Below are 72,089 nucleotides of genomic sequence, written 5' to 3'. Positions count from 1 at the left end.
TGTGACATATTTATTGGGCTTTTAGCCTCTTTTAATTTATTTGATGAGGAACTGATAAAGACTGAGCAACAGAAAAGTCATAGTCGATCGTTTATTATTATAATTAGGCTATTAAAGGCATTTCAAATATAAAAAATATTTTTATTTTTTTATTTTACCGTCATCAATTTTGGTCAGTGATTCCCGGGTTACTGAAACACCAGGGAACATGAAACTTGGTGGCCACTCCCCTAAATAACTAGCCCTACCTGAACCGTTGCACCCAAGATGACAAAATATTTATGGTATGTTAGTCTCAAGAGCCCACATCAACCTAACCCATACCCACTCATTTGTGATTTGCACACATAAAGTACATGCACGCGCACGTGCACACACGCACATGCGCACACACACACACGCACGCACGCACAGTCGCACACATACAGACAGGCAAGCACACACACACACATACACACACATGCACAAACACCCACCCACATGAATGCAGACACATAAAAACACACACACAGGCACGCATACGCATGTGGGCATGCAAACACACACGCACGCACACACACACACACACACACACATAAACACACAAACACAGGCACTCATACGCACATGCCCACACACAGACACACAGACACAAACACCCACACACACTCTTATAAACAAAAGCAAACTCACATATGCACACACTCATTTACATGCACATGAGTTGCAGGAGTAGGAGATGGAGACAAATTGACAAACGTGATTTATTTTTGCGAAGAGTATATGCAGGACTGAGAGGTGGTCATATTTTGTACCGCTATGCGGTACATCTAGTTTATTGCTGCCCTTACTCATGTTACTATGTGGGTATTAGCTACAGAGGACCTGACACTTCAAATGCTGTCATATCGCGTCACATTTAAAATTAAGCTGTGTTAAGCAGACGTGAGCGGCAGGCTGAACAGATCTGCAACAGAAGGAGGTTGCTATGTTAACTCCAGCTGCAAAGTCAGCCATCTTCACCAGCTAACACGATAATCCAGTTACTGTACAACATTAGTATGACAGTTACAGGAAGATAATCGCTCAGATTTTCGTTATTAGGCCACTTGAAAATAGGCTATGGCTAATCACTGGGGTATTTTAATATTATGTTTGTTTTGCTAATGGGTAGGCAAGGCCTCCCTGTGGTTTTGATCAACCTAATAATCTTTGAAATGTCAGTTGTAAACACTAAGTTGAAATGCGTTGAAACTGACATGCCACCAGAACAGACGTTTTATCGGCTTTGAGGTATAATAAAGTCCCCAGTCTTGTAAATTCACATTATGTAACATCCATAACGTCACATCCATAACGCACCATTAAAGGTTTTAAAAGTAAGAAAGGGGCACAATTTGGTCATCACACTTTACATTGATATAAATCAGCTTTGCACAGACACTATGGACATTGTCGCATCAACACTGTATGTGTAGCATAAACTTTTCCTATAAAACGTTATGGATGTGACATGGCCATGGAACTTGCTGACTTAAAAACAAAAGCCTTACAAATGTAAGGAGTTGTGCTCTTAAAGGCAAGCTGAGCATAGACATTACTCTACCATTCCCTTGTCAATCTGGAATTTGTCAAATGACACAATTTGTTTGAACATTGGGTCCATTTATCCACTTTTGAAATATGTATAATATTACCATGTGAAAAATGTTGTTTCTGTATGGTTGCACACCATATTTATGATGTAAAAAGAGTGTCATTCTCCATCAAATTCAATCAGATCAGTTACAAACAATAAAATATAGACCTAAATGAAGATTTTAACAACAGTTCTATTTGCGTATGCACAACTTTTTTTTTCCATGGTAAGGATGACCTTTGCATGGAATTGCCCTTATCCATCATGAAATGTTTCTTGTGTGACACCTTGGTAATGAAAAACCTTTTTATAGCCCATCAATATGTAGGCTATACTAACCAAGCTTATATTAATTTGCGCAGATAGAAAGGATAACTACTCTCTAACTACTTACAGATTCCAGCTCGTTCCTTCCCTTTCCTTGCCTTAGTGCTTTTTCTTAGCGTGTTCAATACTTGTTCCCTGTGTTACTCCACTTCATTACACATGACTATGGAGTTGTTTGGATTTTTTATGTGTGGATTACCTGAGTTATTACTAATGCCTGATGAAAATGTTGTGCCCCCTGTATTCCACTTTTCAAGGGCCCTCTCCTCCATTGCCCTATACTTCCCACTTTCCCCCCCAGTTCGACACCCTTTAATCTGCTGAACCTTCTGCTCGTTTCCAAATATAAAAAAAACTCTGCAACTCAACATTGGCCTGCCTGCCTCAGCTGCCTGTGAGGGGCTTTTCAGTTGTGCTGGATTACTGTTCACTGCAAAGCGACCCAAGGATGAGTGCAACTAACTTAAAGGAGAACTCCGGTGATTTTTCACATTTCTCAACATCCTTATCAGGCATGTACCTCCACTCGGCGGCCATATTGCAACAGTTTTTGAGCACTTATCGTGCATCTATTCCGGCAGAAATGTGTGTGCGTAAGGCTTCACGACACCAATCTTGCTCCAGCAGCGAGATCACAACAGATGATTGGCACGATGTCTTCACAGCACACCACATTATTGGCTCAATGTATTGACATGTCAACGTTTTGCCGCGGAAGGGTTGTGATATGTGTAGACAACTGCCATATTGGCGTTACAAACTAACCCCATGCATTACTATGGAGGATTTTTTGAGTGCTGTATCTCCTCATTAGAAAGTCTCTGGTAAAACTGGTTGTTCTGGTACCCCCCCCCCCCCAAAAAAAAAAAAGTAACTAAGTAACTTTTACTTACTAAAGTACATTTTAAATGAACTACTTTTTACTTTTACTTGAGTACATTTTCAGATCGGTATTTTAACTTGTACTTGAGTAATATTTCATCAAGGTATTGGTACCAGGGTCGGACTGGGAACAAAATTCAGCCCTGGCAATTTTCTCCTGGACCGGCCCACCACTGGACCGACGACCCCCCCCTCCCAAAAAACCCCCCCCCCCCCCTGATTCCCCTCATAAATAACAAACACCCCGTATTATGCTGTAGCAACACTTCATAAACTGAACCCAAACATTAAACATTTATATTTGAGATCTAATCACAATAAAACGGGGGTCCGGGGGTGTCTCTCCGGGATTTTTTTTTTTTAATTCTGGTTGCTAATCACACCATTTTAAAGTGATTTGAGAGGGACAGGATTCAGGGATAGGCAAGACAGATTCTGTCTGTCTCACGTCATGTTACCCCATGCATTAAACCCAGTGTTGGGCAAGTTACTTCAAAATCGTAATGTACTATGCATTACTTATTACTGTCATTTCAAAGTAATTTGTTACATTATAATATTACTGTCTCTGAATTGTAAGGCATTACACTACTATTGCATTACTTTTAAGTTACTTTCACCAAAATATCTAGAAATATGGATTTGCCATTCTAAATGCAGTTTATTACGCTCAATGCAGCTTGCTCTTCCAATGGAGGGAGATGTGGTATAGCATAATGACTGAGCTAGGCTTAAGGCAACAGTAGAATGCAATAGGCGCAGTGCTCATAATGCAATACAAGGAACAATCATAGTCAGAATTTTGTTAAAAACCGACAAAGGTCAAAGTCTGGTAAATTGTGATAGAAATACTGTAACTTTAAGGCCTAGGCCTACTCATTAAAATCAATAGAGAGCCTACTATATTGTAAATCAAAGCTTAAAGGAACCGTATGTAAGATTGTGGCCAAAACGGGTACTACAATGACTTTCAAATTACTGTAGAGCGGTGTATCCCCTTCCCCTCCCCTCTGACTGGCAGAGTTGGCAACCGGATGACGAAACACTACTGACTTTGTGATTAGTAGATAGGTGGAGGGTGGCGCATTAGGCCAAAACACAACATGACAACATCAACATCAGTTGAGGGCTGCAACTTCACTTTTTAAATGACAATATCCTGGCCAGACTACTGTTGTCAGTGATATAAGTATTTGAAATGAACATGATTTCTTAATGTTTAGTGACATATCAGGGCAATTTTATGATTAATTGAAATACAATTTTTACATACGGTTCCTTTAATAAAGACATGTCAAGATGGTGGCCTGCTGGCCATTTCGGTGCCCTAAGTGAGTGGCTTTGAGTGAGTGACATTTAAATGATAACTCAAACACCTAAAGTAAAATAAAAGGCCTATTATTTACAGACCATTACTGTGTATTTTTAAACATTAATTTCTGAAGAAATGCTGTTTTACTTATAAATGGTGCACTGTCACTAAGAGCATTGATCTTTACGTTGTCATAATGCCCTTTTGCCAGCTCTTGTTTACAAGCCTTATTTGTTTGAGTTACATTGATAGCACAATATTAACAATAATATGCACAATGTTAAGTTGTTTTAAGCAACCTTCATTGCTTTGGAAATGGAAGTATGCAATGACATGTTGCTTCACATTTCGTTTTGCGAATACAAGTGAATTATGAGCCTGGTATCCACCTAGCTATCTGAATGGAATGCGTTTAAGTCGACTCAGCATATCATGTGCTTCGTGTAGCCTAAATGCTTGGAAAACGAATGATTGAAGACCCACCAGTTCTAGTACTACGTGGTGATTGAGAGAACCCAAAAGGTATCAAACTTGCATGTAACATCGTGTTAGTGCATTTTGACATTGTAAACGTTATTGATGAAGAGTGAAACGCAGTTTGCTACTATTCATTGGTTACATTTGGGTGCCCCCTCTGTCCTTTGGTGCCCAACGCAAAGTGCGTGATGCGCATGGTGGGAGCGGTGGCACTGCCAGGCTACACAATCTTTTTCTGCATTTCTATCCCTTTATTCTCTTCAATTTAAGTTCACAGCACAAAGCTGACATGTACAACAGCATAGTTTGTGTTTTATCAAGAATCAAAAAGATTAGCGTGGCACTACTTTAGATGTTTCATTAATTTACTTGTGCTATTTCGCGAGCTGAGAGATCTTTCGGTTTCGCACACAAAGTGCACTAACTATTATGTTCTTCATAGCCTTGTCTCTGACAAGCTGAAAATAATGAGCGTAGGCTTATGTCCATCCCGCATAGAGTCCGCCTGCGAGTCTGCTGCAGCCACAGTCATATTCAACCATCAGGAGATAACGTTCTACTATTTTGCGCGGATTTTTCTCCTCTGTTGTTCTCCCGTGGTGTTTGCGAATATGTATCAAAACAAAACAAGCGCTTAATTTTGGGTTAAACTGCATTGTAACGCATTCAATTGTACTGAAGTTTGTACCGAGTAAATATTACCCACATTTTTTTTTGTAATGCCTTACATTACCGCGTTACCGCAAACAGCAATATATTACAGTAATTACATTACTTATGTAACGCATTACTCCCAACACTGATTAAACCACATGTCACTGCTTGACTAAATGAAAAATATAGGCTACTGAACATGGACATTGTCATAGTTGACAGAAATTACGTTTTGTGCCAAAATGTTGTAGAAACACAACCACAGCCTTAATTTGTTGCAAATCTCCTTTACTTTGGTTATAGTCCGCGATTCACATTAACTGTAGGCTATCACCACAAGTGTATAGCCTACTAAACGTTTTTGCCCAAGTTTGTGTACCGCCATCACATTTTGCAATATTAGGCTACCTTCGTTACTAACCTACCAGTTGATGGCCTACTTTTTACCTGCCTTTTTACCTGCATCGACTCGCGAATCGCGATTGATTGTGCATCTAATGTGGAGAGACTTCCACTTTCCAAGTTTCACTTTCACTGTCGTTGTGAGCTAACAAAGCTATAGCAATGTCATTAAATACGATAAACAGTGATTCTGGAACAGATCTGCGTCTCCCTTATCCCGTTAATAAACATATTACAGTATGTAACCATATTCCGTCCGTTCGGAAAAAAAAAGTTGCGCTAACTGTTCTAGTTTGTTACAAGCAGCATGGGCCGTCAGGCAGGTAGTTAACATAAACATTTTTTGCTAGGCTAGCCTTCCTGCTGCGACATTACACCATTTGTACAAGACAAGTAGAGCTATTTTATCCAGTGTAATTTATCACTTACCACTATCTTGTTTTTTATTGTCATCCTCTTCCTTTCTCTTCTGGCTTCATTATGACTGAGGTTTTATATTTTCGCGGCAGCAGCAGAGACCACAAACCTGGCTGGCTGGCTGCTGTCAGCGACTACTGAGAGGGGCCCCCTTGAGGGGGATCCCGGTATTGCCGGTAACAGTGTCGTTGCACTTTACTGCATTGACTATCAAAGGGGCGCTCACAGTTTGTCGTTGCATTTTATTCTTAACCAGTCGTTGTCTTGGGGCCCCTGGCCAGCTCGGGGCCCCAAGCAATTGCTTGGTTTGCTTGCCTTCTAGCGGCCTCCTAGAAATGTGTGTGTTACATGTGCGGCTGAGACTACCCCTGCGTTGCCATATGTAGTCGTCTGGGTCTGTCTGTGTTTTACATTAATAAGTCATCTTGGACAAAAGTGATTCTTGCCTGTGGGTTAGAGCACTATAGTACTCTGTTTGTGTTCATATAGTGCTACCAACTATACTGTACAAACATTTTTAGATAGACTCCCCTTGTCCACTTCACCTCTTTAAATAACCTATTTAAATCATAGGCTACATATAGACTTTTTCAATCTGTTCTTAGAGGGGTACTTTGAAATGAAAATGAAACAAAAAGGTAATCATTGGGGCTGCCGAGATGTCTGTCCGACACAGGCCTCTTTGGGAGAAACATGCTGCCAATGCCGCTGCAATCCATCTGCATGGGTCAGTTCCCAAGGGAGATTGTGGCAACATGTGGTGTGGTCGGGAGTCAGCAAGACTATCCTCCTAGTGGGGCTCACCATCCGTTAGGAGAAAGGTCTTGGAGCTGCCCATGAGCGGATGAAAGCAAAGCGGACCTGGCCACTGAGTGCAGGGAGGCTGGCTGGAAAGCCTCCTACCTAGTGGAGGTGGGATGACAGGGCTTTGTCGGTTCCTCAATGTCCCGGCTACTCCGGGACATGGGCATCACAGGGGCAGAACATTGACACATGCTGAAAGGGCTGTCAGAAGAGGCAGAGAGGGGCAGCTTCTGGCTGTGGCTGATGAGAAAGTGTAGGAGCTGGGGGCAGGACAACACCAAGGGCATCAGCAGGGGGAGACCCCTGCCCTCACTCAGCCACCAGGACACATACTGGGGTTAAAGGAGCCAAACATCAGTGACTGGTGGTCCCCAGCTGATGACCCAGCTAAGCCCCAAAGTGGTGCGAGCTCTCTCTAGGGAGAGGCAAAAAGGAGGTGAGGTTACACCTAGGCACAGAAGGAGGTGCGGCAGCCATCAGTGCCCTGCAGGTTGAACACCAACCTGTATTTCAAACTTTCAACATGTTTCCTTGTTGTTCAGTGAAGTGCTCCTGATACAGATAAGGGGCCCCTAATAGATATCTATGAATTGACTGTGGTGGTAAGTCTGTGTGCGTGTGTGTGTGTGTGTTTGTGTGTGTGTATGTGTGTGTGTAGTCAAAGAGAGAGAGACTCCTTAAGACCCCCATAGTGCTTGCGTGGCCTCCTCAGTCAGGAAACGAAGGAGTGCGCGCACATCACAGGAGTGCAGGTGCTGGACCAAAAAAAGTAACTGAGAAGAAATAATAAAGGTCCGCACACTGATTGAAGCTCCCAAACGTGGATTTATTTGCACAACGTTTCCGACATGTTGTTCTTCGTCAAAAGTGCAATGCAGAACAGGTGTGGGGGGTGGGGTATATATACCTGGGAATAGGGGAAGGGGTGTGTCATTCATTAATCAAGAATATACACCAAATGTACACAAGGGGGCCATAATGACCCAAACAGAACACCCAATCAATATTGGCTGTAATGTTACAGAATAGGAGAAATTACATTAAGGTCTACTAGAGGCTCATAGTAATATTGATAGTCAAATAGTCAGCTCCATAAATATAATTTTGTACATATCACATTGTAAAATTGGCAAGTTAAAATATCCCACACGTTCAGTATTTCATGAGTAATGAGGAAACAAGTGAGCTTGGAGAGAACACACAACAATGAGAATACAAATATGAAACAAGTAATACAGTAAAAGTAAGTTTTCAGGAATGAATCTGCCTACAGAAATGGTTTGATATCAAACTCTTCATTTAGACCTGCTGGAGACATGGTGTTCAGAGTGTGAATATAGTAGGTCTCACGTTGTAATAATAAACATTTATGGTCACCACCTCTTGGGGGCTTGTTAACTTTTTCTATCCCTATGTACTGGTAAAGGTGACCTTTATGCACCAGTTTTAGCGAGGACAGAAGCAACATCAGATGTGGGGACGAACGCAACCCCGTGGCGGCGCACTTCAAAAAGGCCGGCCACAACCTTTGCTATCTCCAATACATAGGAATAGAAAAAGTTAACAAGCCCCCAAGAGGAAAAAAGACACAGACACTAAACATGACACTGACTTTTTATCAGCATCACCATTATCATCATCATCATCATTATTACATTATTTATTCAAAATAAAACAAATTCTTTCAAATCACAATCTCTTAGTCCTTTAGTGCTCAGATAGAACAGTAATCGGTGACGTTAAGAAAGGCAAAGACACCAACTGTCTAGCTGATCTGTCTCTGTGTAGGTTGTTTGTGCTTCCAAGGCAAGCTATTGTGTGGACAATAATGGAATATTACAGAGCTGATACACTTCAGGACTGACTCCTCACATGGGGAAGAGCAGGTGGCCAGAGAAGGTGGTGTGGTGGGCTGAATCATCATAGAACCATGCATTGGCCCACAGGATCACATAGACCACATCTCCTTCCTCCAGCAGCAGAGAAGCTCCATTAGAGGGAGTCATACTTCCACTTGTCTGTTGACTGTAAGGACTGACAACATCCTTTTTACGAAGAGAGACTGCTACATGTCTAGATTGATGACCATAGCCATGTATAAATAAAACAAAATGGTAGACCCCTCTGACTGGAGCTGTGAAGACTCCTGTATGACAGATACAAAGTGGAAGAGAGAGGGGGAAGAGAGAAAGAGAAGAAGAAAGAGAGAGAATTAGTAAGATGAACTAACAATTGTGATTGACTTCTTGACTTCTTGACTTTATTTTTCTCATGTTCTCTCTACATATTTGTGAAATATGTAGCTGTTTAATACACAGTGTCACCTCAGGTAAAAAAAACAAAACATACATGTATGTTTTCACCTGGACTGTGGAATGCACTCTATGCACGACTCCATTTTGTCTGCCTGGCTAGTCAGTAAGCGATGTGCTGATTGGCTTTTAAAAAAAGTTTTTAAAAAAGGGCCAACATTTCGAATGTGTAACTTAAAGGTGAACACCATGATTTTAAAATAGACCCTGTTGTTCCCAGTCACCAAGTACTAGATAGATAGATAGATAGATACTTTAATGATCCCCAAGGGGAAATTCAAGAACTGTCAGTACTGTCAGTAAAAATACTGCAGTCAGAAGAATGTGTACATTTATTTACAGCAAAGGTACATTGTTTTCTGACTGCCAATGCTGTTTATTTTCAGTTTGTAAAGTTTGGAAGTAGGAAGCAACATTAGGAATCCCTGATCAATTTGATTGGTTAGACTAGACCAATTATTTCAAAGTTAACGCAAAGTCTATGCCCATCACCATGCTAGTGTTAGGAACAATTCCCAATCACAAAGTGAATGAGTCTGGTTTTAACCAAGGTAGCAAAAATGTTACTCATGTAGGCTAAACATCTTTTCACAGCTCAAAATATGAAAGGCCCTATATTATCTCCATAAGTTTTGGATTGGAATGGATTGGAGTGCTGGAGAACCGGTAAACTATTCAGTTTGAGCTCCTTTCTCTGTGATTTCATTAGAACAACAACCTCTCTCCAGGATTTCAACGTTTACATATGCCTTCAAAGAAAGGTCAGTATTCCTTATTCCCAGGTGTGACAGAGTGCTGTCACTACGGTTGAGTGTGCACTCTGACTGCCATACCACCGAGTCTGGCTCCTTGGCATTGCAATCAAGCTGCAGGTTTGCAAACAAGTGAACATGGAGCCAACAGCAAGTCTACCAGCCCTCTAGTACCTGTGTTTGGGTTGTAGCCATTTCCAATGTTAGTGAAGACGTGTCTGAAGACCACATGAGTTTCAGCTGAAAAGGGTCCTTTATGTCCACCACCAGATGTCTGCATTGAGGAAGAGAAAGACACCCTGCTGTCCTCTCTCTCCCTCCACAGCTCCTTCACCTGGCTTCCTGTGAGGGTCAGATTCACTGCCTGATCTGAGGGTTGCGCGAGTGCGTGCGTGCGCGCACACACACACACACACACAGAGAGAGAGAGAGAGAGAGAGAGAGAGAAAAAAGATAAGCAAAGTAAATACCAAGAGCAAAAGTGTGTAAGTAACATCCTAGATCTGAAAGTGCACTAAATAAATACCAGTGATATAAAAACAATCAGATTCATCTCACCTTCATTGTCACTCTTAAGCTGCTTTAGCTGTTCTCTCTGCTCCTCTACTGTCTTCTCACTGGCTCTCAGTCTGGTCTCCATAGCCTCTGCTTTATTCTCACTGGCTCTCAGTCTTGTCTCCATAGCCTCTGCTTTTGTCTCCATGGCCTCCATTTGTGTCTTAGTGTGTCTGAGCTCCACTCTCTGCTCCGCCACCAGAGCGGTCATCTCTCTCAGGACAGTGTGGATGTCAGGCTGGCAGGTTTGTTGGGTGCAGGCTGTGGCTGCAGCTTCAGTTCTCTCTCCCTCATTTTCTCTGGTCTCTGCTTCACCATAGTGGCCCTGGTGAGTGATGTCATTATCACTGATGGTCTCTCCTCTCAGCTGTGTCTCAGTCAAACAGCAGCACAGCAGCACCAGCAGAGCTCCACAAGTCTTCATGATGAAACTGGACAATTCTTCTGTCTTCTTCTGGTGTACTGATTGTTATTGCTGTAGCTCTCAGACATATATACTGTGACCTGGCTACATATTACCAAGTGGTGTCCTTGGGACAAGCCAATATCCTCAATCCAGAATCATAAATGATCCACACATGAGATGTAGGCCATGTGCCGTGTTGCTAAAAGCAGCTGAGGTATGTGTTGTTGGACAAATTAGTGCTAATGTCAACATAAATTCAACCCTACTGCCAAATAACCATCTTCATCCCTGTAAGGAAGAGGATGATCTGTACTTTAGTCCTAATTGCAAAGCTACCTTGGTTAAAGGCAAATTCCACATAGATCTCTGTTTCTACCAGAAAGACTCAGTAGACAGAATAGAATCAGTTAACAATTTAATTAGTAAAGGAGGTAAAGGTGATAGAGTCCTGAATAGGTAGCAGTCTTTGGCGTAGGCCCCGTCTCGAATCCGTCCAGCAATGAGCGGATCTGGTCTCCTGCCAATGGATGAAGGCAGGGGCGGGGAGCCTACCCCCACGACGAGACGGGGACCAACTGGTGGCGGTGGCTGAAAGCAGATGATGTGGTAGGCAGACCATGCCCGATGGACGTGGACTGCTGGCAGAGGTGGCTGGAGGGGAGGTGGAGGGGACGTCAAAGTCGGCGTACTGAGAAGCAGAAGCAGTGGTAGGTGGAACATATTTAAAGAGCCCACTGAATTCCTATAGGGTTGAATGAGTGATTGAATGAGTGAATTATCAGATTGCAGGGCTTAGGCAAAGCTAAGATTGGCTCCATGTAAGCATGGGAGAAGTAAAGGCTACACTACGAGTCTTAGTAGAACTTTCGCTGAAGCTATCATTTCTTGATGTCACCGAGTACTGTCAGTATACGAAAGAAAACGCTAAAAAAATATCGGTTCTAGCAAGTTGCTGCAGCCAAAAGCTAAAGCTGCAAAGCAGCTACAGTGCTATAGGCCTACTCTGGGGGCATGTTCGTCAGCCCCTATGTCGGCCAGGATTCTCCTCTAATGTCCCACTGATCATCCTATGCAATAGTGCACATTTATTAAACCCTGACGTTGAATTTCCCCTTGGGGATCAATGAAGTATATTAACAATAAAGTATCTATTTATCTATATCTATCTATGACCTGGGTGAGTGAGGTCGCACTTTCTTGAGCTCCTCTTCATAACTGTACATTTTGTATAATAATGACACGGTACACTAGCCCAGCAAAGTTGAACGTTGTGAGCATGGCCTGATTCACTTGTAATTAAGTTTCCTCTTGTGCTGTTTGTGTTTGTGTGTGTGTGTGTGTGAGTGTACATACAGAACACATGGAATTAAAACACGTGTTAAATCACAGCAACTGCATGTGTTCATGTAGAGTTCAGAGAGAAAAAAATGTATATGAATGAATAGCCTATTCAGGACATTTGAATGTAATGAAAATAAGAACAACAAAAAACACGTGTGACAAATCATAACTTTCAGATTATATTTGTTCCCCTTCTATTACTTATGCAGCCACCAGGGTTGGAGAACGAAACACCAATTTGTTAGCATTCAGAAACGACAGTGAACAGTGATGTGAATTCAGCTAAAAACCCCTTGATCTGCAGAGCCATCTTTTTGTTTTCTATGTATGCATATATTGTAAGTACACAAGTATGTGAATTGCAACACAGCCATATTGAATTGAATTGAAATCAGTTCAGAAAAGTTCAGTCTCGTCCTGATAATGCATCATCCAGTTGTGGAGAGGTGAAGCAGTGTGAAGCCATTGCTCCATAATCGACCACACAGACCTAGACACACACATGACTTCATTCATTGTGGATACTCCTCATAACATAAATAAGAACAGTCTTCCACCTGCTACTGTCATAGACTCACACACCAAACATGATAAACATTGGAAGAAAACAAAACAATTTAAAAACAAAATAAAACTATCTTAATAAAATGAGTTGATTACGTAGCATTGACATTTCTGCATCTATATGTGCATTCCACATTCCACGTTCCTCTCTTAGTAAGTATATTACAATCTCACAAGGATCACACACACTGTGTGTCTTGTTAGAATAAAACAAACAATAGTATTACAAAAGTTGTAACTCGAAAACAACATTCAAATGTAATTGCCCAAATGCCCTAAATATATGCCTGACCTTTCTGTCAGTGGAGGTGATGTGGATCTTATTGAATATTACTGTACATTCCTGATGTAATTCCACTCTCGACTGACTCCTCACATGGGGAAGAGCAGGTGGCCAGAGAAGGTGTTGTGATGGTTCTTAGTAAGTATATTACAATCTCGCAAGGATCACACACACCTTATGTCTTGTACAACAATAGTATTACAAAAGTCATAATTCAAAAACAACATTCAAATGTAATTGCCCAAATGCCCTAAATATATTCCCAACCTTTCTGTCACATGACTCCTCACATGGGGAAGAGCAGGTGGCCAGAGAATGTGGTGTGATGGTTCTGACTATCATGCACCCAACCGTTGGGCCACAACTTCACATAGACCACATCTCCCACCTCCAGCAGCAGAGAGGCTCCATTAGATGCTTGTACTCCACCGCTTGTATGATGACTGTAGGCAAGGACAACCTGCTCTCCATTTTTATGAAGAGAAACTGCTGTAGGTCTAGATGCATGACCATGACCATATGCAAACAAAACAAAGTTGTAGACCCCTCTGACTGGAGCTGTGAAAACACCTGTAACAGAACAAAAAACGAGTTACATTAATATACCACTTTTCTCAACACTCAAAGTGCTTCACAGTCAAGAGGGAACCTGATTATCCACCACCAATGTGTGGCTCCCACTATGCGCCAGAACACTCACCACACATCAGCTTGAGGTGGAGAGTGGGGGACTGAATGAGCCAATTACACTGAGGGATGATTAGGGGGCCAGATTGAATGAGCCAGGTTGGGAATTTAGCCAGGACACCGGGGAACCCTCTACTCTTTTACGATAAGTGCCATGGAATCTTTAATGACCACAGTGAGTCAGGACCTTGGTTTAACGTCTCATCCAAAGGACGGCATCTCTAGCAGTAGGCTACGGTGTCCCCGTCACTGCACTGGGACATTGGGATTGTTTGTTTTTTTTGGCCAGAGGGAGGAGTGCCACCTACTGGCCACCCACCAACACCTCTTCCAGGAGCAACTTCCAAGGAGGTCTCCTATCAAAGTACTAACCACCTGCCTGCTGGCAAGAAAATGCAATGAGAGAGGGATGAGAAAGAGTTTTGGAAACAGTTTAAATTACAGCCTGTGACTAAGCACCTGTCAATATGGTGTAAAAAAAGGAAAATGTATGAACTCCAGCTTAGCCCATTGGGCTACAGTGAGACATTTGCTCTCAAACTGTGACCTCACACCAGTGTGCTTGGGTCAGGTGTACATTGGGGTTAGAATTATTTATGATTATTTACATAGCTATCATATTTTTAAAGGTCTGCCTAGGAAATACTTCCTATAATAAATGGTGTGCCTTCTCACAAAAGCATAGAATCACTGAGCTCAACTTGCTGACTAGATTGAATGCTCTCCTTCACCAACATGTAGCCTAGATCAAGTCACTCTCATGTCTTCCTTATCTTCTGATACGAGCTTTCTCCACCGTAAACCCCATCCCCTCACTGCCTTCACCTTTTCTTTTTCAACATTATATAACAATAAAGGTTTTCTTTAGTGAATTAGCAAGCTACCACCAGAAGCCAACAATCATAAAATATCTATCAATTCACAAAGAAAGTGTTTCCAAAGCATGCAGTAAGTTTAGAAAACATCGGAACATAAAATCATAGCAATGTAGAATTAGTGTAGAAATGTTAATGCTACTAAACTGACTTGGATAAGTCATGTTGTGACACACTTTTATAAATAATTACTTAAACAACGTTCACCACCATCTTCTCTAATTATGACCGTCGCGCAGCGAAGCGGCGGTCATATAGGTTTAGTCAGATTTTTTTTTTTTTTTTCTTTTTCGCATGCCCAAATTTCCGTCATAGTGGGGGCCTTAAGCACATAAATAGGTCGTTTCGCGCAATTTCTTCTAAAAGCGCCAAATTTGGCACAGATGTAGCTCAAGTTATACTGAAATGATTTAGCTAGGGCGCCGGAGCCACAGACCCTCGGAGCCAAGATGGCAGCCAATCCAATATGGCCGCTGCCCGAAAAGGGTTTCGACTAGCTTTTAACCACGAACTACAAATACAAACTTGATGTCTTTTTCAACTTAATAGATCATGGGAAACACATAGGAATGTTTATATTTATGACCCAGTATATCTGGACAGCTTAATCCTCCAATTCCAATATGGCCCCTGTCCAAAAAAGCAGTTTTGACTGTAGTTATAATAACCCATTGTTTGCGCCAATTTATCTACAAGCACCAAATTTGGCACAGATGTAGCTCAGGTCATACTGAAATGATTTAGCTAGGGTTCCACAGCCAGCGACCTTTGGGGCCAAGATGGCAGCCAAATCCAATATGGCCGCTGCCCGAAAAGGGTTCCGACTATAACTTTTGAACCACATGAGCTGCAAATACAAACTTGATGTCTTTTTCAGCTTAATTGCTCATGGGAAACACATATAAATGTTTATATTTATGACCCAGTATATCTGGACCCCTTAATCCTCCAATTCCAATATGGCCTTACACCCCATTGTTTTCGGCAATTTATCTACAAGCACAAAATTTGGCATGGATGCAGCTGAGGGCATACTGAAATGATTTAGCGAGGATGCCGGAGCCAGTGGCCCCTGGGACCAAGATGGCTGCCAAATCCAATATGGCCGCCACCTGAAAAGGGATTACTGTAGGCTGCATATTTTGAACCAGATGAGATACAAATGTAAAATTAATAAATATTTCACCTTTTCTGGCTATGGGAAACACAAAATATATATTTATGATCGGGTATATCTGGACTCTCAAAGTTCCCAAAATGCAATCTGGTGACTGTCCGAAAAAGGGTTTTGACTACAACTTTTGAACCGAATAAGCTACATATGAAAACTAATTTTTTTTACCATGACCACACATTAAATTACCTAAGCTTTCTCAAAAAATAGAGTCTGCTCTGACCCTTCTTTGGGGCAGCCGTGGCCTACTGGTTAGTGCTTCAGACTTGTAACCGGAGGGTTGCCGGTTCAAACACCGACCAGTAGGAACAACTGAAGTGCCATTGAGCAAGGCACCTAACCCCTCACTGCTCCCCGAGTGCTGCTGTAGCAGGCAGCTCACTGCGTTGGGACACCTGCGCTTCTGTGCTTCACCTCACTGTGTGTTCACTTTGTGCTGAGTGTGTTTCACTAATTCACGGATTGGGTTAAATGCAGAGTCAAATTTCCCTCACAGGATCAAAAGAGTATATATATACCTCCAATCCAGTTTATTGTCTATAAGAACCCGCACATATTTGTAGTTCTCAACAACTTCCTCACCCAGTATTGAAATGGTATATAGCTCAGGCCTGGCCCTACGAAAGTCCACCACCATTTCCCTTGTCTTAGCCACATTCAAGACAAGGTGGTTGTTTCTGCACCATGTCACAAAGTGGTCCACCAGTTGCCTGTATTCCGTCTCCTCACCATCACTGACACACCCCACAACTGCAGTCTGTGAACTGTCTGAGAACTTCTGCAGGTGACATGACTCAGAGTTGTACTGGAAGTCTGAGGTGTACAGTGTGAAAAGAAAAGGAGACAACACAGTCCCTTGTGGTGCTCCTATGCGACTGACTACCTGTTCAGACACACACCCTTTCATTCTCACAACCTGTGGTCTGTCAATCAGGTAATCAGTAATCCATGAAGTTGTGGAGGTGTCTACTTGCATCCTTCAAAGCTTGTCACATAGCAGCATAGGCTGTATGGTGTTAAAAGCACTTGAGAAATCAAAGAACATGATCCTCACAATACTGCCAGCCCCTGTCAAGGTGAGAGTGTGTTCTATGAAGCAGGTAGATTAAGGCATCCTCCACAACCACCTCTGGACGGTATGCAAATTGTAATGGGTCCATGTAGTGGTCACCTGTGGTCTCAGAAGATGACCAACAACAGTGTTGAGCCAACTACTTCCTTTCCTACCAACTTCCTTCCTAACCAGGTGTACTTTTTTCTATAAGTGTTTTGTTCTTATGACTACAATTGTGAGAGAGACCATGAGAATGAGAATTCATGAGAGAGCAAACAGTTATTGTGTGCACATCCCACCTTCTGGCAGGAGCAGGACAAATTAAAACGTCCTCAATTGAAAAAATATAATGTCTACAACACTGCTTTTGACTCCCATATATTTAATGCACATCAGGCAACGTTTCGACCCTGCTGGGTCTTCTTCAGGCAAAAATTCATGAGAGCGACCATGAGAATTCACTGTTGTTATTTTTATGTTATTGCTGTTTTTTTGATATGCTAAGCAAACCTTTGAAGAGTTTTGGACAAATTGACTATATTATTCTTTTAACAATTTGACATACTATAAATATTGCCTTGCAATAATAATTATGTCTTATTCTTTCATAAAAGATTACATTTCGAAATGTATTCACCTGTGGTACACTGAAAGCATTCCACTTTTATAAGGAAATTAATCCACCTTGAGAATAACCTTCAAAGTTGTGGTAAAAAAAGATTTTCAAACAAAGTCTTGAAAAGAATACAGGTTCCAGACTTACACAAGCATATATATAAATATGCCAATGGACTTCCTGTGGTCAATAAACTAAAAGTAGACACAACATCCTCATTTGTAGCGCATTTGGTTCAAAATTTGAAGCCAAAACCCTTTTTCGGACAGCAGCCATATTGAATTTAGGGAATTTGGGGGGTCCTGATATACCCAATCATAAATGTAAGTATTCCTATGGGTTTCCCATCATCAAAAAAGGTCAAATAGACATCAAGTTTGTATTTGTATCTCATCAGGCTCCAAAGCTATAGCCGAATCCCTTTCAGGCGACAACCATTTTGGATTTGGCTGCCATGTTGGTCTCAGGGATCATTGGCTCGGGCGGCCTGGCTAAATCATTTCATTATGCCCTCAGCTGCATCTGTGCCAAATTTAGTGCTTGTAGATTAATTTGCACAAACAATGGGGTGTAAGGCCCCATACTACAGCCAAAACTGCTTTTTTGGACAGCGGCCATATTAGAATTGGAGGAATAAGGGGTCCAGATGCACCGGGTCATAAATATTAACATTCCTATGTATTCCCCATGATCAATTAAGCTGAAAAAGATATCAAGTTTGTATTTGTAACTCATGTAGTTCAAAAGTTATAGCCGGAACCCTTTTCGCGCAGCGGCCATATTGGATTTGGCCGCCATCTTGGCCCCAAGGGCCGCTGACTCCGGCGCCCTAGCTAAATCATTTCAGTATGACCTAAGCTACATCTGTGCCAAATTTGGCGCTTTTAGATGAATTTGCGCGAAAATGTGCTTAAGGCCCCCCACTATCAATGAGTCCCGGGACACTGAAAGACCGGGGTACACGAAACTTGGTGGGCATGTAACCCTACATGGATAGCATGGAATCATCGTTTTTCGTTTTGATCTGTAGCCCCCCCGCTGGACTGGACCCCCCGAAAGGAGGGTAGGGCAGACACAGTTTTCTGTGAATATCTCGAAAACCGTAGGGTTTAGGAGGACCATTTTTTTTTTGTATGGTGATCTCCAGGGGCCATGTCAACCCATTCCATAACCACTCATTTCATGTATAGCGCCACCTAGTTAAACACAAAAAAGTAAAAATGAGGTGTTGTAATTGAAGGTATCTGTGACCTAACCAGGGCTTTGAACCGGTTCAAGGAACGAAAACGAAAACCGGGAACTTTTTGTATTTTACAGGGAACAGAAACGAAACCGGAAACGTTATTATTTTTTATGTTCTGGAACAGGAACACTTATTTAAAATAATGGTAACCGGTTAATACCGGTTTTATTTCGTTCCTCAAAGTTTTCGTTGCCTAATTAACTAAAAAAAAAAAAGTAATTATTTTCCTGCGCACGTTACCATGACGGCTGAGGTTCGCTTCCTGTGTGACATCACATCAGACATTCGCTGACTGAATGGAGAGAGAGCGATGGATTACAAAGTCTCCACTCCACATCTTAAATAAGAGGTGAATTACGATCCATCGTTAATTAAAACGCTCATTCCAAACACAATATCAATAGCAATATTTGTCGACTCCACGTTAATAATGGACTAGCGAACATTAGGCCCAGGCGCGCCTGCAGGTGTACTGCACTGTGCGTACCATCAAGCTAACGTTACTCAACAACAGAACATTTCCCTTGTGTGCGTGTATTCACACCAAATTGGCCTACCATACCTTCCCAAATATGCACAGTATCCCTTTAGCTGCATGCCATTGGGCTATTTACCATCTATTACGTAAAGTTAGTGAACACGTTATCAAAATTAACGTGCACGCATTTTGTTTGAGCAGGAGAGAGAATACGCACGCAGACACGCAATAGGCTACTTGTTGTTTTCTTTTACTCGGCTATCTATATATGGTTATCAGCACACAATGTTGAGCTAATTCACTAAGTCAATACTCATCATGGATATCACAAGTTTAAACAACGAAAACAGAAAGGATGGAGGCAGCAAAGCTAGGAGTTATTCCAGATGGGCAAGGTAGGCAATTGGTGCGCTTGTCAGAACGTTAGACTGCGCTAAAGCCAGACGTCACGTTACGCTAGAACAAAACTAAAGGTAACTTTAGCCTGTATAGGGCTGTATCAAGTTGTCCAAATGAATAGGTCATTGTAGACATTGTCGTTGTATTATTGCATGTGGATGTTGTTATGCTATGTAGGCTACTTTTTTGCTGACCAATGCACGGACCTAAAACGGACAAATATTGTTCACGAGTGATTTTTTTTTGCGAGGGGGGGGGGGGGGGGGTGTGATGGGTGTGTGTACCATAGCATTAATTCCTGCAGGCGCCCCTGATTAGGCCTACTGGATGGCCTTTCCCCCGACGACAGTTGCAATTTGTTGTTGCCCGAGTGACATAACCATGTGTCTTAATAATGTCGTTACGTTTGTGTGGAAATTTTCTCTTTTAACAATAAACTACACATTTGAAATAATTGTAGGCCTATTTAATTATTATTATTATTATTAATAATATAATTATTATTATGTAATAATGGTTGTAATATTATTACATTTGGTTTAAGCTGGTTAAAAATTAAAAAGCAAACAATTAGGTGTTTTCATCACAATATCTCTGGCTGACAAGGTCAAAACTGCACAAAATTAAAAGTGTAGGATCATTATGACACCCTCCGAATGCATGCCAAGTTTTGTGTACTTTCGTTCATGGGGGGCCTTACAATAAAATAATTTATGTGTACATTTAGTGACGTACACCAACAAGGATTCCCGGGACACTGAAAGACCGGGGTACACAAAACTTGGTGGGCATGTACCCCCACATGGATAGCATGGAACCGTCATTTTTCGTTTTGATCTGTACCCCCCCCGCTGGACTGGACCCCCCGAAAGGAGGGTAGGGCAGACACAGTTCTCTGTGAATATCTTGAGAACTGTAGGGCCTAGGATGACCATTTTTTTCCGTATGTTTGCCTCCAGGGGTCATGTTAACCCATTTCATGTGCACACATGTGCACAAACAGATACACACACACACACACATACATTCACAGTAATCATACGTATGACACATACTCACACAGTAGACATATGTACGCTTGCATGCACAGGCACATACGCAAGCACATACACAAGCACGCACACACACCCACACACACTCACACACACACACACCCACACACATAACATAAACATAACACAAACAATCAAGAATTTCTCAGAATTATGAACAGGCAAGATGGAGGTGGGGTTGTATAAAATTAATTTTACATGTGAAATCTATGAACTAATCATGTTTTGGTACTTGTTGTCTAGCAGATGCCAGTGAGAATTGAGTGTGGATAATGCAATTTAGTGAGACAGTTAGAATCATATAGGCCTTTCAGCGTGATTTCTTTTTGTGGAAAAAATGTGCTGGACTGGGCGGCGGTCATATTTTGTACCGCTCTGCGGTACATCTAGTTATGAGTTCATCAGTGCAAAATTACGAGATCATGAAAATGTTGACCTTAATATAGTCACACAAAATTCATCCTATTTAGGAGTAGTCATGAATATGTATACCTTAACATAAAGCAACACAAAAGTATCTTTTTTTAAGGAATATGGCATGAGTAAGGGCAGGGTTGGTAAGTGGGTTTACCTGTTTGCATTCATGCCTGTGGTCGAACCACAGTTATGGGTATACAGTATACTGTATCTTTACCGACCTGACAATAAGGAGTACCAAATATAGGATGGATTCTGTGCAAATTTACCTTAAAGTACACATTTTCATGACTATGACATTTACTTTAACTCACCATTAAGTGATGATGAATTCACAATAAGAGTTCCAGGCATAGTTAGCAGAGAGGACAGTAAAGGCCCATGGAGTAACAGTTCAATTCATAGCCTGTGTGTGGCCTATATTATGTCTCACAAAGTGTAGGCAAGTTATATATATATATTTTTAATTATTGTATTATCCAATCATTAACCACTTGGTTCTAACATCATAACCATAACTAAGTTTAAGAAACCCATACTTAGATTTTTTTTTTTTTAAAAACCCTTTGTATTCTGAATGTTTTTCAAAAAATGTGTGCAATATTTGTAAGATCTATCCTAATTATATCCTTTAGTTCCTCTTCATTATTTTTTTTATGCGGAGAACCCAGTACTTGCCCAGTAATTTGTGGACATCTACAACTATATCCTACTCTTACCCAGAACTTCCATGTAAGTATCACCTTTTTGTTTTTTAAATAAACATGTCAAATTTCTGCTAATATTAGATGTATATAGGTGTATCTCATTATTGTTGTCTTTTATTGATGAAAAAAGAGACACCACAAGGGAAGTAAAATATTAACTTGGAAGTAAAACCAGATAAATGTCAGATGGTGATGCCTTATTGTATGTTCATAAACCACGGAGATTCTTATAATTGTAAAATCAATATTTATAACTTTGTCAAGGACTACAACTCCACAGGAGTTGCAGCTGAAAAAGGTCCTGTATTTCCACCACCAGATGCTAGCAGTGAGGCAGAGAAAGACACCCTCCTCTCCACTCTCTCCCTCCTCAGCTCTTCCACCTGACTCACAGTGAGGTTCAGATTCATGGACTGAGCTGAGAACACACACACACACACACACACACACAGAGAGAGAGAGAGAGAAGAAAAGGGAGTGATAAATGAATGAAGAAACCAAAACATAAAAAGTTGAATCACATGATAACACAAAAAAAGAACATTAAGGCTGGAATGAATTATCCTGTACCCATATTTTCATTCTTTAGTCGTTCCACCAGACTCTCACTGGCTCTCAGTCTGAAATCCAAGGCCTCCACTGTCTTCTCACTGGCACTCAGTCTGTCAGTCAGTCTGGTCTCCATAGTCTCTGTTTTTGTCTGCATGGCCTCCATTTGTGTCTTAGTGTGTCTGAGCTCCACTCTCTGCTCCGCCACCAGAGCGGTCATCTCTCTCAGGACAGTGTGGATGTCAGGCTGGCAGGTTTGTTGGGTGCAGGCTGTGGCTGCAGCTTCAGTTCTCTCTCCCTCATTTTCTCTGGTCTCTGCTTCACCATAGTGGCCCTGGTGAGTGATGTCATTATCACTGATGGTTTCTCCTCTCAGCTGTGTCTCAGTCAAACAGCAGCACAGCAGCACCAGCAGAGCTCCACAAGTCTTCATGATAACACTGGACAATTCTTCTGTCTTCTTCTGGTGTACTGATTCTTATTGCTGTAGCTCTCAGAGATATATACTGTGACCTGGCTACATATTACCAAGTGGTGTCCTTGGGACAAGCAGATATTCATTAAACAAACACAATCGTAAATGATGCACACGTGAGATGTAATCCATGTGCCTTGTTGTTGAAAGCAGCTCAGGTGTGTGTTGTTGGTCAAAGTAGTGATAATATCACCATAAATTGTACCCTACTGCCAGATAAGCATCTTCAACCCTCTAAGGAAGAGGATGATCTGCACTTTAATAATCATTGCAAAGCTACTTTGGTTAAGATCCCACTGATGATCTCAGGCAATAGTGTACACATTATCAAACCCTGACCTGCCTGCATCTCTGAGTGGGTCAGACCTAATGGATCTTCATGAGAGATATTAATATCAACTGCTTTATTAAGGTCAAAGGCTAACAAGATTAAATGCCGTCAGTCTTACACTCATAAATGAAGGTGTGTATATGAGTGTTATTGTCCATGTTTCCTTGTTGTTTAGTAAAGGGCTGCTGATTCCGGGACGGGATACTGGGTTGTTTGTTAAACGCGTGCATGAAAAACATGCCAAGGTTGAAGTGCCAAGGGGGCGTGTGGGACTCTTTGTGCTAGAGGTCCTGCTATTTCTCCTGAAGTGACTAAACGGTGTCTCTGTTTTGTATGTCTCATGTCACAAACACAATCCAGCAGCCTGTCCCTCAAACAAACACAAAATACTGGAGTTTCTTGCGGAGTACTGAAGGGAGGGGTGAATTACCTGGTGTTTTACCGTGTTTTTGGTCCTTGGTTGAACAAAAGTGTCTGGTAAGAAATTTAAATATAAACATAAACATAAACAAACGCAACGGCATGCTTCAGTGATGACAAGATCAAGGACGTTTTTCAAAGCATTTTGGTTCCTGGGTTAAAATCCCGTTTAGTGTCATCAGTGCAAAAGATCATGAGGAAGTTCAGAAAGTGACCATTCCGCCAGGAGGTCAGCTGCTATCTCCTCTCTGGGGCCCAGTCTGTCCTTTCAGTATCAGCTGATGTGGTACTTTCATATCATGATTGTTTGTTTATTTGGTGAAGTCAGCAAAAACAACAGTAGTGAAGTCTTACTGCACTAAAGGCACATTTAGTCATTACAACTCAAGAAGTGCCAGTGTTTGTTTGTCTGTATGTGTACATGTGCACATTGTGTTATTTTGTGTGTGTGTGTGTGTGTGTGTGTGTGTGTGTGTGTGTGTGTGTTTGTGTTTGTGTGTGTGTGTACATACAGAACACATGGAATTAAAACACGTATTAAATCACAGCAACTGCATGTGTGTTCATGTAGAGTTCAGAGAGAAACAAATTATATGAATGAATAGCCTATTCAGGACATTTTAGCATTCAGAAACCACAATGAACAGTGACGTGAATTCAGCTAAAATCCCCTTGATCTGCAGAGCCATCTTTTTGTTTTCTATGTATGCATATATTGTAAGTACACAAGTATGTGAATTGCAACACAGCCATATTGAATTGAATTGAAATCAGTTCAGAAAAGTTCAGTCTCGTCCTGATAATGCATCATCCAGTTGAGGAGAGGTGAAGCAGTGTGAAGCCATTGCTCCATGATTGACCACACAGACTTAAGGCTCTGGCATGGTCGTGCGTCACATTTGCGCGTGTCCAAGACGTGCGTCATTTTTGCCGTGGACGTGAAGCATACTCCAAATAGACCTCTCCAGAATATATCCCGCCTCCTAACTTCCGTATCCATCCAACTTCCGGGCGTGGATTGTCTATGGGAAATAACATGGCGTTTTGAAAGATCGTACCTGTCAAACTCTGTAGGTGACAAAGTAGAAAAAGCTGCTGGGCAGATTGGCCTACACACTTCTGCCATCTAGTTTCCACTGGATTTTTTGATTTTCGGTGCCGTTTAAGTAGTATAGTCTATAGTATACTACTTAAACGGCACCGACAATCAAAAAATCCAGTGGAAACTATATGGCAGAAGTGTGTAGGCCAATCTGCCCACCAGCTTTTTCAACTTCGCTACCTACAGATGTTTTACCGGAATGATATTTCGAAACGCCATGTTATTTCTCATAGACAATCCACGCCCGGAAGTTGGATGGATACGGAAGTTACGGAGGTGGGACTTATTCTGGAGAGGTCAATTCTGCTGTCCTGAATGCACATTAAATCGTTAAGGTTAGCGCCTGCGCACTACGGCTTAACTGTGATACTCTGCCCCACCAACTGGGGGCGGTACGTCGAGCCTGAAAGTAGGACACAACCACCAAAGAAGCCTGAAACGCCTGAAGAAAAGAATAACGTGGGATGTGCGAGCACTGAACGAAGGAAGAGCTGATGAAGGAAAAAGCACCACGAGTACGTTCGCCTGTCTGCTGGGAAGTTTGATAAGCTGGCCCATCGCATCGCTCCATTTATCATCCACCAGAACACACACAGCACACCTGTTGGTATAGCTGAGAGACTAGCTTAGCCTACTTGCTTATTAGGCTACTTAGGCTACAAGCCTATAGCTAAGTGACTCGGTGCTGCGAGGGCAGCAATAATTGGGACATTTTTCTAAACACAGCATGGTAAGAACGAGTTGTGCGTACATATGTCCTCAGTTAAATTTGTATTGAGTCTTCACACCTGCCTCATACCAAAAAGTATGAACCAAAAACCTGTAAATATGACGTGTCAATAAAAGTTTTGAAGTAACTATGTGTTCATAATGTATAATGTCTCACTGTGATAATGGGTGTATTTAGAGCGAGAGGTAGCCTAGGTTATTCCTTCAATTATTATTATGATAATGCATATCCGGTGTTGACAGGCGAGTTTCGAGATTTGAGTTCAGCATTGTTCAGGAGCTAGGTGATAATGATTGCACCTGGGAGAGGTAGGCTACATTCCCTTTATTATTATAATCACTATTGATAACGCATTATATACGGAACAGGCGAGAATGCATCTCGATCAGCAAGACTGTTACTGGGTTTCGCCTGAGCGTTGTAGATACCTTTATATGGCTCTGGGTTTCGCGATTTGATTTCAGCATTGTTCAGTAATAGGTGCTAGGCTACTCTCATTTTTAAAAGATGCATTTAATCCGAAGTCATGTCAGCTCTCTATGCAGGGAGTAGGGCTGTCACTTTTTATTTGAACATGACGTGAAATATCCGTAGTCAAACTATAAATAAACTAATCGGTTTTTAGTGCTGTGTAGCGCATTTCTACAGTCTATGATTAGTTTTATTTTATTGTTTGCCATCTCATTCAGTGCTACATGATCCAGGGCTCATGACCAAAGCAAGCCAATATAATAGCCAGTAGCCACAATGAGCCATATGCAGCCACCCTGTTTCGACAATCAGGTGACGCACAGAACGGCCAGCAGACAGATAATTACGTCCCCAACTCATCTAAAATGTGGTGTCTTGAAATACTTTGGGTTCTACAACATAAAGTGACCATTAAATATAATGTTAAAGAATGTATCTGTGGATAATTGTGGCTTTAATCTTTATTTTTAATTTATTTTATTGTGGCTTTAAATGGCTAGGTTACGGGGACGCTGGCGAGACACGCCGCTCCGTCTGGCATCATGTTTTTGTTTGTATTTATGTAATGTTCGTAATTTTCTGTAATGTTCTGTTAATTTTTTGTATTTATTTTACTAGTTAAATGTAATCACTCTTTATTCATGTTATTTTCGATCGTTTTTGTGTTATTCTTAGTCCTTTTTTCTGTTTAACAAACTCGGCTGACACCATCAACGTCAAGTTAACGGTAACCAGCTTCCATTGGGCTGATGAGCGCCTTGGCTAGCCTGCCTTATGTCTCTGAAGTCCCTCATCCATCCGTGACGATGCACATCCAATGTCTGGACGGAGGGATTGCTCAGCAAGGGGGCCTAACGTCAATCTGCAAGAGATCTGCAGCTGCCACGACCACCGAGCTGCGGCTGACTTGCGAGCTGCCATGCTAGCATCTACCGGTGCCTGGAGTCTGGATTGAGTGCTATAGAAACTCTGATGACAGCGTCAACCATGAAACAACAAACGGTCACTGTCTAGGACCACCGAGCTGACAATCAGCAGGGTCGCCCATCACAAATTCGGACTGTCTTGTCCTCCCAGTGCTCTCCAGACTGCCAGTGAATTCTCCGGGTTGGTCAGTTATAAAGAACTTTGTTGGTGTTGCATCGTGAAGACACAGCTGTGCGCAGTTTTCACGCGGGTCATCTTTGCCCTTGGACATTTTCAGCCAGTTGGAAATTGGACTAATTTTATTTTTAATTTTTATTTATTTTATTTATAAATTTATTTGTTGTATGTCTTGGTGTCACGGGTACGCTGGCGACTACGCCGCTCTGTCCGGCATCTATTGTCTTTGTTAGTCTGTGTCAATGACAATGTCTTATATGTGGAGCGCTTTGGGTTGCACTCTGTGCATGTTAAATGCGCTATACAAATAAATCTGACTTGACTTGACTTTAATCGGTCGAAGTTGACTCCATGTCGTGGTGTCTCACGTAACTCAAAGCCAGGCAAGCTGAGGACAGGCGCTCTCTCTGCTCCATCGTCGTTATGGTAACCAAACAAGTCTTCTTCTGTCTAGGTTTGTTTGTAGGTTTAAGTGTTGTTCTTCTATGTGGTCCACCTACTGGAGGGGAGTGTTTACAGCAGTTCCGTTTCACACATGCGCAGTCTACGCGTCACTTTCGGTCGACTCAAAGACGCGACGCATGCTGTAAAAATTACGCAATTCTCGTCACGCGCTCACCAGTGCCGCGTGCGCGGGACGCAGACGCGGGAGCGTACCATAGGCTTTAGACACACACATGACTTCATTGTGGATAGCCTACTCCTCATACCATTACTCAGCCCAGTCTTCCACTTGCTTCTGACATAGACTCACACAACAAACATGATAGACATTGGAAGATTTATTTATCAGATAAAAAACAACTTAAAAACAAAACAAAACTACCCTATCTTAATAAAATTTGTTTATTACATAGCATTAACATTTCTGCATCTATATGTACATTCTACATTCCATGTTCCTCTCTTAGTAAGTATATTGCAATCTCACAAGGATCACACACACCTTTTGTCTTGTTAGAATAAAACAATACAACAATAGTATTACAAAAGTCATAACTCAAAAACAACATTCAAATATAATTGCCCAAATGCCCTAAATCAGTGTTATTCAAAGTGTGGTCCAAGACCACTGGTGGTCTGCAAGCTATCCCAAGTGGTCCGTGAGCAGACGTGGTAAATATAGATGAGCCGTTTGCAAAATTGAACCAACTTGTATGTAAATCCAAACAGTTCTGCAACATTGCCTATGTAAGCTACGCCAGTGTAAATCATATGAATCCTCTGACACAACAAGCAAGGTGCAAAGACAATAAGCAAGGTGGTTCAGTGAGTAGGCCTATTGTGTAATATCCTGTTGAAGTAGGTCTACTGTTGTTTTTTAGCTCGGTCGTCCGTGTTTTTTTTTATTGGTTAAGTGGCCCTTGGTCTGAAAAAGTTTGAGAAACACTGCTCTAAATAGGCCCAATCTTTCTGTCAGTACAGGTGATGTGGATCTTATTGAATATTACATTCCTGATGTGATTCCACTCTGGACTGACTCCTCACATGGGGAAGAGCAGGTGGCCAGAGAAGGTGTTGTGATGGTTCTGACTATCGTACACCCAACCGTTGGGCCACATCTCCCACCTCCAGCAGCAGAGAGGCTCCATTAGATGCTTGTACTCCACCGCTTGTATGATGACTGTAGGCAAGGACAACCTGCTCTCCATTTTTATGTAGAGAAACTGCTGTAGGTCTAGATGCATGACCATGACCATATGCAAACAAAACAAAGTTGTAAACCCCTCTGACTGGAGCTGTGAAAACACCTGCAACAGAAAGAAGTTGCAACGAGAGAGGGTAAGAGAGGAAGGAGAAAGATTTTTGGGATCACTTTACATTACAGCCTGTGGATTACAGGGTAAGTACCTGACAATATGGCACAAGAACAAATAAGTAAAGTGTATAAGTAAAATGTATGATAATACTGTTGGATTTCCAGCTCAGCGTATTAGGCTACAGTGAGACATTTACTCTCAAACTATGATCTCTATCTATTTCTCTCTCTCTCTCTCTCAGTTCAATTCCGAAAAGCTTCATGACCATTCACAAAGACAGTGTTTCCACAGCATTCAGTATATACAGTGCCTTGAAAAAGTATTCACCCCCATGCTAAAGTTGACTAAAAAAAGGAATAAAAAAATCATCTTTTGGAAATGGATCCTAATGCCTTTTTTTAAAAAATGAGGACAAATCCAACCTTTAAAGGAACTGTATGTAAGAAATGTATTTCAATTAATCCTAAAATGGCCCTGATATGTCACTAGACATTAAGAAATCATGTTCATTTCAAATACTTATATCACTGATAACAGTAGTCCGGCCAGGATCAACTGATGTTGATGTTGTCATTTTGTGTTTTGGCCTGATGCGTCACCCTCCACCTATCTCACAAAGTCAGTAGTGTTTTGGCATCCGGGTTGCCAGCTCTGCCAGTCAGAGGGGAGGGGAAGGGGATACACCGCTCTACAGTAATTGAAAGTGATTGTAGTACCAGTTTTGGCCACAATCTTACATACAGTTCCTTTAAGTGATGATGAATTCACAATAAGAGTTCTACAAGTCTTCATGATGAAACTGGACAATTCTTCTTCTGTCTTCTGTCTGTCACCAGAAGTCTTCTTCTGGTGTACTGATTCTTATTGCTGTAGCTCTCAGACATACTGTGACCTGGCTACATATTACCAAGTGGTGTCCTTGCGACATGCAGATATTCATCAAATAAATACAGTCGTAAATGATGCACATGTGCGATAGGCCATGTGCCGTGTTGTTGAAAGCAGCTCAGGAGTGTGTTGTTGGTCAAAGGGGTGTTAATGTCACCATTTAATCCTACTGCCAGATAAGCATCTTCATCCCTCCGAGGAAGAGGATGGTCAGGACTTTAGTGCTCATTGCAAAGCTACAGTACTTTGGTTAAGGCAAATTTCACATAGATTGCTGTTTCTCTAGGTCACTGAGTACTGTCGGTATACGAAAAAAAAATGCTGAAAACACTCGGTTGCTGTAAAGCTGTGCAGAAGTAAGTGCAAGAGAAAGTGTGATCGTGATCGTTCTATAAACAGTCTTTGGTTGTAGTTATATTTGTGTTGCCGGTTTTGTTTTCCGTTTATTCTCAGTTTTTGTTTTCTCTTTTGTTAATCACTGCTACTGCACTGTAAATAAAACTCGCACCCGCTTCACTTTAGCTTTGAGTTGCCTAGTCGTTCTTCTTGCGGTCATCCTGATATGAGAGAGGGGTGGGCAAACCTCAATCTCACAGGTGGTGGCGACAGTGGCGCCTCGAAAGAAGACGCTGAAGAAGACTACAGGCAGACTGCTAAGCATGGCATATCGGCGTCTACCCCGAGATGCCACGGAGGGACACACAGCTGAGGAGGAAGAGGAGCATCCAGATGCTGGTGAGCAGACAGAAGGTGCCAAGGGTGGAGCGACGGCAGTTCCACAGACGCTGGACATGAGCATGCTCTTCAATCTCCTTCAGCAGTCCATTCAAGACCAGCAGCAGGAAAGGCGATGGCGCAGTGTGCAGATCCAGCTGAACAATGTCCACGATGAGCTGGAGAGGGAACGGTGGAGTCCAGCAGAGTGGCGAAGGCAACCAGGTGATGACGGCGCCAGAGATCCACCGCAGGATGGACCATCGCGCAACTTGGTAGCGCCACCCCCAGGCTTCCAAGCAGCAGCAGCAGCCGCAGCAGCAGAACCAGCGCCAGCACCAGAAGGGCCAGTTCCAGGGCCAGTACCAGCACCAGCAGCCCCAGTGTCTCCTGTGGCAGCTCCTAGATGGCCTCCAGTACGGCAAGCAGTGCCACCCCCGGCATCTGGCCCAGCCGTGATGACTCCAGTTTCCTGGACAAGGGCAGCAGTGCCGAAGCTCGAAGAGGGGGATGACGTCAAACAATACCTGATGACATTTGAGAGACTCGCCACGGCCTACAGATGGCCAAGAGCTGATTGGGCCGTTTACCTGGTGCCGTATCTTACAGGTAGAGCCCGAGCAGCGTACGTGGCAATGGACATGCAAAACGGCATGGAGTATGACCAAGTGAAGACTGCGATCCTGGCGAAATATGATAGGACAAAGGTTCCGGGATCCAGACGTGAGGGCAGGAGAGACCCCACGTGAGCTGTACGACCGCCTGAGGGACCTCTACAGGAAGTGGGTGAGACCAGCAGAGAAGACGGTGGAGCAGATAGGAGAGCTCTTCATCCTGGAGCAGTATCTGCGCACCCTAGCCCCTGACATCCGGGTCTGGGTCAAAGAGCACAACCCAGCTACAGGCCAGAGGGCGGCAGAACTGGTGGAGGCGTTCCTGGCAGCTCGACCTGGACCAAAGACGTTCCGCAACCAGAACTTCAACCGGCCAGCCGTGGGCGGTAAGTCTGGTGTTCCTGGTGGGGGAGTTGGTCCTAGGGGGTTAGGACAGGTCAGAGCACCACAGCACACCTACACTTCACCCTACACCACACCACCAAGGCCACCTACACGTCCCTACACCCCGCCACCTAGACACCCAGCACCTACAGCTACACCACCAAGACCACATGTGTTATGTCACCACTGCAGTAAACCCGGTCACATTGCCCGAGATTGTCCAGTAAGGAAAGGCCATGGGTCCGGCTTTTGTGGTGTGTTAAGACCCGAAGAGGGAGCGGACGATGCATTGTCCAGAGTACAAACAGTCCCTGTAACTGTGAATGACATATCTACACATGCACTCCTAGACACTGGTAGGACACACACTCTAGTCCAGCCACACCTCATAGACACCTCAGAGGATTTGGGGAAAGGGCAGCTAAGAGTGTGTTGTGTTAATGGAGATGAACATGTGTACCCAGTTTCTGACATTAGACTGGAAGTTCAGGGGCAAGCTTTTTTGTTGAGAGCAGGCATTGTGAGTGGGCTACGCTATCCTGTAGTGTTGGGGCAGGATGTTTTGATTTTGCCTGAGCTTGTGCAGTCAGTGCGGCCAGTCAGCATGGTGGTGACCAGAGCGCAGGCTAAGCAGTCAGCAGATGATGAAGCAACGAAGGCTGTGTGTGATATGTTGCCATACAGTCAGACTGACATTGACCTGGATATTGACCTCCCTGCAGTATATAAAACGCCTAAGACACGCAGACAGCGCAGGCTAGCTAAAATGCAGGGGACAACAGAGAAATCTGTAAGCCAACTACCAAAGCCAGATGGTGATTTGGAAGATGTGTGGAAGCCACCGAGTAATTTAAGTGACTTACAGAAAAGTGATGAGTCGTTGAAAAATGCTTTCTCTAAGGTTACTGAGATTGATGGTGATAAGACAGGAGAGTCTGCTGATCTTAATGGAGAGTTTTATTTTGTCAAAGATGACTTGCTGTACCACCAACCAGAAGATGCCGCTGTTGAGCAGATTGTTGTCCCAAAATGTCTCAGAGATAAGGTGCTGTGTTTGGGGCATGACATACCATGGGCAGGACACCTGGGCACTGTTAAGACACTGGAGAGGATAGCGCAGCGTTTTCACTGGCCAGGCATGTACACTGATGTCCTACGTTACTGTCGTTCATGTTCCATCTGTCAACTGACCAGTAAACACAAAGCTAAACCTTCCCCTTTGCATCCACTACCCATCATTGGTGTTCCCTTTCAGAGGTTAGGGATGGATATAGTGGGACCCCTTGAGAGAACACGCTCAGGTTACAGATTTATCCTTGTAATGTGTGACTATGCCACACGCTACCCCGAAGCATTCCCACTACGCAAAATCACAGCAGGTTCAGTTGCACGTGCACTTCTCCAACTGATCTCCAGGGTAGGCATACCACACAAAATCCTCACTGACCAAGGTACCGCATTTCTGTCAAAAACATTGAGGCAAGTTTATAGTTTACTGGGAATTAAGGGGATAAGGACCACTCCCTACCATCCCCAGACTGATGGGCTGGTGGAGCGGTATAACCAGACCCTGAAGGCCATGCTCAAGAAGTTTGTGGCGGACAATGGCAAAGACTGGGACCAGTGGTTGCCATACCTCCTGTTTGCCTACAGGGAGGTACCACAGGCATCCACTGGTTTCTCCCCGTTCGAGCTCCTGTATGGGCGCCAGGTCCGGGGCCCACTGGATCTTCTGCGCGACACCTGGGTGACCCCGAAACCTCAGGAGCAGGACAGTGTGCTTTCGTATGTCTTGAAGATGCGACAGAAGATGGAGGAGATGGCGACCATCGTGGAGGACAACATGACAAAGGCCCAGCAGACCCAGGCTCAGTGGTATGACCAGAGGGCGAGGAAGAGGAGCTTCGCGCCTGGGCTGCGGGTCCTGCTGTTGCTGCCGACCACCGAGAACAAGCTGCTGGCCTGGTGGCAAGGACCGTACCGGGTGACGCGTCAGCTGGGGCCTGTGATGTATGAGCTGGAGATGCCGGGGCGTCGAAAGACCAAGCAGGTGTTCCACGTAAACCTGCTCAAGGAGTGGCGGGACCGTGAAGAAGTGCCCAGCCAGCAGCTGATGGTGCAGGACGTGCAGGGTGATGTTGAGCCACCAGAGCAGTTCTTCCCGTCAGCAGTTTCACCAACTGACCCTGAGATTTCCCACTTGATGGCTCAACAGGCGCAGGAATTGAAGGCCATCATTCCTCCTGGCCTGTTTTCTGAGCAGCCGGGACGGACGCAGCTGGTGGAACACGACCTGCTGCTGAAAGACACTACTCCAGTGCGGCAACGCATGTACCGCATCCCAGAGCGTCTGCTTCCCGTTCTGCAGGAGGAGCTGGAGGTGATGAAGCAGCTGGGCATGATCGAGAGGTCCAGTAGCAGCTGGAGCAGTCCAGTTGTGCTGGTCCCGAAGAAGGACGGGAGCATGCGCTTCTGCATTGACTTCAGGCAGTTGAACGCACAGTCCACCTTTGACGCCTACCCAATGCCCAGGCTGGAGGACCTGATCGAGGGGCTTGGGAGGGCGTCCTAAATCACCACGCTGGACCTCTGCAGGGGGTATTGGCAGGTGCCCCTGGCAGAGGAGGCAAAGCAGTACACAGCCTTTCGTACTCCGCAGGGGCTGTACCAGTTCACCACCATGCCCTTTGGCCTGCAGGGGGCGCCAGCAACCTTCCAGAGGCTGATGGACCGTGTCCTGGAGGGCACGGGCGGTTACGCAGCGGCCTATCTGGATGACGTGGTGGTCTGGAGCGCCACCTGGAGTGAGCACCTTGAACACCTGGGCGAGGTGTTCCGTCGGATCGGCGAGGCTGGTCTGACCATGCAGCCGAAAAAGTGCTCTCTGGCCCAGCAGGAGGTGCAATACCTGGGCCACATCATCGGCAAGGGGGTCATTAGGCCCAAGAAAGACAAAGTTGGGGCGGTCCGAGACTGTCCTCGGCCAAAGACAAAGAAGGACGTCCGATCTTTCTTGGGTCTCACCGGTTGGTACCGGAGATTCATACCCAACTTCGCTTCCCGTGCTGCACCCCTCACAGACCTGACTCGCAAGTCGGGGTCAGCCAAGGTCGAGTGGGGAGAGGTGCAAGAGTGGGCTTTCCAGGACCTGAAAGGGGCTCTGGTTGCTGAGCCTGTTCTACAGAGCCCGGATTTTGAACAGACATTCACAGTTCAGACTGATGCCTCTGGGGTTGGGCTGGGGGCAGTCCTTCTTCAGGGGGAGGCGGAGCAGCAGAAGCCAGTGGCTTATATAAGCCGCAAGCTCTTCCCTCGCGAGACCAGGTACTCTGTGGTGGAGCTTGAGTGCCTGGCTATAAAGTGGGCACTAGAGACCTTTAAATATTACCTGCTGGGTAGAGACTTTCTTTTGGAGACTGATCACAGGGCCCTACAATGGCTGGGCCGAAGGAAAGACTCGAATGCTCGAATCACTCGGTGGTTTTTGTCATTGCAACCTTTTAGGTTTATTGTGAGGTACAGGGCGGGGTCACAGAACCCTGTTGCGGACTTCCTGTCTCGCCACCACCATGGCGAGCCAACAGAAGGGGGAGGAAATGTGAAAAAATGAAGATGTGTGGAAGTGACATTTTTCACCAAAACGCCAGCGACACATCCTTTCTACACTCACACACACCTCCCGACACGCACAGACACTCCCATTGACACGCCAGCGCACTCGCGCACACACACATAGACCCAGACACCTGTTAGCATCTCCTACACACCTTATTCAAACTTTTTTCCTTGTAGCGCGGCTATCGCGAAAATGCACACGTCACAGACGCACACATTTCTCAGTTACAACATTTACTTACCATCGTTGCGAGCAACACAGGTACCAGTTGTCTCGTCCCATATTCCACTCGCAACACAATAGTTCACCGCACTACAAACAAACATTTCTCACTCACCGCTGCCAATGGGTGTTCCATCGGAATGGTCCGTGGGGAAACCGGAGCCCTTGCGGAACCAATGTTCTTAACCACTGTCCGGTTCAGTGGCGCGAACTTTGATGACGTAATATGTGAGTAATTGTTTTGTAGCTTTGTCATGCATACAGTATACTGAGTAAATGTGGGATGTATGTTTTCTACTTTTTAAAAGTTATTTTCTGGGGATATTGTGTACTTCCAAATGTATGTTTTTAAAGGTTTTGGTAATGCTATTTGCTGATTGGTTTATTGTCTGTCCAATCACTGCCCTCGGGTAGATTGTGAGCCTTTCAAAAGGGCAGGGGTTTTCATTTGGGGAGAGAGAGCCAGGGGAAAGCACGCTTGCTGTGAAGCTGTGCAGAAGTAAGTGCAAGAGAAAGTGTGATCGTGATCGTTCTGTAAACAGTCTTTGGTTGTAGTTATATTTGTGTTGCCGGATTGAGGCCGGTTTTGTTTTCCGTTTATTCTCAGTTTTTGTTTTCTCTTTTGTTAATCACTGCTACTGCACTGTAAATAAAACTCGCACCCGCTTCACTTTAGCTTTGAGTTGCCTAGTCGTTCTTCTTGCGGTCATCCTGATATGAGAGAGGGGTGGGCAAACCTCAATCTCACACCCTTCTATTACTTATGCGGCCACCAGGGTTGGAGAACGAAACATTTGTTAGCATACAGAAATGACAGTGAACAGTGCTAACAGAGCTAAAAGCCACCTGATCTGCAGAGCCATCTTGTTGTATGAATGTATGTATGTATTGTAAGTACAGAAGTATGTGAATTGGAACACAGCCATATAAAATTTAAATAAATTGAATTGAAATAAATTCAGAAAAGTTCAGTCTCGTCCTGATAATGCATCATCCAGTTGTGGAGAGGTGAAGCAGTGTGAAGCCATTGCTCCATAATCGACCACACAGACCTAGACACACACATGACTTCATTGTGGATACTCCTCATACCATCACTCAGCCCAAGAACAGTCTTCCACCTGCTACTGTCATAGACTCACACAACAAACATGATAAACATTGATAGTTTTATTCATCAGATAAAAAAAAACTTAAATACAAAACAAAACTATCCTTTCTTAATAAAATGAGTTGATAACATTAACATTTCTGCATCTTTATGTACATTCTTCCATGTTCCTCTCTTAGTAAGTATATTAAAATCTCACAAGGATTACACACACTCCTTATGTTTTGTTAGAATAAAACAAACAACAATAGCCTTACAAAAGTCGTAACTCAAAAACAACATTGAAATATAATTGCCCAAATGCCCTAAATATATGCCCGACCTTTCTGTCAGTACAGGTGATGTGGCTCTTATTGAATATTTACATTCCTGATGTGATTCCACTCTGGACTGACTCCTCACATGGGGAAGAGCAGGTGGCCAGAGAAGGTGGTGTGATGGTTTTGATTATCGTGCACCCAACCATTGGGCCACAACTTCACGTAGACCACATCTCCCACCTCCAGCAGCAGAGAGGCTCCATTAGATGTTTTATCATATCTGCTTGGCTGATTACTCCAGGCAATGACAATGTGCTCTCCATTTTTATGAAGAGAAACTCCAGTGGGTGTAGATGCATGACCTTGACCCAATACAAACAAAACAAAGTTGTAGACCCCTCTGACTGGAGCTGTGAAAACACCTGTAACAGGACGAAAAAACGAGTTACATTAATATAGCACTTTTCTCAACACTCAAAGTGCTTCACAGTGAAGAGGGAACCTGATTACCCACACTAATGTGTGGCTCCCACTATGCGCCAGAACACTCACCACACATCAGCTTGAGGTGGAGAGTGGGGGACTGAATGAGCCAATTACACTGAGGGATGATTAGGGGGCCAGATTGAATGAGCCAGGTTGGGAATTTAACCAGGACACCGGGGAACCCTCTACTCTTTTACGATAAGTGCCATGGAATCTTTAATGACCACAGTGAGTCAGGACCTTGGTTTAACGTCTCATCCAAAGGACGGCATCTCCTACAGTACAGTATCCCCGTCACTGCACTGGGGCATTGGGATTGTTTTTTTTTGGCCAGAGGGAGGAGTGCCACCTACTGGCCACCCACCAACACCTCTTCCAACAGCAACTTCATTTTCTAAGGAGGTCTCCTATCCAAGTACTAACCACCAAGCCTACACCTGCTTAGCTACAGTAATTCAGCAGAGACAAGATATTCATTGGTCTGGCTGCTGGCAAGAAATTGCAATGAGAGAGGAATGAGAAAGAGTTTTTGAAACAGTTTAAATTACAGCCTGTGAATAACAGGGTAAGCATCAGTCAATATGGTGTAAAAAAAAAGGAAAATGTATGATTTCCAGCTTAGCCCATTGGGCTACAATGAAACATTTGCTCTCAAACTGTGACTGTAGCTGCTCCCAAACTTATTCTTCTGGTCAGATTAAAACGTACGCTTCAACTGATGTTTGTCGTTTCTTTTATTGCATTTCTTCACAACTTAAGCTCATTCAATCACCGTCAAACACCGTGAAAAACTGAAATAAAATACATAATACATTCTCACATGAGCATATTGTACATAAGCATGTTCTTAAGAGTCCATGAGTAAACATTCATCTTGCTCACGTATTAAACTAGTATTAATGGCCTTAGAAAACATTGCACTATTATATTACAATACACACATAAAACAACATCACAAACAAACATAGCGTGTGTGCCTTCTGACCAGAAATTTAGAAGTTGCTCTCGCGATAAACTGTTTACTCTTCCACTCTTTCTCTGGCACAACTCCGTGTGCAGCGTAACACCAAAAGGACTTCATGCTCATTTTGCACTGCTATTAGTTAGGCTGATCACATGACCACAGTAACTTAAATGAAATGCAGCTAACTAGTTTGACCTGTAGGTGCCACTATTTTGCAACCCTTGTAAACAAAACTCACATAGACAAATTATTATTAATATTTACATTACATTATTGTAAAAACAAATAACATAACAAACAAGTATTTTAAAGAGTTTAAAGGAACCGTATGTAAGAAATATATTTTAATTAATCCTAAAATGGCCCTGATATGTCACTAGACATTAAGAAATTATGTTCATTTCAAATATTTATATGACTGACAACAGTAGTCCGGCCAGGATATTGTCATTTAAAAAGTGAAGTTGCAGCCCTCAACTGATGTTGATGTTGTGTTTTGTCATGTCATGTTGTGTTTTGGCCTGATGCGCCACCCTCCACCTATCTACTAATCACAAAGTCAGTAGTGTTTCTCCATCCGGGTTGAAAAATTGGATTTTTCCGTTAATTGGTATGTGTATTTCTACCCTCCTGTTTCTCTGTTCCTTGTCGGATTGTCTCTCTGTTCACCCTGTCGTAGTCCTGTCTGTTGGTGAGTTTTTGTCGTAAAATAAAGTGTGTTTTTCTTAATTCTGCCTGGAGGAGTCTTGCACTTGGGTCCTATCTGCCAACCCTGACACATTATTTATAAACATTTTGTCATACCTTTCCTTCATACCTTTCTGTAAGTTTTAAGTAACCTGTAATTACGTTTAACACAACATTTTACTTTTAGCAGATTCTTTTATCGAAAGCAACTTATTATGTAAATTATGTTACAAGGAGCAACTCGGGGTTAAGTGTCTTGCTCAAGGGCACAACGGTGAAAGTCAGGAATTGAACCCACAACTTTCCAGGCTACTGCATGCTAGGCCATCTCCGTATAGCCACTACGCTACAACCACCACAACCACTTACTTATATAGTAGAATCATACCATTCAGTAAGTGTCCTATCATTACATGTAAATGTACAATGTCTCCCAAAGCGTGGGCAAGTTATGTTCATATAAATATATTTTTTTAATTATTGTATTGTCCAACATGAATTTTTTTTTTTTAAGTGAAATATTTGTAACATCTAGCCTATAATTATATACTTTAGTTCCTCTTCATTCATTTTTTTTATGCCGAGAACCCAGTACTTGCCCAGTAATTTGCAGACATCTACAACTATATCCTACTATTATTACCCAGTATTGGATTTTTGTTTATTAAATAAACATATCACATTTCTGCTAGCAGATGTAGATGCAGGTGTATATCATTATTTTTGTCTTTTAGGTTAAACTTTCCTTGCAGCGTGTGAAAAAGAGACACCACAAGGGAAGTAAAATATTAACTTGGAAGTAAAACCAGATAAATGTCAGATGGTGATGCCTTATTGTATGTTCATAAACCACGGAGAGAGTCTTATGTTCATCATAATTGTAAAATCAATATGTGTAACTTTGTCAAGGACTACAACTCATTTTATGAATACACCAAAGATATACTATACACAGAAGAAGAGAAATACAAATCATTATTGTAGTACCTGTGTTTGGGTTGTAGGCATTTCCAACGTTAGTGAAGATGTGTCTGTAGACCACAGGAGTTGCAGCTGAAAAAGGTCCTGTATTTCCACCACCAGATGCTAGCAGTGAGGCAGAGAAAGACACCCTCCTCTCCACTCTCTCCCTCCTCAGCTCTTCCACCTGACTCACAGTGAGGTTCAGATTCATGGACTGAGCTGAAAACACACACACATACAGGGAGAGAGAGAGAAGAACAGGGAATGATAAATGAATGAACAAACCAAAACATATAAAAGGTTGTATCACATGATAACACAACAAAAGATTAATTTAAGATTAGAATGAATTATCCTGTACCCTTATTTTCATTCTTTAGTCGTTCAACCAAACTCTCACTGGCTCTCAGTCTGAACTCCAAGACCTTCACGGTTTTCTCACTGGCACTTAGCTTGGTCTCCATAGTCTCTGCTCTATTCTCACTGGCTCTCAGTCTGAATTCCAAGGCCTCCACTGTCTTCTCACTGGCTCTCAGTCTGTCAGTCAGTCTGGTATCCATAATCTCTGCTTTTTTTCCCATGGCCTCCATTTGTGTCTTAGTGTGCCTGAGCTCCACTCTCTGCTCCGCCACCAGAGCGGTCATCTCTCTCAGCACAGTGTGGATGTCAGGCTGGCAGGTTTGTTGGGTGCAGGCTGTGGCTGCAGCTTCAGTTCTCTCTCCCTCATTTTCTCTGGTCTCTGCTTCACCATAGTGGCCCTGGTGAGTGATGTCATTATCACTGATGGTTTCTCCTCTCAGCAGTGTCTCAGTCAAACAGCAGCACAGCAGCACCAGCAGAGCTCCACAAGTCTTCATGATGACACTGGACAATTCTTCTGTCTTCTTCCGGTGTACTGATTCTTATTGCTGTAGTTCTCAGACATATATACTGTGACCTGGCTACATATTACCAAGTGGTGTCCTTGGGACAAGCAGATATTCATTAAACAAACACAATCGTAAATGATGCACACGTGAGATGTAATCCATGTGCCTTGTTGTTGAAAGCAGCTCAGGTGTGTGTTGTTGGTCAAAGTAGTGATAATATCACCATAAATTGTACCCTACTGCCAGATAAGCATCTTCAACCCTCTAAGGAAGAGGATGATCTGCACTTTAGTAATCATTGCAAAGCTACTTTGGTTGATGATCTCAGGCAATAGTACAAATTTATCAAACCCTGACCTGCCTGCATCTCTGTGAGTGGGTCAGACCTAATGCCTTAGCATGGATCTTCATGAGAGATATTAATATCACTGAATTGAACTTAAGTCTAAGTAGAACTTCAATGCAGGGTATAAATGCTCAGCATGCTATGTGTATAGGATTGTGTGAGAAACACAAGTTTGAAATTACATGTGGATGAGAATGACTACAGATCCAGAAGACTTGTAGAACATGTGCTTGTCTGTTTTCTGTTGAACAATCATGGAAATGTTTACCTTGATATCACACAAAATTTTACGGGCTTTTCCCAAATCACTAAAGTAACGTTGACGCAGCGGTATAGTACCAGATAATCAGGCAAGTGTTATTTAAATAAACTCCTGGTGTATTTACAAACTTTTCAATGCCTCGTTTTATGAGTAAAGAACGTAGTTGTACTACTGTAGAAGTTTCGTACCATTCAGGGCATTATTAGTGGGGTAATTTACGAGATAAAAGTTGGTACCATTACGACTGCAGAAACTCATTAGTTTCTGACAGCGCTACTCGACCAGGGTTCAACCAAGGGAAAACAGGTTCTGGGAGGGTGTTTGGCTCGGGGTCATGGTGCAAAGGACCCTAGGGTGAAATTACTCCGAACCATCGCTTTAAGGGCAGAGTGAGAAACACATGTGAATGGACCGGTCCATTTAAAGGTCAAACTTGTTACTGTTAAAGACAGTTAATGGACGAAGATGGATGTGTAGAGCATAATTGCAATCAATAACAACACACTACACTGAGTAGCCCAGCAAAGTTGAAAGTTGTGAGCATGGCTGGATTAATTTCTGTTTCAAAGTTTCTTGCTGTTTAAGTTTGTGTTTACACGTGTCATCGGTTGGTTATGACCATAGACTGTATAAAATAGGTTATGACAAAGGCAGGAGATAAGGAGTCAATGGAGCTCATATCTGCTGCTTTATTAAGATCAAAGGCTAACAAGTTACAATGCCATCAGTCTTACACTCATAAATGAAGGTGTGTATTTGAGTGTTATTGTCCATGTTTCCTTGTTGTTTAGCAAAGGGTTGATGATTCCGGGACGGGACACTGGGTTATTTGTTAAACATGTGTACCACAAGCGTGCCAAGGTTGAAGTGTTGGAGCGGTACTAATTGCATTAGTACCTTATGTCACACCTCTCCTGGGGTTCTACCTGACTATTGCTTAAGAAATCCAAAATGCACAATCTGTCCATTACACTGTGTTTTTGTTTTGTTTTCTTCTTACTTTTTAACATCTTCCCTTACAAAAAAATAACTGCATTACTTCAAGTGTCAAAACTACAGTTGTCTGAGTGTCAAAGCAGTTTTGGAGGAAATATTTGCAGTAGCCTACTGCATTTATTGTTGTCTCTGCACAATAACAACAACGTTGAATCTAATCTAATTTTGGATACGAGAAAACTGCAGCCTACTTTGTAGCCTACTGTACTGCATAGTTAGGCTACTGTTAGGCCTACAGAAATGCAGTATTATGGAAATGAAAATACTATAGGTACTGTAGGCTACTGCACTGTAGCCTACTGTAGTAGGCCTATAACTGCACTTTACTTAGAAAAAACTGCCATAAGGCCTATGCAGTTATTTTACCAAAAGCAGTCAACTCTAATATTTAATTGGACTGTCTTTTGCATAGTTATGGTGCACAAATCACGCATTTACCACAGCACTGTTTGCTAAGATCTTGCATGAATCTATGCAAGTTTATCAATTTCCGTCGTAACCATCGTTTACTGTTAGCCCTGGCAGCAAATGTAATTGGCTGCCGCTAGGGGCGCGTCTAGATTTCTAGGCTAGTTTACTGTCGTAACCAGGCGCTGCTTAATCACATTAAATGCGCAGAACGTGGGCAGGATTGAATACCGCGAAGTGCACTTTTATCACACGGGGGACCGCCCGGTGTCTGTGTTGTCACTTTTTTTATGGTAACGTTAGAGTAGAAGCGAAGCGATCAACTTGTGCATCGGCGTTGAGGACGTTGCTGTTTTATCTAAGGAGGATTAACCGTCCATCTCATTTTTACGCCATGAGTAATTCAAGCTCTATATCCAAAGGTAGTACAAATAGCCTATACTTGATCTGTTTGGAATATTTGATAACGTTAATGCTTTCCAGCTACAAGAGGATCCTCATGTGATCCAAGTGACGTCAACGTAGCCTAACGTTAATGTTAGCAAAGCTGTTTAGAAACGCTAACATTATTTTGAATAGTAAAACAACAGTCCACTGGCGGTATGTTTAGTGCCAGGTGGCGGTGTCTTTATGACTGATTAAGCCCACGACCAAAGAAAGTCTGTAACGTTAATGTTATTGTGCCCAGATATCGTTCACGTTAGCAAAGATGTCTTCTTTCGCAACTGTGGTGGCTGGCTGGCCAGTGGCCAGATAAGTTAACGTTAACCGCTAACGTTAACTAATGTTATATTATAACTTGAGGATCTGCAAGCAAAGCTGAAATCTGACTGTAGGCCTACCAAATGTACAGCACTGCGTCAGATTTTGGTTCATTGACGCCAACCGGCGAACAATGTACACACTGATCATGGTGTAGTATAGATAGACAGACTGTAAAAATAGTGTGTTTTGGCTGCCATACTTAACTGTTAGCGGCTAACGTTGTGCCAGAGATAGGTTGTGCTAAGTCGAGCTAGCAAGCTATCCCGAGTTGATCCTGCTAACATCCTGACCTTGAATTACCATGCGCTTGGATAACTTCTGCACGCACTACGAAACGTACTGAACTCAAATTTACCTTAAATTACACCTGAAAACATACCAAAACCTAACATTTTAATTAAGGGGCACTTCATTTGTAAAACAGACTCTTTTTATCTTAAAATTCAATTTCAAGGTGTAGGTGTGAAACCCCTTTAATCTTACATTTAAGGTGTCAAGTAAGGGGTTCCCTTTATTTGCTGTGATTGATGTGTTAGTTGAGGTGTTAATTCAGGGATTCCTTGATTAAGGGGGGAATTGAGGGGTAAATTCAGTAGGCTTCTCTCCTTAATTTATACCTAACCTTAATCTATACACATTTCTACTTAACAAAATGCTTTCTTTTGATCTTAAAACCCTTCTCAATTTAAGGCATTTAAAAGTGGTGAAATTAAGGGGTTTTATTTTGCAGTGATGGGTCGACCAATCCAGGCGTTGAATTCAGTTGTTCATTTGTTTTAATTGCTTTGCCAGTAGTAAATCCACATGTAACGTTTATTGTTGGTTAATGTTGGGTGATTTATCTTAACATAACGTTATTGTATTTTTTTTTCTGTTTTTTTCTCTCTCTCCTCAGCCGAATTAATAGCGGCCTTCTCATTGACCGCCGGAGCAACTGCGGTTGGCATCCTGGTGTACCAAACATTTTTCTCCAAAAGTAAATGCAGTAAGCCAAAGGTGAACCTGGATTTGCAGAAGGACAATCCGAAAGTGGTACATGCGTTTGATATCGAGGACCTGGGAGACAAGGCTGTGTACTGTCGCTGTTGGCGTTCCAAGAAAGTAAGTTAAGGCCCAGAGACTTTGATGGGGCTGAGAGATAGATAGGCCCACCCTCAGTTTATTAAAGAACGCCTTGCTTAGTTGGACATTAGTTTTCTTTCACTCTTTCAAATAGATAATGTTCATTATGGCTGTTGTATATAAATTTGGATATGTTGCTAAGTTATGTGTTGTTATTCCATTCATGTTGCTGAATGTTATTTTCTCTCTCTTGCTTTTAATTCACTCTCCTGTAGTTCCCATACTGTGATGGTGCCCATACCAAACATAACCAAGAGACGGGAGACAATGTCGGCCCTCTCATCATCAAACGCAAAGAGGCGTGAGGGCAAAAGTCACAAGCTATGATGTCAAGCCTTGGATGTTTTCGCTGTTCACAAACGCACACCAGTGTCTGTCTTAGTCTGTTTTTGTTTGTTTGTTTGTTTGTTTGTTTGTTTTTCAAATTGGGATTACTACTTCTCTTTCAATTCCTGCAATGTCTGGTGATTTGTCAAGTTCTGTGTCTGCCCTTGTCTTTGTTAACCAGAGAGGGAGAGGGGAGTGAAGAGCCATTGGTCTTTTGTGCAGAAGAGGACAAGCTTGGTCTGACCTTCCTACTGTCCATACACTAATGTGATTGAATGTGTAAACTGTGATTGCTGTGCTTGCCTAGTGCCTGGTTTTCGTATGTTTTATTTATCTGTGTGTGTGTGTGTGTGTGTGATTAGTTTGCTAAAAGGCATTCTATATTTGCACTAAGCCATCTATGTGCTGCTTACAGTACGTGTAGGAGAGTTGTCTTATAGGTCTTGGCCACGAAAGTAATCCTGTGGCCCTGTCTATGTTCAGGGGTTGGATTGGCACGGAAAGCTCTTCAACGGTTCATGTCTGTCATCTTTCAGTTATTGCAGTGTGTGGATGTATGTGAGCTTGTATTTCTCCCTGGAACAATGCTTCCTAGTTAATTTAATGTGAGAGATGTCTTTACAGCATCACCCTCCAGCACGTAGCCTTATCTCAATCATTGTCATTTATTTGTTCTGCAGTGTTATTCAAGAGCAGGGTACATTTTTGTCTTAAACAGCCCGAATGTGGTCTTGTTTGGTCTAAAATGAGAGAATTCCCTCAGATAATCCAGTTCCTCAAACTTAGTATGTTGGCTGTAATGTGCTTTGTTGCCAATCCACTGAAGGGTACATATCTTTTTTTCATGAGAATGTGGTTTGTGTTGTCCTCATAAGCTGCCAATTCAGTTAACATTGGCAAACATGGAAACATACTTGATACCAGATATTCAACTGATTTATTTTAGTGGACATTGCTTGGTCAGGTTATTTACTGAAATAAATAATATGTCAACCTACTTCATAGCATTACTGACCCGTTGTCTTGCACTTGTATCCTAGTATTTTTCTATGTCTGAGATGAATTGTTGCCCCATTTATGTGTTTTTTCCTTCTGCATTTTCTGTAATCTGAAGACCTAGCTACCAAATTCTTCAATCTGTCAATCAGTTGAAATTCTTCCGCAAGATCTATGGGGTGTACATCTATTTCATGAGCTTGAAGGTGTTTCTTCATAGCATGGATCTACTGTATTGGTTAAACTTAGCGTTAAGTGATTTATAAAACATCCATTATTCCCCTAAAGTAGTTCTTGTTTGTACGCAGCCTGCTACTACAGCTGCCGCTTCCTTTGAAAGCAATCAGTGCAAGAATGTGGCAAGTTGTGAGTTGTTGATCTGAAAGACTTTTTTCCTCTTGTTCATCACAGCTTCATGAGATCAGGGTTGTGTGTACATAGAAGAGAGAAGATAATGGTAAATATATAGAGCTGTTATTAGCTTTTTGGCTCCATTATGTATTTTTTGTATTATTTGATTTGGTTTATTATAAATATTAAAAAGCATTTAAACCAAGTGCAATACTCATGTCTTCATTTGTTGGTAGAATATAATATATTTTATTGTCATTGGACAGCCTAAGCCTTGGACATCTAAGCTTATGTATGTATGATTGAAACATTATTCAGTGTAACACCTATTGTATCTGGACATGTAGCCTATTACCAGCTCTCACACGTCTTCACTTCCATCTTCAACCTTTTCCTGTCACAAGCCATCGTCCCATCCTGCCTGAAATCTATCATCCCTGTTCCAAAGAAATCCACCATTGACTGTCTCAAGGATTATTGCCTAGTTACTCTCACACCTGTCATCACAAAGTGCTTTGAGAGGCTGGTTCAGCATCACATCACAGCCTACCACCCCCCTCGGTTTCGACCCACAACAGTACGCCTACCGAACAAACAGATCCACTGATGCCATTGTCACAGGTCTGCACACTGCTTTTTGGCAGCGGCGGTGCAATGTGAGAATGCTCTTTGTGGATTACACCTCGGCTTTTAACACCATCATCCCAGACATACTGGTCACCAAGCTGTCAGCATTGGGCCTTCCTTCACTCCCCTGCTCCTGGATAAGGGACTTTCTAATGAACCTCCCCCCAAGACAGTGAAACTCGGCAGACCTTTCCTCCTCCCACAAACTCAGTAGGCTACCAGCTCCCCTCAGGGCTGTGTGCTGAGCCCCCTACTCTATTTCCTCTATACTCATGATTGCACTCCCACTTACCCTGAGAACAATCCACAAATTCGCTGACGACACCAATGTGGTCGTGTTTCAGACGGTGACAAAGCAAACTGCAAGAATGAGGTCGAGACACTGGTGCTCAGGCAACAACCTGATTCTGAACACCACCAAAACCAAAACATCATACTGGACTTCAGGGAAAACAGAACCGACCACACCATCTACATTAACGATGTCACAGTACGATGTGTACAGAGGGTAAACACTTTCAAGTTTCTTGGCACCCACATCTGCGGACCTCTCCTGGTCCGAGAAGGCAGTCACCCAGAAGGCCCAGCAGCGAATCCACTTCCTGAGGGTGCTCAGGAAGAACACTGGGCAACAAGCTGCTGGAAACCTTCTACACTACAGAGCATGCATTGAGGAGCTTGCTGACATCTCGGTGTGTTTACCAGCTGCACTGAAGCAGACAGTGAGGTTGCAGATTGCGCAGAAACTGGTTGGACGCCTCCCCACCCTGTTGACATCTACAACTCTCGCTGCCTCAGTAGAGAAATATAATCACAGACATGCCACCATCTGTTTGACCGGTTTCCCTCGCAACATGGTGAGGTGCATCAATTCCAGGACTAGACTCAGAAACAGCTTCCCATAACCATAAATCTGATCTCCCCCCACTACCATTAGCATTCCATTTTGACGACCTGTCCATTGTTTAACACTAGGCTACCAATTTATTCTGTTTTTATGTTGCATTTGCACTTTAAAGCGAGGACTTTGCAAGGACTTTTCCCATGGCAAATTATGATGATCTGATCTGACTTGCGCTTAGCCATAGCCGATATTGTTTTCTTGAATGTAGGCAATGTCGGGTGCGAATGTCTTGGCACGAATTCAGGATGAAATGCACTGATAATCAATTACTTGAATTTCATGATTCACCTTGCTATAATTAAACGAGATTAACAACGTCTATTTCAGACAATGGGCATGATCCCTGGTGGGCTATTAGCAGTTCTAGAAACTAATGTCGAAACGCATAGACTAGGCTAACTGACCTATCTGTTTTTTGAATAAATGTGTAACTTACTACGGGGCGGAGAGTGGGCGAGTCCTAAGGAAGTGGGACGTGGCTAAACGGTATTTTCCATTGACAGTGCTGTGAACGATGAGCACAACTGGCTCGGCGCCTCCTACACACGCCGAGACAACACACTCGAAGTCAGTCAGCTGTAAACCCGGACTGATAGACTACTCTAGCCGGTTGACGGTTTCCCCTCAGCGGTATGACAGCGGCTATTACCTACATGTATTGTTATGTTCCGTGACTTTTGAATAACCGAAGCACCACCAAACACTGGACGTAACATGTCAGAGAAGTCAGAAGAGACGAACTCCCTGGCACCTGAGCGAGGTCGAGCCCCGGACGGCGACGAGAGGCGACTGAATGGATGCGTTCCACTGTCACATCAGGTGGCCGGACACAAATATGGCATCAACAAAGTGGGTTAGTTGGCAACACAATATCACCTAAAGAGTGTAGCCTACTTACTAACTTGGGCTACTTCAAAATACCACTCACGTATTTTAAGGAGTTATATAATACTTCATGTGTAGGCCTAGCCTACGCCTAGATTAGTGAATAAAACATCAATCAAGCCTATTAGGCTTATTAATGGCAAATATTCAGCTGTTACTTTTTTCCATTACAGATCGGTCAGCAAAGATTTTATACACAGGCTAGCCTAGTCTTGTAGGTTCTTGAATAATTTGTGCCTGGTGTCAGTTAGTTTATGACTTTATGACAGGCTATGAGTCAGAGAAGGGTTGGCTGTGGATGAGGTTTGGAGTTTGTACCTGCTGGCTATGTTGGTACGACGCGTTTGCTCAGGTAGCCTGATTGCTTCACTGACAGGTATCCATTGCCTCATTGCAAGGAACCTAGGCCTAGGCCACACAATAATCACCAGTAGCCTATACTCTTCTGTCTGCAGTTAATCATTATGAAATGTAGGCTTAGCAGGTTTTTCTCCCATGTGTCCATTCTTGAGAGTAAGCCTAGTCCTACCCAGCTCATTGCACAGTCCAAATAAAACACAAATAATATGTGTCTTGTAAATAGCCTATAGCAACAGGACTCTTTCCCTGTAATGTTTATATACGTGTAATTTTGACAAAAACTAACCAACCCCAGTCCCCCAGACCGCACTCTTTTTTGTAAACCCTGGAAGGTTACGGCCCTGGTGTGGAGTTTAAGCTGACCTGCGGTTCTTTGGTCGTTGTGGGAGTGATTGCCTCAGCAGCAGCAGCGGGCCAGTGTTTCCTGTAACGTGGGCGTGGGTGTCCGTCGAGTGTGGCCCAGCTGAATGAGTTTGCGCTGAGCGCTCCACTCCCCGCAGTCAGCACCTGACCCAGGCAGGGTCATACAGACACTGTGTGCTCAGCACTCACATTCAAGGGGATTTCTGAACAAAGCGTGTGTAAGACTGTGAGCGTGTGTGGGTGTGTGTATGTGTGTGTGTCTGAGGGTGTGAGGAAAAATAAGCTGAATAACGCATAATGTTCCTGCAGAAGCATTTAGGAATTACTGGCTTCAGATAATGATGATGTATATAAGCACTTAAGTCATATAGTTATGACATGCTGTAAAACAATCACTAGATAGTGGTACAACTGAGTCCAACAGAGACTTAGAGAGAGACGAGTTCAAGCAGTCATACAGTTGAATAAATAAATATTACGGTATGTAGCTGGTATTTAGTACTAGCTGTTACACCAAACAGGGAAGTGACTTGACTTTTGCAGTAGAATGTAAAAGAAATGTCCAGAAAAGAAAGAAAAGGGCTACCATGTGCTCTTCCATCAGGTGATGCTTTTCTTGGTGTGTTGTGTGCCTGTGCTGCTTGGAGAACTGTGGGGATTTGTTGGGCAACTAAAGTTTGATGCTTCTGTGCTTGCAGGTATCTTGCAGCATCCTGATGGCACAGTGCTTAAACAGCTTCAGCCACCCCCCAGAGGCACTCGAGAGATGCACTTCTACACACAGGTAACACACACACACACACATGCGTGCACACACAGGCATGCGCGCACACACACACATGCAGACACACACACACACACACACACACACACACGCACATTCACTGCGTAATAACAGTGAAGTTCAATAATAGAATTCTATCCAAGGGCCTTGGTGTCTGTTGCAAGATTTCAAGAACGCTGTCTTCCTCTGTATTTTTTAAACTTCCTTGTACAAAAGAAAAATCATGTAGTGACTGATAGACCTCTAGGTTTGAGATGTTTGATGTCATATCAGTTGGTGACCTGTTTGTTTCTTGTAGCTATATCATTTCCCTTTCATCAGCACTGTCCACTAACAATTAGCACCAATTCCAATAGGTTTTCTAATCTGGCTCAAAACATCCTGTTTCCATCGTATCGACAATGTGTGTCAGTAGATAAAAAAACCATCAGTTGTCAGTTTGTCTGTCAACACCTTGCTTTAAGAATACATTCATTAACATTCCTGCATTCACAAACATCAACAAACTTAGAGGTGGTTGACAAATTGCTCTTTGTATCTTAAGAACTGTTAACAAAATATTGAATAATTAGTTAAATTGAAGAGCTAGGCATTTGTGCTTTCATGTAAGGCAGTGGTCCCCAAACATTTTCTTCTGAGGGCCAGCTCATGCCTGGCTCTAAGAGGGCCAGAGACTCACCTTAGTTGAATATTCCATTACATTTAATCATAGGCTACTGCAATTTAATACTATTGTTAGCTGTGTTTATATTGCAATAATTCCATATCAGTATAAAATGTAGCTCAAATGAAATAATACTAGTAAAAAAATAGCATTCCCAGAAGTATTAGCAGGGAGTGTATTTTATTCAAAATGTGTGAACTCTGAACTCTGTGTCTTTGCATACACAGCTCAAGTTGTGAACAAGCAATATCCTACAAATAATTTGAAGTTCTCAAACTATGAGAGTTTTATGAAGTGCTGGCAAAAACATCTGAAATGACCACTTTCTCTCACCTGATGAGAACTTTGTGAATTGTGAATTTGTATGAACATTTGAATGAGTGAATAAAAAATAGAAATAATTATCCCAGAAAGTCCCAGAAATATGACTTGAATAGAAGTTAGTTAGTTATTAACAATTAATTGATAAACTTTTAGAATACTTTGAGCACTGATACAGTCAGCGCCTCTTACCTTGTTTGCAGGTAGGCCTACATTTCATTCCGTTTTCGATGGCAAACGCGAAACAGCGCCAAAACAACCACCAGTGTATTACATGTGTACTGTTAAGACTCACCATAGAGAATGAATGGGGGAAATTACGGAGGTTATAGTTTGACGATGTCGTAGTCCCATGCGGGCCAGATGCTATATACCACGGACATGTTTTGGGGGGCCACCCAAAATCAGGTGGCGGGTCGTATCCGGCCCGCGGGCCGTAGTTTGGGGACCACTGAGTAAGGTAATACCACATGCCATTTATAATGCTTTATCGATGTTCATCACAATCCATAAGGTGAAATGGACATTATTTTCCTGGTTCTAGTTAGTAGTGTTGAGGACTATGTCAAGTGTGTGTGAGTGTGTGTGTGTGTGGTTGTGTCCTCTGTCTCTCTGTGTGTTTCTCTCTCTGTGTGTGTGTGTGAGAGTGTGAGAGTGAGAGTTTCCTGTGCATGTGTTTGTGTGTGAGTATGGTGGCGTGTTTCCTGTGTGTGTGTGTGTGTGTGTGTGTGTGTGTGTGTGTGTGTGTGTGTGTTTTGATGTTGATGTAATTTATACCTGTTTGCCTGCCGCAGGTGTTTGCTCGGGACTGTTCCGACCCTCAGGTGTTATCCCTGCGGCCGCACGTTCCCGTATTCTACGGCACCTGGGCATCATCAGACTCACCCAATGGTAATGTCCTATAGCGTCTATAAGCAAATCTCTAGTGGTCAACATGTTATAAGGATATGACAACCCAAGAGGGCAATCAGGCAGGACGCGCTTTTGGAGTGAGGCCTTTTTTATGTTTCGTATTGGCAGTAAGCGTTTTACGCACTGCTAATGCGCCCAGAGCGCCTCACGTTTTGTGCACCTGCTGCGCCTCGTGCTTTTGCAAAGGCGCTCTGAGTGTCTCGAATTGAAAAAAGTTCAACTCAAAGTGGAAAAGTGCCCACGTTTTTATGAATACATAGTGCACCTCGCATTTTATAAGTGGCAAAGCGTGTTCTGTCTGATCGCCCCCTAAGACAATTCCTCCAAATAAATGAATTGTTGGACTATAATCTTTGATTAGATTATGCTGTTCTTGTATGTAGTGGATCTGTTATCAGTTACTTTACACTTTTGCATAGAATTCCAGAGATAACCTGGCCTTACAGGGCTTGTTTTACCTGTTTGTGGTTGGCTGCAGCATATACCTACTGAACAAGTTTATCAGGCGGAGCTACATGCAAAAGGTGTATTAACTTGCTGTGAGAGGCTTATAAAAGTAATCAACAAATGATAGGATTGAATGACCTCATCTGTTAAGCAGGTAGTCTGCAAATTGAGAGTTGATCATTACCTCTCTTAAGCAAATAGACTTACCTTTAAATGCTGCTTTGTTGCAGCCTGCTCTAAGGGGTTAGGCTAGTCTTTGTAGTCTATTGGGAGGAAGATCAAATTCCAACTGAACATACATAAAGACGTTTGTGAGTCATGTTCATTTGAGGTGTAAAAGGCATTATATGTACATGCATGTTTGTAGTCACAACAGAATTCAGGACCATGTTCATTGTTCATATTAAAGATAATAATAAAAAAAAAAACGTTTGCCAAAATTCACAGAAAGTTACCAAGGTTGTTAAATTGTTATATTAAGAGGTGATTTGGCATTTTCAACTTGGCAGTAGGCCAAAATTATGAAAATGTGTGTATTATTATCTTGAATGAATAAATATGCATGTTCTGAATGGATCTATACTGGCAGTATTCAGACATGAAATCATACTGTAAATCTGACTTTTACATTTCTTGTATCTCTGATTAAGCATTACATTCTCAAAGCAGCTTCAGCTATAAGAGTAAACTAATAATTGACATGATTGAAACTAGGACCTACTCTGTAAAGAGAAGGTGTCGTTAATCATTTAGGAGAAGCCCCTCTAATCAGGTCATGACATTACAGTCTCATGGAAATGAGACCAAGACCTGTTTCTACTAGATCCTGCCACCTGGGTTAGGGCACAGAGAACCTGTTTGGAGTGGCAAAGAGTTATCCCGATGTTTGTTTCCTTGAGCTCCTTTTAAGGTGGGGAAATGTGATAGCCATCAGTATCTCTGCTTTGAAGGTTTCATTTCACTTGTAAAGTTCACGGTCCCTCAGTCTGGTTCCGACCTTCTAAGATTCTGTCAAACAGTAAATTAATGTTCAAATCAAGCTGAAATGTGTCTTGTGTCTTGGGATGGATTTGTTGTAATACACAGAAAATGGAAGGTTCTTTTTTCTGTTTGTACACGGCAGAGTAGAGGGATCAATAAAGAGGTGTTGTCCTACTGGGTGGGCTATTGTCTGAGGGAGTGTCAGTAGTACTGGGTGGGCTATTGTCTGTGGGAGTGTCAGTAGTCTGTTTATGGTGTCAGTAGTCTGTGGAAGGTGAGCTTTGGAGTCTTCTCACACAGACAGCCTCAGAGAAGCACTGATTTCTTTCCGATTTCCTTTCTATGTGCTTGATTCTTCTGTTGAAGTGTGCATGTGTTTGGAGGTGTGTGTGTGTGTGTGTGTGTGTGTGTGTGTGTGTGAATCATAATCACTTTTCAAGATGTGTCTTACTGGTCACTAAATGTTTTCTTTTGTGTCACATCTTGTTATGCATGGGCAACATTGCTTCATGTATCCCACTGAAACCTCATACAGAAACTACAGTAACTAAACTAATTAAGCACTCAAAGAAGATAAAGAAAAGGCTGAGACACACTTTGTTTATCTGCATTTGCTCACTCGGAATTAACAGACAACTGTGTGTGTGTGTGTGTGTGTGTGTGTGTGTGTGTGTGTGTGTGTGTGTTTTGTGTGTGTGTGTGTGTGTGTGTGTGCGTAATAGAAGAAGACTATGACACTTATTTCCTTAAACATACTTGGTGCAGCCGAGCACTACGTCACCTTTCCGTGCTGCTGCAGCGGCCCGTCTGTCTGTCTGTCCATCTGACTTTGGCCTCTGGTCCCTTCTGCTCGTAGAGCTGTACCTGAAGCTGGAGGATGTGACGCGGCGCTTCTCCAGGCCGTGCATCATGGACGTGAAGGTGGGCCGCCACAGCTACGACCCCCTGGCCTCGCCCGAGAAGCGCCAGCAGCAGATCAGGAAGTACCCGCTGATGGAGGAGATCGGCTTCCTGCTCCTGGGCATGAGGGTGAGGGAGAGAGAACTTGTGTGTGTGTATGTGTGTGTGTGTGTGTGTGTGTGTGTCTGTGTGGATGTGTGCGTCCGTTCGTCCATGCGTGCGTGCATGCGTGTGTTCGTCTGTGTGTTCATATGGGTGCATGCATGTGTCAGTCTTATGTCCATCTTGTAACTTGTTTCAGCTCCTCCTTTGTGTCTTCTTCACCCTGGTCAAGCAGTCTAAACTGTGTTTGCCTGGTTAGCTGTCCCTGTCTCTCTGTAGCTTTTTCCTCCAAGCTATCACTAAACGATGACGAGGCCTAGAGCTGAACTGAGCGGCCGCTTGTCTCATGACCCGGCCGTCACCCAGCAACATGACAGAGGAAATGTGATTAGACTTTTATGGTCCCATAGTTTGCACAAAGGGAAGTACTATCGGATCAATGGTCCAAAAGCTCCACCTCACAGTGCAAACAGGATAGTTAAGACTGCCTGTCACTGCAGCTGCTAAGGCTAGGGCATCGTGCTTGTGGTTACTTTGTGTTCACTTGCTTTTGCCTGCGAGTTTGACAGAGGGAGGTTTTTGTAGAGTTTCTGCTGATATTTATATTGCAGGTTGTATACAACTGAAAGACCCTAAAATAGATAGTTGACAACACTGTGAAATAATTGATTGTTATCCAGTGGACATTGTTGTCTGTTTTGTCAGATGCTAGTTAGGTTTGTCAGATGCCGGCCTAGTTACCGATTGGTGTCTGACAGGTTCTGTGTGTTGTGGTTTTGATGTTGTCATGGTGATCCAGGGCTGACCTCCCACTGGTCTCTGGCATGTCATCACATCACTTCCTGTGTTCTCAGTTTGACGCCAGCTTCTTTAGTGCCCTTTACACCCCCCGCTCGCTGTCCTTTTGCTTGGCCACTCATTTTATCGGTCTTCTGTCTTCACCTCTATTCCCTACACTCTCTTTCCCCCTTTCTTTTCATTTCTTTTCAATAAGCATCTCATCAATTTCACTCCCGTTATCTCTCCCTCTCTCCTGCTCTTGCACTCTCTCCTTCTCTTGCTCTCTCTCTCTCTCTTTTTCTCTCTCCCCCTCTCTCTCATGCCCACTCTCTCTCTCTCTTGTTTGCACACACAAAGATACATAAACAATGTTGTCCCTTCGCTCAGTCTCACTCAGACAGTTATGGAAGTGAATTTCTCTCATATGGAGATCAAATTGATCACCTGTCTTGTGCTTGTGCAGACTGTGGTCTCCGAGACATTCCTAATCAGTCTGCCACAGTGGCAGGCGGCTGCATTGAAAGTTGTTGAGATCAGGCCGACATTATTGCTCCCGGCTGCCTGTGACAGCAAAACTCAATCTCTGCCAGAGAAATGAAATGGCCTCTCTCTCGCTGCAAATTGAATAAAGTCATACTGTTGTTGACAACCTGGCAGAGCAGAAGACTGAATTATGAGTAGCTGACTTTGTGTTGTTGGGGTAAGGATTTAGTGTTAGAGTGGGTGTATCAGAGTGCACACAAATGCAAACTTTGTTGTTGTTTCTGGGTGAGTATGTTGACCCTTCTGGCCTTGTCTATCACTAGGTATATCAGCCAAGTCGTGACTGCTACGTCTGCCATGATCAGTTCTTCGGACGCAGCCTGGGAAAGGACACTCTGGCCGGAGGTAGGGTTGCATCCATTCTTCTTAGACAGTCTCCCTGTGAACCCTGTGACCTTCAGTGTTCTCTCTCTCTCTCTCTCTCGCTCTTTCTCTCTCTCTCTCTGTCTCTGGGATCAAGGTAAAGTGTGGAATATGCTTTCTTTTAAGTTTCAGACAACATAACCTTTTTCTTAAAATGGTGTGTGAACAAAAGTCTGATTTCTATTGCTGATAATGGCATCCTGACATTTGATTGGTGATATATGTTTTTGTACCATGGTGCTGGTCTGGTTGGGGAAGGGGGGTTATTTAGGTTTTTGAAGTGTTTTTGATGTAATGGTTCAATTAAGGCATTTTAAAAGTCTCTCTCTCTCTCTCTCTCTCTCTCTCTCTCTCTCTTTCTCTCTCTCTCTCTCTCTCTCTCCCTTGTCTTGTCTGTAGGTCTGGCTCAGTTCTTCCATGATGGCGTGAAGCTCCATAAGCAGACCATCCGTCTCTGCATCCGCAAAGTCCAGAACATTCTGCGATGGTTCGAGAGCCAAAAGCAGCTTCACTTCTACGCCAGCTCCCTGCTGTTTGTGTACGAGGGCGCGTCGGGCGCACACACAGAAGCAGAACAAAACAACAACCACCACCACCACCACCCACCGCCTCAGGAGTCTTCCCACGTGGGATCCCCAGCCAAGAGCTCCTGCAGGCGGGGAGGCTGCGGCAGAGACCTCCCGGACAGTTTGCAGAACGGAGGTCAGACACATGGCTCAGCCCCTTGTCTGAGACAGAGTAACGGGAATGTGGAGTGTGAGGAAGAGGAGGAGGAGGAGGAGGAGGAGGGAGAGGAGGACTCAGGTGGATGGCTTGAGGAAGAGGGAAGTGAAGGCCACGTAGAAGTGAGGATGATTGACTTTGCCCACGTCTTCCCCAGCGAAAGCCCTGACGAGGGTTACATGCACGGCCTGAAGAACCTGCTGTCCACTCTGAGAAAGATCATCCAGGACTGACCAATGATCAAGCTCTCCTTTTTCTCTATTGCTTCCTCTCTCCCCCTATCTCCCATGTTATCTCATTTTCTCTCTCTCTCTCTCTCTCTCTCTCTCTCTCTCTATCTCTCTCCATCTGTTCTTGCACCTTGAGTGGGCTCATCTCATAATCACTGGTTGTGTCTGTGTCTGATGGAAACATATGGGTTTCACCCTCTATCTCAGGTAGATTTTTTTTTACCTCTAATCTGGATTGTGCAATTTTATGTATTGACTTTATGCAACTGTGACTAATTTAATTAATTTATAAACGTAACCTTTTCTGAAGATATATATCATATTCTAGCTGCACAAATAATTGTAGCTGTATAGTTTTAAGTTTCTTGACTACGTTGAGTGTAGTTTTACTAACATATGCCCTTTTATTTGTAAACTCTCCAATAACTGGACAAGAACTGAATTTTGTAAGTGTGAGGAGGATTGGATATTAATTTTTTGGGGGTGTAGATAACGTTATTGCCATAACTGACATTGGATCTTAACTGATTGGAGGTGTAGGTAACATTACTGCCATAACTGAATAGATCATGAAGTCAGATAAAAGTAGACAGGCTTACTGGAAGACAGCATTTGCTCCAGATTTTATGGAAAATTGATTTTATGGAATCTCTCTTTTTTTTTTTTACATTTGGGGCTGAATATATGAGGAGCTCCTTCCAAAATGCTATAATCACCAGTTATAAGAATAGGAACGTGTAATATTTATTTTAATTTATTTAAGTTTTTCAGCCACTGAGCTGATTTGAATTAACATTTGTATGATATTTTAAAATAGTATTCTGAACAGATAAGAAGTACAGTTCAATTATTTTTAATTTTTTAATTGTTTTACAAGTCCTTTGTGGCTGTTTTGTAAAATTAAAGCTAATTACAACTTTTGCAATATTAATTGCTTTCTCACAAGACAGGGACTCTCTACTTGAAGGCAAAGTAATTCATGAAAGAACCATACTGACTTCTTCAATGTGAAACCCATCATCACATTGTCGCTGTCCTCAACGCTGTTAAGTAAAAGCATTTGAATGAGTCTTTGTATCATTGCCAAGCTTGTAGTTTCAGCTAATGCCAAAGCCCAGTAGAACCAGACTGCAGGAGATTCTGTTTATGTTATTGATGAACCGTGTGACAGTAAGGCTCATCATGTTGAATGTAGTCCTGATAATTGCTTTATAAAATCTTTATCTGATTACTATATTTATATTTACTTGACCCCAATTGAAACATATTTAATTCACACACACACACACACACGCGCGCGCGCGCACACAGTACCCACACGCACACACAGACACTTCATATTTATTACATTACTTGAAGGATGGACATATCCTGGAATGACACATGTTAACTGTAATATTTCAACATTTATGTTTTATTTGTATGTTTTATTTTATTAATTTCTATGCACATAAGATGTATCTTTCAGGTGGATATTTCATTGCCTTTCTTGACATTGAGTATATGTCTCAGTGATGGCAGCACTTTTTTTTTTTACATTGTACGGTTATTATAAATGTTCGAATAATTTAAGGTTGTCTAATGAATAATGTCTAATGAATTAATAAAACTTTATTTACCAGAGTTATGACATACAAATGTACACACTTGCACACACACAAATGCATACACGAGACGAGTGCAAACACAGAGTATGTTCTCTACAAACACACATTATCTCTCTCTCTCTCTCTCTCTCTCTCTCACACACACATGCACGTACATGTTTAGGCTATGGTAATACTCTGCAGGGCCCTACATGTTTCATGGCATTGCTGTTACCATGAAGTGGAGGCATGAGTTATGAAATGATTTCAATCCATCAGAGAAGCTTTAGCTTTCTTATACAAGACCAGCACATTTTACCTTAATACCTCACGCTGGATTCCCACAACAATTGCTTCTTTCACTGCTATTCTGCTAATATCAATAACAGAATTAGAATTGCATCCTCTGGTACAGTGTTGTGTAGTAATGCATTACTCAGTCAGTAGTCATGTTTTACTGTAATATTATTACTTTCCCCATTAACTACTAGAGTAAGAGATTAATATTTATATTAGGTCAGTGATAAAAAAAGAGGCAGCGGAAATTATATAGTAAAGTAACTAGGAATGTAATTACTTAAGTACTAAAAAGTTTCACTTTGGAAAATGTTGCAATAAGGCCATTGGTGGCGGTCCTGGCAGAGTCAACATCATTAATGCATCAATAGCAGCCTTTGACAATCTGATTGATTATTTTCCAATAGATAACTAACCCTCATTCAATGTGTAAACAGATCATTTTGGAGGAACATTATGGAAACACATTATGTGAATTGTAAGCCTACATCCAGGGTTACTTAATATCGGCAGTGAAAGCTATTTATTCTGGTAACGTATTAAAGCAACACCAAAGAGTTTTTTGTACCTTAAAATAATGTTTCCAAAATCGTTTCAGTGGTTCATCAACTCGTAACAGGGTGAACGGCACTTTCTGCATTCGCTTCGCGGCCCTCTATCGGCTATAACCGCACTATGTAAGTTTGCCGGATCGGGTAGCGGCTCTGTAGTTTGATGGAATGAGACATGAGAAACTACAAATTTGACTTGCGTCTGATGTCGCAATATATCGTACTTTCATAAAATCATGCAACATATTCTACCTTGTCTGTGGACATTGTTATTTGCAAAGCCGCGCTGGATAAACAAATAGTGCGTGCGACAGAGGAAAAGTTATTTGGTGTTGCTTTAACACTGAAAGAAAAACCCTGTAAAGTTAAAAAGCCGTTATTATGACTGCCGCGCAGCGAAGCGGCGGTCATATAGGTTTAGTCAGATTTTTTTTTTTTTTTTTTTTTTTTCTTTTTCGCATGCCCAAATTTCCGTCAATGATTCCCGGGACACTGAAAGACCGGGGTACACGAAACTTGGTGGGCATGTAACCCCACATGGATAGCATAGAACCATCGTTTTTCATTTTGATCTGTAGCCCCCCCGCTGGACTGGACCCCCCGAAAGGAGGGTAGGGCAGACACAGTTTTCTGTGAATATCTCGAGAACCGTAAGGTTTAGGAGGACAATTTTTTTTTTATGTTGATCTCAAGGGGCCATGTCAACCCATTCCATAACCACTCATTTCATGTATAGCGCCACCTAGTTAAACACAAAAAAGTAAAAATGAGGTGTTGTAATCGCAGGTATCTGTGACCTAACATAGTCAAAACTGCACGAAATCATTATGACACCCTCTGTATGCACGCCAAGTTTCATGGAATTCCGTTCATGGGGGGCCACACAATAAATTAATTTATGTTACTATACACCAACTGGCCTGTAGGTGGCCAGAGACAGTTTTCTGTGAATATCTCGAGAACCGTAATGCCTAGGAGGTCCACCTTTTGTATGTATGTTGGTCTTAAGGGGGCATGTCAACCCATCCCATTACCACTTATTTCATGTATAGCGCCACCTAGTTAAAAATTAAAAAGCAAAAAATTAGGTGTTTTCATCACAATATCTCTGGCTGATAAGGTCAAAACTGCACGAAATTAAAAGTGTAGGATCATTATGACACCCTCCGAATGCATGCCAAGTTTTGTGTACTTTCGTTCATGGGGGGCCTTACAATAAAATAATTTATGTGTACATTTAGTGACGTACACCAACAAGGATTCCCGGGACACTGAAAGACCGGGGTACACAAAACTTGGTGGGCATGTACCCCCACATGGATAGCATGGAACCGTCATTTTTCGTTTTGATCTGTAGCCCCCCCGCTGGACTGGACCCCCCGAAAGGAGGGTAGGGCAGACACAGTTCTCTGTGAATATCTTGAGAACTGTAGGGCCTAGGATGACCATTTTTTTCCGTATGTTTGCCTCCAGGGGTCATGTTAACCCATTTCATGTGCATACATGTGCACAAACAGATACACACACACACACACACATACATTCACAGTAATCATACGTATGACACATACTCACACAGTAGACATATGTACGCTTGCATGCACAGGCACATACGCAGGCACACACACAAGCATGCACACACACACACACACACCCACACACACACACACACTCACACACACACACACCCACACACATAACATAAACATAACACAAACAATCAAGAATTTCTCAGAATTATGAACAGGCAAGATGGAGGTGGGGTTGTATAAAATTAATTTTACATGTGAAATCTATGAACTAATCATGTTTTGGTACTTGTTGTCTAGCAGATACCAGTGAGAATTGAGTGTGGATAATGCAATTTAGCGAGACAGTTAGAATCATATAGGCCTTTCAGCGTGATTTCTTTTTGTGGAAAAAATGTGCTGGACTGGGCGGCGGTCATATTTTGTACCGCTTTGCGGTACATCTAGTTTAGGATGAATTCAGCTATATTGATACAATAGGTGTGTATACTATTACATACAGCTGTGTTCTAATGTTCTGTCTCTGTGTGTTTCTGCCTTTTGCCCACAAGATGGTGCTATGATTCCTCTAGGAGAGAAAGCAACTCTTCCTGTGTGTTTTATTCCTTTCATATACCCCTTGCCTGCTCACAGCAATGGGCATCCCCATAATCAATGGATGGTACTATGAAATGTGCGTGTGTGTGTGTGTGCTTGTATGTGATTTCCCCCATTAAGTAAATTATTTAATTTTAATCTTTACTACTACCCCTTTATACAGTAATTCATCTTATGACCTGCCATTTTTGTGAATAAATATCATTTATTGTTATGCTCTTTCTCTCTTCACCTCTCTGCCCTCCAAGCCACACAAGGAGATAGGGAGGAGATAAGGGAAAAGAACGAAGAAATGTACGCACATTGTCATTGTGTTGGGAGGTGTTCATTGGAAAGTGAGGAAGAAGATAACTACATAAAAAGCAGTGAGACAATGTCAATGCCAAAAAGGCCTTTTTTTTAAACGTTTGTTTTTTTTGCCTTCATTCAGATAGGACAGTGAAGGGTGACAGGAAGCAAATGGGAGAGATAGATGGGATGGGATCGGGAAATGGTCGGAATCGAACTTGGGTCTTCATGGACACATGAACCTGAGCACTATGGACACTGCAGCCACAATGCCCCCCAAGCTGAAAAGTCCCATCTGACAACACATTGATGACAAAAGCTATAACAAGCATCTTCTACATGAATATTGATACCCATGAAGCAGAAGTGTAATGCCACTGTATAGACACCAAGCTGGAATTTATTAGGGTATGAGGCTGAAGAAGTACATTTATACTGTAGTATGGTTACCTCAACAGATGTCATTTTATGTAGGCAGCTGTAAAAATGTAAGGACATGTACACAAAGAGCTTGCTGTAATGGAAAATTCCTGTTTTGACATCTTTTACATCTTATCCACATGTATCCTCTTCTGTTGTTCTGTAAAGAAGAAAACAGGTTAATCAACCAATCAATCATGACCAGTTGTATGCCTACAAGGCCATGTATTTCAACAGCAGAAAAAAAACAGCCAAGAAGAGTTGCAGTGATTCATTTTTAGTCTTTTCTTTCATCTCTGTTCTGTCTTGGTTTTCAATTTTCTCTATCGTCTGCGTGACCACTTCATTATTAGAATTGTGTCCCTAGATTTGGTGCAGAAGGGCACGATTTATAAAGTGTAATTAAACTCTAATTTTCTAGGTTCAAAGCATCAATAACTCACTTCGAGACGTAATACTCACTCCTGAGAATAGTGGTTATGCAGTGCTATGAAAGAGAGACCAATCCTGTTCGGCAGAAAGGAGAGATCACAAACTGATGTCAGCCAAAAGTGACATCATCATTGTTTTGTGTCCTATAAATATCCACATCCTACAGAATACCTAATTAAGTACCTTCAGTGTGTGATTCAGCAACAGATCAAGATCACAATACATGTGAACATTTGTGAGTCACTGCAAGAAGAGGATTCTTTGTACAAATAATCTGTTTTCTTAACAGTATAAGTTTTTAGGCTTTACGCAAGCAGCGCCCCATTTTGTTGTTGTTGTCTGCCCTATCAGAGCTCGTTCGTCCAGCACCCCATTCTGTCATAAAGCCCATGGTCTCTGAGCAGAATGCGATCTGACATCACCGCCTGGCCGCACACCAACCCAATCTGAGTCTGCCTGGCCTGCACGGGCTCCTTAATACCCAGAGCAGCCGCTGACCCTCCACCTCAATATGACTGGTGTCTGTTCTCACATCGATCCAGATTTTCATGAAAGATAAATGCAGAGGCTCTCTCCACGCTGGATCGCAGAGAGAAAATGGAGAGGCGAGGTTTATACGAAGGGGAAACGATTGCAGGGGATGGCATGGGATAGGAGAGGAGGGACCGAGTGGAGGGAGACAACAGGAGATGAGAGGGGAGAGCAGCAGGTAGTAAAATGGTGCGTGGCTTAGCCTCAGGCGAGACGCACCGAGCTCACACACTTTCAGCTCTCGCTGATGGCTCGGGTGAAAACAGGCCCAACATCAAAAACACTCCTATGGGGAGGAGATAACAGGGAGAGAGAGAGAGAGAGAGAGAGAGTTAAAGAGGACAGAAATCACGGTACCACATGACCATAACAACAAAACAACAACAAAAATGTTATCTTAAATGTGTTCTAAGCTATGTTGGGTAACATCACTTCTGTTGACATTCAAACAAAACAGAAAGCTAGCTCGTCCCTCCCCCTCCCTCCTGTGCAACTGAAACTCTCCTGAATGCGCATCTCGTCGGTGAATGGCTGGAAAAGTTTGTTATATTTCATGGTCCAGGCTGCACCAGGCTGTTTTTTGTTGCTTTTTTTTGGAGCCTGAGCTGTCTACAGAGGCCGCGTTTTTTACAGTGTATTCAGGGGACAGGCAGCTAGCGGATTGTAAGGAGATGTTTTCTGTATGTGACAAAAATGTTTTAGCTTAGAAACCGTGTGACATCGCTTAGAGCACCTTTAAAGAACAACGACCATAGAATTTACTGAAATCTGACAATCTGAAATGTACATCTCCACTTGTGAGTACACATACTGTACACATACTGAAACTCAGCTCTTCTGCTTGGGGCTCATTTTTGTGAGATCCTTGGTGAGTCAAGTCCGTGCTCTATTTCATTCTGATCTGCTGTAAGTCCAGCTAATGCTCCGTCCAGTGCTGTTGGGTAATTGAGTTTCAAGCAGTAGGTGAGTGCTAATACACTGAGCCTTACCTTAGCGCTTATCTCCGCTCCGAGCTTAGTGAGATGAAAGAAACGTCAGAGTCAGTCCGGCGAGGCAAGGCAAAGCGAGGCGAAGATTCTGTGTTTGTAATTACGAGAGATCGTGTGGAATATGCTGAGTCACTGTTCTCGAGTCGTAAGAAGTAGGCCTCAGGAAATTAGGTCAGAGGTCTTCATGAGATGATGATATGGACAAATAGGGAGATAACGTATTCTTATGGATATAACCTTGGCTCAAGAAAATAGAACACACAATGTTTACCAATGGGAAGTCATTGTCAGATGACATCATCGATCTGAACCTCAAATGTTCTAGATTTTTTCAAGGCTGTGAGACACTAATCCTCTGTAGGCATTCTGAAGTGGTCCAAAGGACCAGGTCAGAAAGCCGTGTGGCTATGGTTAACATCTCGCGTCCTCCTTTGGAAAAAACAAGGTTATATTCATAACCATAGGTTGTCTTACACAAACTTAACTCGGTTGAGTTCACTTAACGTTAACACTATAGTGCGGTGAACGCTGGGTAGCCCTAAACTGGTTGCCGCGCCGAGAAGGGATGATTTCAGGGCGATGATTGGGGCGATTTCAGGGCCTGATTTCTCGGGCGAGATCTGGGAATGCAGGAAGTGGACGGTTGTACTTTGTGGGGCGAGCCCCGAAAAAGCAACCATCCACCCCCAGGTCTCCGGTCAAGGACTGCAGAGCAGCACACTGTGGAGCTCCCAGAGGAAGCGTGAGTCAGAGTGAGTCAGCCCTAGGGTGACCAGACGTCCCGAAAAATTCGGGACAGTCCCGATATCCAAGCAGTTGTCCCGAATCCCGAATCCTGCCCTAATTGTCCCGAAAATTATAAATACTGAGTAGTTATTTTCTGATAAACATTAAAAACTGTCCGTAGAGAGTCTGAGTCGACTGCATGCAGCCCCCGACGGCAGCTAAGTGTCTAGATGCAGCCCGGCTACTTTGTTTCTTTTTGACGTTCTATAATTAGGCACGAATATGCACTGATTTCGCGAAGCCAAGGACAATAGGGGAGTTCGACTTGCGGCAGATCTGTGCAGATCTGACTTGATGTGATGCATGCTGGGTTGAACACAATGCATACTGGGATGGACGCAATGCATACTGGTTAGAAATTCTGTCCGACTTCTGTCAGGCGGGGAGGGACTTACCACCGTGACACCATGTCACATGGCCTTAAAATATCGCGGGAGTCTTAGCCTGCAGACAGATCTTGCAGTTGCCTTCCACGAGCTGCACGAGCTGAAACACGCCCTCATGACGTCAGTTCAAAGACGTGATAGGGCCATTTGGGAGGAATGTCCTCATGACGATTATGACTAGAGGCTCATGCTGCTTCCTTATGTTGGAATATGCGAAAATAAACAGAAATCGAAGGGATACCTTCTTATACGTGATTTCTGCAACAATGGTAGGCTAGCCTACTGAAAACGTTTGGATATTCTGTTATTTTCTGCTGTTGGCTAAATAGATAGACACACATATAGGGAAAACACTTGATATTGAATTTATGTGCTACAATGCAGGCCTGTTAACTGTATGACAACAGTGGTTTATTTAAACTACATCATAAGAATTTCTTTCGTCAGTCATCATGCTCATTTTAATGAGTAAGAATGAAAGTTCTGCTGTGTTTATTGCAAACAACATTCCGCGATATCTCCCGCGATGTCTCCCGCGAGTCACGTCAGGCAGACTAGCCTTTCTGTCCGGGATGAGCTGCCCTCTGTTGTAGCTCCTCCCGGCTAGCCTCTGAAGATCACGTTTACGTAGAAAGCCAGACGAAAGTCAGACTCAGACAAGACGAACAAGCCTATTGAATGTGCAGGCAGCGCAGCAGGCAGAGCCAGCGTGTGTGCAAAAAAAATACGTCGGAAGTTCGGCCTAATGTCCATTCCGTTTTAACATAATCTACTTAATCTAACAATTATTTTGTATTCTTACTTAATGACCCATAATTTTGGCAAGGCTTGTTATTAGCGTTAGGCTATTATCCTTATTCTGAAAGGTCTGATTTGAACTAGGCAGTCATTGTTTTGTTTTTGTTTTTTCCCACAATGACATTTTTAATTTCATGATTTCTCTGTTGTATTTTGAGGCAGACTTGTGATGTTTGAATAAAAATGTGTTTTGGTACAGGTTTGAAAATTCGCTGTAAGCCTAATACCCCCCCCCCCCCGCGAAAAAAAAAAAGCTTCCCGAATTTCAGTGCTAATGAGCTATCCATAGCCCCATATTAACTTCTTGTAGAATTACTTTGATTTAAGCTTTGGACGTATGAGCTTCCTTTTGTTTTCTCCTATATTGAATTACTTTTTGTTATCAGTTTACAGATGATTTTAATGTCTTACACATGAAAGTTCAGAAACAATAAGAACTTATTTGTTTATAGGAGTCTGTAGGGACAATTACTGTATGGCTGACCTGTGAATATATTACTGACTGCTATATGGACAATTACTTTGACCCCAAACTGCAGCTGAACACATGTGCTGAGTGTTTATTCTTTCACAGACATTTACCAGATATGGCGTGTAGCACTTCAATTGTAGGTAGTCATAATTCATGTGTTGTCTTCTATATCAAAAATAATTTAATTGCAAGAGAAACAAACAAGCAAGTAATGCTACACTCACATTAATATATGGAGTCACGTCAGTGTACTTCAAAGAAAGCTAGGAGATGCTGTGCCTCTCTGAATGTCAAATGTGTGGATGTAACTACATGCTCTTTGTAGGCCATAAAACAATGGAGTGGATCATAAAATATCTAGCATACTTGTTGAGACAGGTATGTATTGTGCCCTGACTGGCAGAGAGCTATTGATTTGAAAAACTTGCTTCACCCTTGCACTGAATTTCTACATACCTGTTTTCTTCATGTTTTTTTATGCAGGGTGATGAAAAAATCTTGTGGTCACATAGTTGCGTTTATCACAGAGAATCAATAGGTAATTTTTCTGTGTGTGTCATCAGTTCCAAAGACTCAAATGACAGCAGACTCAGGCCAGATAACCTTTTCAACTCTAGTGGAGACAAGAGGAAATGACATATTATATGGGCATTATTAGTATTACTATTGACTGATTTCCTTGTCAGATACGGTGAACAGGAAGAAGAGTTCATTGTGGCAATAAAAATGAATATGCCATGCATATGGTAGGCTATGGTAGGATTGGTAATGTATAATGTATATAATATTTCTGCCAACACTGTGCAGTTCCAGTGAAGTTTAGGTTAAGCATCCTTACGCATCACAGACACATGTTGTCCACCATTCTTATGTTTGGCAGATGATATGCTCTACATAACAAATCCATAATGGAAGCCTTCAGCACGTATTTCGGGGAAAACATCTCCATTTTGAATCATCCCAGCGCTTTGTAATGTTCATGTTTAAAGGGACACCAGGCAACGTTTTCGTGTTAATTACTCATCTTCGTAAGGGCGAATGAAGACTCTCTCGCCCGCCCCTACTGCCTGTAGGAAGAATATCCCGCTTGCAAGTTCAGTGTATCCTACCCGCCGACCGAAGCAGGATCAGTTTACATCCTGCATCCACAGCACAGAGGCAGGCTAACGAAACGCTAGCGATTGTTGCAAATGTGTGTATAATGGCAGAGCCGGTGAAGAAGCAGCGAAAACCCTTGACGGAAGATGCAAAGAAAAGGAAAAGAGCTTCAGACGAGGGGGAGTTTTAGTAGAGAAGTCCCTTTAAAGTTGAATGTATATTGAATTAAAGTGTATAATATGTCTACTGAGTGAAAGCATGGATATTTTCTAGAAAAGTAAAGTGATCAGTCAAGTTTGGTCAGTTCTTTCCAGCAACAGCTGCTTGTGCTTATTGCTTTCCTGAATCATGAGGTGATTGCTTTATTCCTACAACTGTAGCGTGGATTATTATGTCTGTCTGTGATTTGACACATGTTTTTATTTAGGTGTGATGATTTATTCAGCGATACTTGTTATTCTTTGTCAGTGATATGTGCAACCTCAGTGGACTGTAGTTGTGAATAAAGGGCCTTCAAGCTAAAAATGGAGCTATGAGCATACATAATGAAGGACTATGTTTAATTTAATAATCATCCACTTGTCTTACAGCATTAACAACTCACTTTTCCTTTCTGGGTGTCCCTTCCTTCCCTGTGCCATTTCCCATGGAATATTTCACCAAGGAGAGCCAACAGTAGGAGACAGTGGGAAGGGAAGGTATTGGAAGTGATGGAACACAGCCTGGATGAGGAAGTGACAGCTCCTCTATGAACCCATCTCCGCAACCCCATCAAGGGAAAACTCATTCTTCTTTCTTCCCCCTTTGTGATCCGCCATTCTGCTGGATGTCTCCCCGCAGTAATTGTGAGCAGTGGGAGCTGAGAAGCGGGTGAGAGCCTGCTAGAGCGGACAGCCTTGAAGCATCTTTTGGTTGCTTTGTGGCAGGTGAACTCAGCTGAAAGTAATGTGGGGTATAATGGCTTGCTTGTAAAGATATCACAGAGAGGCCCTAAAGATGTGTTTTTTTTCCACATCCTTCAACTCTAGACCCTGTTGTTTTTTATGTTGGTGTATGATTGCAAGAGATTGTAAGTCAGCGTAACAAGCAGTTTTGATGTTTTCTTCTTTTTGTTTGAATAACAATAAAACCTTGCTCTTCCTCAAAAATAATTTTTCTGCAGAGAAACTGCTGTAATCAGTGTGTTTTCCTTCAGCACCGTTCTAAGACAGAGTAGCAGATTGTTAACAGTGTTATTACAGTCTTGTGTTTAATGATCATGAGAATTGGAATAGCAATTTTGAACAGCAACCTCTGCTGAAAATTCCACCACTGCAGGCAATATAATTAAGACCTTCGCTGCTTGGTTAGCTTGAGAGATGTAAGGCGAGACAGGAGGATATCAAGAGATTTGACTGTTTGACAGTGTGTTTAGGGTTAGAATGTGGATATGTTTCTCTCTGTGTGTCGGCGTGTGTGTGTGTGTGTGTGTGTCTGTGTGTTTGTGGTGTGTGTGTTTGAAGAGGTATGTTTCACTCTGTGAGCGTAGTGTGTGTGTGTTTGAAGAGGTATGTTTCACTCTGTGTGCGTAGTGTGTGTGTGTGTGTGTGTGTGTGTGTGTCATAGAAGGACAGTTTCCTACTGGCAACTAACTACATTTGTCTTCATCTTGCTGCATGTGTGTTTATCTTCATGTGCAGCTTCTCCGAGGACACCGAGTGGAAGTAGGAACCCAAAGCCCATTACCTCGGCCCAAATGACCAGGACTAGCTCAACACGCTCTGCTGAATGAAGACAAAGACATCGGACCCTGTTAGTCATCATGCACCCGGATCATTCCCCTCATCACCACTCATCTGGACCACCTCTGAAGATAGAAAATAGGAAATCTTATGTACAGCACCAGGAACGTCCTGTACAGTAACTAAAGTGTTACATTCATGAAGCGTCTACTGTTCTAGCTATTCATATAGCTTCTACTATAATCAATGGTACTGGCTACACCAGACGTGATAGCGGCACATACGTACATTCAAAAAACAAAAAATTGATCAGTCTACTAAAACTGTTTTTTTTTTTTTTTTGCTCTGTGAACGGAGTGCTTCAATTGGGCACCTGGCGTAGCCCAGTTTTTATGATGTTCTGCCATTCAAGTTGCTGTGAGTGTTTTCTAAAGAGAAAAAAATCAAAATGCTTCCAGACCTACAGGAAGGTTCTGAACATGTAACTAAATATTTATATCTTATATGACTTTTATACTTTTAGGACTGACATGGAGAAGAACAGTGTGTAAGAGTGTGTACGTGTGTAATAGTTTAGCTCCTGACCTGAACTTATACTGTAGAAAAATGTATTATTATTATTACTAATATTACAGAACATTATTTATTTATTCATTTATCATGTCATCTGACTTACATCATGATTATACATGTACAGACATGACTCCTTTAAGCTCCTTTGGGAGGTGTAGTAAAAGTGTTGACTGTGTGCAGGATTATCTGCCCAAGGGTAATGAATCTGGACCAATGAAATGACCAGGCCTTGTGGCAGCAGGTCTTCTCATGGTCTAACTAATAGATGAATTGGAAGCGTATTGTCATTATGGACTCTTATATAATAATAATAATAATAATAATAATATTAATAATAATAATAATAATAATAATAATATGTTTTATTTATATAGCGCCTTTCTCAGACTCAAGGTCACTTTACAAAGTCAACACAAACAGAGCACACAAAAAGCAAGACAACACACAAAAAAATGCATTTGTGATGAGTCTACAGTGTATGTGGTGGAGGACTCTTTGGAGAGATACTACAGTCATAGGTAGGCAGTACAATTAGATGTACACTTGAACACTATCAGCTTTCCTGTATGTAAAACAATGATTGGGACTACACTTGATATATCAGTCATGGTGATATCTGACATAAATGCACATCTAACATAAGGCCTATTAACCTAATGGGCTCCTTTCCTTTTCGCTATGGTGAAACATTTTTTTTTCTTAAAAACAGTTATCTTGTATAAACACTTGTAAGTAAAGTAAAGCCAGATGATTGTTTAGGAATGTGCTTCCAAATTGATTGATTGCACCCCTGAGTGGCCATTAGCCTGCTCCAGTGGTGCCAACGAAAGCCAAAGAAAAATGGCTTTTTAATGTCATTTTCTCTCTTATTTGTCCACGGGTTGTCATATTGGGGCCAAAAGACTGTTCTACATGCTTTGCAATGAGCTAATTGTGTAATGATAATAAGGCCATTTGGAGGGTGTCTGAGTGCTAACAGGACACTTGGGCCCATTTCAGCGCTAACCTGTGGAATATTAATATCGCTGCTGGTAGACTTCATTACTTACTGCACCTTTTACCAACACAATTTAATCTAATTATGTCTCTGTAGCCTTGAAATAAAATACACTTTTTGGGCAATTTTAGAGCAATTCTACCATGGACTGGCAGGAGCCATTAGAGAGAGCTAAGGATGAGGGTCACTTCAGATGTCCATCCCTATGTCCATTTCCGCCCTCTGTGACTCCTGTCTGGAGTCATCCTTTTAGTATCTCGCTTCAGAGGAGACAATGAGGCTAAATTTACATTGACATTCCTTTCTGAACTGACATGAAAAATAATAGTTTAACTAGTTAACCAGAAAACTTTTGGAATAGCTTAGTACTGCAGACATCATCAGCTCAGTGGCTCAGTTTTTACTGCATCTTCACTGGGTGCAAAGCTTGATATGCAATTGCCAGTTTAGTGTATGAACCATGAACGTAAAAAATAAGGCCAAACTCATTGGCGAAGGCTACAATATCCTCAAATGATGGAGGAAGTGCTTTCATGTGAAATGCAGCATTTGGATGCAGGTATGCAGTATCAGAGCATACAAGGACAAGGTTAGGGGAACAGTAGAAAGACTCAACTCAGATTCACTCAACTTCTCATCATGAAGTCGTCTGCCTTGTTCTTAGTAACCTACAGTGCTCATGGAAACCTTGGGGGCTGTCACCAAGGCCTAGTTGAAAACTAATTTTCAACCAATGAAGTGACTGTCAGCTGACAGTGTCAGGCCACCAAACTGCTTTCAAATGCTGCAATTGGGTTTATTGACCATAAGCTGTAATGTTTCCTCTTTGGACAATTTAGGATGAAATAATACACAACTGAATTAAGGTTTTGATTGGGTCTCAGAATGAAGAAAATTAACAGAGTGGGCCAAATTAATTGGATGTTTCAGACTTTGTTAAGAAGCAGGGGAGAGTTTTTTTGTGCAAAACACAATATGGTGTCACACATTTTTGTTCTTTCTCAATCCCTCTTTTGTTTGGGGCAGGCAGGCTTGCCGAGGCATACTT

At 42.5% G+C, this 72,089-nt stretch overlaps 2 protein-coding genes across 5 annotated transcripts; both read left to right on the top strand.

The window, feature by feature from the left end:
- Positions 1–42,749: 42,749 nt before the first annotated feature.
- On the top strand, positions 42,750–46,306 carry cisd1 (CDGSH iron sulfur domain 1). Its single transcript, XM_076285374.1, has 3 exons — positions 42,750–42,962; positions 44,201–44,406; positions 44,643–46,306. Exons 1-3 carry the CDS (start codon positions 42,935–42,937, stop codon positions 44,730–44,732), a joined length of 324 nt encoding a protein of 107 aa, XP_076141489.1. The 5' UTR covers positions 42,750–42,934; the 3' UTR covers positions 44,733–46,306.
- Positions 46,307–48,143: 1,837 nt separating this feature from the next.
- On the top strand, positions 48,144–58,613 carry ipmka (inositol polyphosphate multikinase a). 4 transcript variants are annotated; one of them, XR_012986987.1, is made up of 7 exons: positions 48,144–48,485; positions 49,939–50,024; positions 51,804–51,900; positions 54,206–54,378; positions 55,938–56,019; positions 56,437–57,197; positions 57,941–58,613. XR_012986987.1 is itself a non-coding variant. In XM_076285371.1 (6 exons), the coding sequence occupies exons 1-6, from the start codon at positions 48,347–48,349 to the stop codon at positions 56,991–56,993; spliced, it is 1,134 nt and encodes a 377-aa protein (XP_076141486.1). In that variant the 5' UTR covers positions 48,144–48,346; the 3' UTR covers positions 56,994–57,683. The 4 variants fall into 4 exon arrangements, 3 of the variants coding, with proteins under 3 accessions (XP_076141486.1, XP_076141487.1, XP_076141488.1); XM_076285371.1 differs by lacking the exon at positions 57,941–58,613 and having other exon boundaries at positions 56,437–57,683; XM_076285372.1 differs by lacking the exon at positions 57,941–58,613 and having other exon boundaries at positions 48,335–48,481; positions 56,437–57,683.
- The last annotated feature ends 13,476 nt before the right edge of the window (positions 58,614–72,089 follow it).

The sequence above is a fragment of the Alosa pseudoharengus genome, unplaced genomic scaffold, assembly GCF_046254945.1.
Source record: "Alosa pseudoharengus isolate Yale_2024_CS ecotype anadromous, Long Island Sound unplaced genomic scaffold, YU_APseudo_1.1 YU_APseudo_1.1_scf_15, whole genome shotgun sequence".
Classification (NCBI taxonomy): Eukaryota; Metazoa; Chordata; class Actinopteri; order Clupeiformes; family Clupeidae; genus Alosa; species Alosa pseudoharengus.
Note: the sequence above shows the minus strand (reverse complement) of the source record. Positions and strands in the feature narration are given on the sequence as shown.

What these genes read in the sequence shown, in the direction of transcription:
- cisd1 (XM_076285374.1), top strand. Translation starts at nt 42,935, where the DNA reads ATGAGTAATTCAAGCTCTATATCCAAAG. An exon ending in TTCAAGCTCTATATCCAAAG is followed by an intron (nt 42,963 to 44,200) that starts GTAGTACAAATA and finishes CTCTCTCCTCAG; the next exon opens with CCGAATTAATAGCGGCCTTC. An exon ending in GCTGTTGGCGTTCCAAGAAA is followed by an intron (nt 44,407 to 44,642) that starts GTAAGTTAAGGC and finishes ACTCTCCTGTAG; the next exon opens with TTCCCATACTGTGATGGTGC.
- ipmka (XM_076285371.1), top strand. Translation starts at nt 48,347, where the DNA reads ATGTCAGAGAAGTCAGAAGAGACGAACTCCCTGGCACCTGAGCGAGGT. An exon ending in ATATGGCATCAACAAAGTGG is followed by an intron (nt 48,486 to 49,938) that starts GTTAGTTGGCAA and finishes CTGTGCTTGCAG; the next exon opens with GTATCTTGCAGCATCCTGAT. An exon ending in ATCATCAGACTCACCCAATG is followed by an intron (nt 51,901 to 54,205) that starts GTAATGTCCTAT and finishes TTCTGCTCGTAG; the next exon opens with AGCTGTACCTGAAGCTGGAG.